The sequence below is a fragment of the Fistularia commersonii genome, chromosome 11, assembly GCF_037954325.1.
Source record: "Fistularia commersonii isolate RoL2024-O1a breed Wild chromosome 11, RoL_Fcom_v1.0, whole genome shotgun sequence".
Lineage (NCBI taxonomy): Eukaryota > Metazoa > Chordata > Actinopteri > Syngnathiformes > Fistulariidae > Fistularia > Fistularia commersonii.
In genome coordinates, this window is record NC_141294.1 from 18,702,588 (window position 1) to 18,767,252 (window position 64,665).

At 43.7% G+C, this 64,665-nt stretch overlaps 4 protein-coding genes across 6 annotated transcripts in view; 3 read left to right on the forward strand and 1 right to left on the reverse strand.

Moving 5' to 3' along the window:
• Window positions 1-9,176: 9,176 nt before the first annotated feature.
• Window positions 9,177-23,498, reverse strand: rasip1 (Ras interacting protein 1). Of its 2 annotated transcripts, none has more exons than XM_086155694.1 (16): window positions 23,393-23,498; window positions 21,575-21,696; window positions 20,776-21,227; window positions 19,332-19,592; window positions 17,819-18,063; window positions 17,575-17,739; window positions 16,637-16,841; window positions 16,256-16,554; window positions 13,974-14,135; window positions 13,557-13,597; window positions 13,133-13,287; window positions 12,070-12,182; window positions 11,682-11,967; window positions 10,636-10,799; window positions 10,419-10,560; window positions 9,177-9,502 (listed from the first exon to the last, which is right to left on the reverse strand). In XM_086155694.1, exons 2-16 carry the CDS (start codon window positions 21,694-21,696, stop codon window positions 9,324-9,326), a joined length of 2,991 nt encoding a protein of 996 aa, XP_086011820.1. In that variant the 5' UTR covers window positions 23,393-23,498; the 3' UTR covers window positions 9,177-9,323. The 2 variants fall into 2 exon arrangements, with proteins under 2 accessions (XP_086011820.1, XP_086011819.1); XM_086155693.1 differs by having other exon boundaries at window positions 23,235-23,464.
• Window positions 23,499-24,460: 962 nt separating this feature from the next.
• cox6b2 (cytochrome c oxidase subunit 6B2) lies at window positions 24,461-28,438 on the forward strand. The gene is made up of 4 exons (XM_086155695.1): window positions 24,461-24,528; window positions 25,322-25,461; window positions 27,203-27,303; window positions 28,180-28,438. The coding sequence occupies exons 1-4, from the start codon at window positions 24,473-24,475 to the stop codon at window positions 28,231-28,233; spliced, it is 351 nt and encodes a 116-aa protein (XP_086011821.1). The 5' UTR covers window positions 24,461-24,472; the 3' UTR covers window positions 28,234-28,438.
• A 12,911-nt stretch (window positions 28,439-41,349) lies between these two features.
• slc2a3b (solute carrier family 2 member 3b) lies at window positions 41,350-55,888 on the forward strand. The gene is made up of 10 exons (XM_086155697.1): window positions 41,350-41,529; window positions 47,729-47,836; window positions 48,572-48,732; window positions 48,929-49,169; window positions 51,904-52,066; window positions 52,708-52,895; window positions 53,008-53,112; window positions 53,203-53,304; window positions 53,511-53,714; window positions 54,149-55,888. The coding sequence occupies exons 1-10, from the start codon at window positions 41,506-41,508 to the stop codon at window positions 54,407-54,409; spliced, it is 1,557 nt and encodes a 518-aa protein (XP_086011823.1). The 5' UTR covers window positions 41,350-41,505; the 3' UTR covers window positions 54,410-55,888.
• A 2,651-nt stretch (window positions 55,889-58,539) lies between these two features.
• Window positions 58,540-64,665, forward strand: part of ephb6 (eph receptor B6) — a 62,839-nt gene continuing 56,713 nt past the window's right edge. For both annotated transcript variants that reach the window (XM_086155698.1, XM_086155699.1), the window contains exon 1: window positions 58,540-58,608. In XM_086155698.1, coding sequence (XP_086011824.1) covers window positions 58,551-58,608 — 58 coding nt within the window. In that variant the 5' untranslated portion in view covers window positions 58,540-58,550. The remainder of the gene's footprint in view (window positions 58,609-64,665) is intronic.

Genomic DNA, 64,665 nt, shown 5'->3' on the forward strand with positions numbered 1-64,665 from the left:
GAAAAACAATATAAATTTTGGGACACCCCATCAGTCGTGTGCCTTTGACTCATAGGGTGTTTAACTTTATACATTCTCCTGAAAGGTGTCCAGCCACAGGTTGATCAGGACTGAGCTTGTGTCCCATACCCAACCATCACAATGTTAGTTACTGAATGGGTCAACTCTGTCAGCCCAGCAGAGGTCCTTCCGTTCTGCCGAAAAGCCTGTCCTTGAATATTAAGGTCTTTGAGCAGCTTGATGATTGACCAAACCACAAATCCTCTACATCCCACCTCAACAGGACAGACCTTTGCGTCCCATCTTCACTGTTGAGTGTCCATTGCCATCTCGGTGTATCACAGTTTCTTCCGCTCATAGGCCTTTGCGAGACCTCCCTATTTCATGGGAGACTGCATAAGTTCTATGATGTACACAGACTTCACTGATGGGGACAAAAGTACCAAATCTGGCCCTAGGGTAGTAAGTGTGATTGTATTTTCCAATCTCGTGGCAATCTCGGGCCACGGCTAGCTGTTCAGGCTTGAGTATGGTAGGAGCATGGTTAGGCTTTTTCTGACCCTCTTGGATGAATGAGGCAGCCATGGTGGAATTGGTCGCTGTCAGGGCCAAGGAGTTAACTACATTCTTCTTGTTCACCAGCACTGCTGCTGAGCAGTTCAAAACCTGGTTGTGCCTCCAGGTGTAATGTCCTTGTGTGAGGCTGGTCTTGATGTTGTTCAGACAGCATGGGCTACCAAGCCAGTTTGAAGGCATGGCTCATTCCATCTTTTCCACAGATGTTAATGGCACCTCATAGATGGTAAGTGGCTACATAACCCGAGGAAGACGTTTATTATGCTTTTATCTCAGTAAAATTATAGTTATTTTTGCATTACATTTTTAGTTTGCATTTGCAAATGTTTGCATTATATAACAATTTTTGCAAAGTTTAGAGATCCATTTTTGTAAGGTTTCGGTTCAAAATATTTGTAAAGTTTTGGTGACATTAATTGCATTTGTAAAGTTGTCCTAACATTCACAACACTTATGATGCATATATCATATAATAGTATTAGTAAAGTTTAGGTAATGTATAATCTTTGTAAACATGTAGTAATAGGTTGTGGTAACATGCAGGTTTTGTTCTTACGTTCACAACATTGAAAACATTTATATTACATAATATTCGCTGTAAAGTTGATGGCACATAAAATGTCTTTATAAACTTGTAATAACATTAAACATTTTTGAAAAGTTGTTATTATATTTTAAAAAGTTTATGTCAAGTAATATCTGTTGAACTTTGTGGTGAGCTTAAGGATTATAAAGTTGTGTTGAGATTGATAGTGGTTGTAAAGTAATCTCTCGCTCACAATATTTGTAATGTTTATACTAATTAACAATCTATGTAAAAAAAGTTTAATTTTTTTTTCAAATTATTTTTTGTAAAGTTATGTGTATATCTTTGTAAAATGATGACTACTTTATTAGTTTTTGTAAAGCTGTTCAATCAACATATTTGTAATATAAGTCACATAAGTGGTTGTCGCACCTATACATTGTGAGCATCACAGTGTAAAGTTATGTTTATATCAATGGTCTTTGTAAAGATGTTCTTAAATTGCCAACATTTGCAACATATGTGATACAGCTGTAAATGTATGCAACGTGTAAAAATTTAGTTTGATTAATGTTCGTAAAGTATATGTTCATAATCATTGTTGCGACATCAAGATATTGTTGTAAAGTTGATATGACCTTAATCTTTGTATAGTTGTGTTGGGGTGAATTATTTTGTAAAGTTGCAAGATCTGCAACTTTTGTAATTATTTTGATGCAGATAGAAAGTTGCTCTCACATTTCGCATTCATTTTTGCTTTGTTTTGTTGCTGTATAGTTTACGTCACATTAAATATAATGCAAAAATAGTATGTTTGTAAATGTCATTTTTATGTTAATTATCATCGTAAAGTTGCTCACACATCCACTTTTGTCTTTGTAAAGTTGATATCAATAAATATACTATGTTCAAACATCAGGACGTCAACAGTTTTGTAAACGTTACGCTCTTTTGACAGTATCCATTAAACGTCCTGTCAAGTAGCCACGCTAGCAATACCCTGGAAACCGTCACCACTGACCCTTTGGCGGCCATCGGCGCTTGTATGAGGCCGACCGACTGGACCATGTCAGCGCCATCTGGTGGTGGGAGGTACAAGCGACACATCGGGAACCCCGAAAAAAATTTCCAGAGGCCGGGAGTCTGTCTGAGCTCCTGACCCTTAGATCATAGGAGTGATAGGGGAAAGTCATACGCCGGGAATGAGCTGCGGGCGGGCACGGGGGGATATTATAGAGTCCGTTTTGATCCGTGGCTCTCCGTCCACAAGGTCTGACGTCGGTATGGACCTTCTCACCCCCCCCCCCCCCCCCCGCCCCCGCTCTGTCTCTGTCTGTCTGAGCCGACAGAGATGCCCCCACCTCCTTGCCCCCACCGCTTCCTGCCTGGCCCCCGGACGCGGGAACGCAGCCCACGGACGCGGGGAGAATGTTCCAGCTCGCTCGCGCTCGTCTGTCGGCCCCCGCCGACTCTTTTACAGAAGCCAGAACCCCGAATATTTTCGGGATGACGCTCGGCAGGACGAGCGAAGAGGATCAGAGGAAGGCTTTGTAAACAGTTTACATCTCCCGGCATGTTCGGAAACCGTGACCTGTTGTCTCTGACAACACAAAGACACAGCTGAAATGAGGGAGATCGTAAAAATAATTCTTATCGCTTCTGCCAAACTCGGATATTTAATTAAATATCCGTCAAAATCCTCAACAGCAAGTGATTCTTTATGAAATTACTTGGAGAGGCAGCATGGTGGCACAGCGGTTAGGGCTTTGGCCTCACAGCACGGAGAACCCTGGTTTGATCCCGACAAGGGGACCGTTCTGTGAGGAGTCTGCATGCTCTCCCTGTGTCTGCGTGGGTTTCCTGCGTGGGTTCTCTGGTTTCCTCCCACAACACAGTCCCACAGTCCAAAAACATGCAGCAGTTTAGTTGGAAAAAATTCACTCACCCCTCAATGAGTGAGTGAGTGAATGTCTGTCTGTATATGTGGCCCTGTGATTGAATGGCGACCAGTCCAGGATGAACCCGCCTCTCGACCTATGACAGCTGGGGTAGGGTCCAGCATCCCCGCAGTGCAAAATAAGCGTCCATCCATTGATGGATGGATGGATAACTTGAAGAGGATTACCGTATTTTCCACACCATAAGGCGCACCAGATTATAAGGCTCGCCTTCAATGAATGGCCAATTAAAAAAAAAATCAAAAATAAGGCGCATAGCACAGAAACTACAGATGCACGCGTTATGCATCTACTAAATGGAGCTGAGCTAAAGGGAATGTCAATAACTCAGTCAAACTCTTTTAATAGAACACAAACAAACGTTCTGACAACTCCGTTCACTCCCAAAACAAGTTGGTGCTTTCACAATACGGTACCGTAGTACCGGTAGCTCTTAGCGGTATTTGCGCCCCCTTCATTGAAAACAATGTATTTCCAACTCAATTTGTCACAGCTCGAAGCGTTTCATAAAATGAAAAACACCAAGAAGGATCGCCTCTAAATTCACTGATGTTCATGTTGCTAGCTAGCGCTGTTGCCTTCATTTAAATAGTGATTATAGAGACGCTACTATGTACTGCTCTCCTTTCAACAACCCACTGTTCAAGTTTGTCCTTTAACTGTGGCCATCTCGCATTGTTCCCCCGGAAACTCTGTTTAGTCTTCTTTACTTGGCGCAGGTCATCTTGACGCTTCCTCCACTTCCGCACCATTTATTCATTAATGTTGAATTCTCTCGCTGCTGCTCTATCCCTGTGTTCAACTGTGTGACTGATTGCCTTGAGTTTAAACTCTGCGTCGTAAGCGTGTCTCTTGAAAGGAGTCATTTTGGGGTCTTTATACACACACAAGTGGTGTGGGACTGGAATTCCCCTTTACCGTTTTTACCACTGCTACTTTGGCGACGCGTGCACACACAAATGGAAATGAAAATGCACGCTTCGTGTAGTCATATATCCCAGCATGCACCGCACACTACTTCTTCTACGGGAGAAAATGGAGTCAGCGGCTTCTTCCCGTAGTTGCGAGACCTCTTGCGGCTCAATATTGATCCATATATAAGGTGCACCGGATTATAAGGCGCACTGTCGGTTTTTGAGAGGATTAAACGCTTTTAGGTGCGCCTTAGAGTGCGGAAAATACGGTAGTTTTACGGTAGTTAGTTTTTTGATGCAACAGATAGCACTTCTGTGTCACAGCAAGAAGGTCTGCGGTTGGATTCCCACAGTGCGGCTTTCTCTGTGTTCTCCCCGCCCACAGTTCCGCCCACAGTCCAAACGCAGGAGGTTCACGAATTAAACATACGTGCAATCAATAACTGATTAGTATAGGAGTGTCCCTGTATGGTCCATGAGTGAGAGAGTTAATGGAGTTACGTGTCTACATGATGTGTGAATGGTTGTACAGTACGGTGCATTAACAAGCGGGTGAACGGTCATTCATCTATATGATGCGTGAATGTGCATGAATGAGAGTGTATATGAAATGGGTATGAAAGAGTGAATGGTTGTATGTCTCTATATGACATATGAACCAGAGTGTATAGAGCTATGAAGGAGTGAATGGTTGTATATCTCCGTGTATGAAAAAGTGACAGGTATTCCTCCATATGACCTGCAAATGAAAAGGTTAATGGTCTATATGATGGATGAATGATAGTCTCTGTATGACATATGTATGAAAGAGTAAACGGTTGCATGTCTCTACATGATGTGTAAATGAAAGGGTGAGTGGTTATATAGTTTGTTTCTATACGATGTAGGAATTACCGGGTAAACGACCATATGTCTATGACATAAATGAGAGGGTGAATAGTTGACTGTGCATAGACAAGCAATATAGCTGATGAATGAAAGGAAGAAGGAAAGGATGAACAAATGAACGACGTGCGGAAGGCCTAGCGTCGGTGTCGGCCGTGCTGCGGACGACAGCCGGTGAGGCGTTTTCTTGAGCCGTTCACGGCCCCATTTGAAAAACCGGATAAAAGAGCGGTTCCACTTTCATCCGCAAAATCACCCTGTGACACATCTGTTTGTTTTCCCCCTTCCGCCCCCCACACTAATGATCTGACGTCTTCCAGCCCAACCGCCGGCCCCGCGGCCTTTCCCCTGACGTGTGACGGCTGACGTCGAGCTCAGGTAAAACGCTACCAGATCGGGGCGCCGGCGGAAAGAAAAGTGACGTTCTTCTGCTCTGTTCGGCGGATGGGGGTGAAGGGCGAAGGGGCGGGGGTGGGGGGCACAAACAGCAGCAGTAGCCGCCACCACCGCCACCGCCACCGCCCACCCCATCCCACGGTTCTCCCCTCTCACTCTCCTCCGTCCTGACTCAGCTGTTTTGTAGGAAACTCCGTTCCCTTTGAAGAAGGGAAGGATCTTTCATTACTCAACAGCGGGGAGGGGGTGTCGGCAAGAATAACTGGGCCCATTGTCTTCACCCCTCCCCCCCCACCCTCCGCTCCCCTGGCAACCACCCGTGATAATCGTGTCGGGGCTAATTACAGAGAAAAAAAGCCTGGAACAGGTGTGGGGTCCCCGCACCTGGCGGAGGTGAGCACGCTGTAAAAGGTGAGAAGAAGTTGTGGACTCGCCTTTTTTTTTTTTTTTTCCCAGAAGCCTCCGGGGTTTATCAGATCAGGCGTCCCTCATAAAACGCACACGCGCGTGCACACATGCAGCCAAAAACCTCAAGCTACTGTGATGAGGAGTTCAGTCCCACTTTTTACAGTAAATTATTCCGGATTATTTGGTCGGGTCATCTCTTGACGTGCCCGTAATTGCTCACAGATGTTGCCGTTCCTCTGACGTGTTTCCCCGGGAGGCTCCCAAAGTGCTTTCTCTAGTTGTTTTTTTTTTTTTATTCCACACAGATTTCAAAGAGAAATCCCCAGAATGAATTCTTGCAAATTAAATTATAATCATTATTTTTTTTTGTATTTAGCATTACAGCACATTCTTTTTCAATTTGTTTTGTTTTTCTTCAAAAACATGCAGGTGGTTCATGCAAGACCCTGAATTGTCCTGTTGAGTAAATGAGAGGGTAAATTGCTGTATGTCTCTCGATAACGTGTGATTGTTAAATTGTTAAATGTCTCTTTGTTTGAATGAAAGGATGGGTAGTTGTATGTCTATAGGATGTGTGAATGAGAGGGTGATGAAATAATGTCTATATAATGTGAATGAGAGGGTGAATGTTTGTATATCTCTATAAGTGGCCCTATGATTGGCTGGCTGACACCCACCTCTCGCCCAATCACAGCTGGGATCGGCTCCAGGTCCTCTGCAACTGAGACTGCAGGATAATGGTATAATGGTTAAGTGGTATAGATTATGAATGAATGAATGAATGAATGAATGAATGAATGAATGAATGGATGGATCTTACTGCGGGATGCGGGGACCTATTCCAGCTGTCAATGGCCCAGGGGCAGTCCTTATAGTCACTCCCTCTTTCACACGCAAATACTGACATACAACCATTCACCCTTTCATTCACACGCCATTTAGAGATATACAATTATGACGTCAGGACAATTTAAGGTCTCCAATGAACCTCCTGCATGGTTTTGGACTGATGAAGAACCCGAGGAAAAATATGGAGACCCCGCAACTGGGATCTCCTTGCTGCGAGGCGCCAAAGCGCCGCCCTCACATTATTATTAGATCATTTAATATTGATGGCGGGAGATTATGACAAACATTATTACATCACCACTGTGTGAAAATATGAAACCATTGACCCCTCCACACACACACACACACACACACACACACACACACACACACACACACACACACACACACACACACACACACACACATACATACATCTACGCGACGGTTCCGGAAAGCGATGAGATCTGGCGCGCGCTCGCCCTCGGTGCCCTCCAATCACAGCGGGGCCCGTTGACTCGCGCGCGTGCCGTGAATCACCCGGGCCATTATCGCGTGATTTCGCGATTTTTGTCGAGAATTCGTTGACGGGATTCGGTGACGATTTAAGCTAGCGGGGGAGGGGGAGGAAACTCGTCTTCTCACGTTTTCCCCCCCGTTTATTATCATTATTATTATAATTTTTTTTTTTACCGTAAACGTCTTCCTCCGCTGCTCTGACCGGAACAGAGGAAGCCCGGTGTCTACATCCGCGCGGCGGACGTCAGAGAGGAGCTTCCCCGTGAAAACAAAGTTAGCGGTGGGATCCGTGCCTCCGGATTAGAGGCTCCGGCAGACGGCGGAAATGACAGAGGCGTGACGGATCCGCGGATCAGCGGTGAGACTGAACTGCGGTTGAACCGCGGAGGGCAGGAGGTGAGACGGGAAACCCCTCCGCGCAACAGCAATAACAACAACAACAACAACAACAAAAAGAACTATTTCGCGAGTTCGAGGAAAAGTAGGTCTTAAAAAAAAGTTCAATGAGAATTTTTTTTTTTGTTAAAATTTGGTTAAAAAAAACCCTGAAAAAATAAGGAATTAAAAAGAAACTTACAGAAAAAGAAATTAATATAGATGTTATTCATGAATTCTTTTTTTTCTTTCTTTCTTACACTTTAAACATGCTTGGAGACCGGTTAGGACCTGTCATTGGGTCCCAGAGATTTAACCCTTTAAGTGCCGGTAAACAAATCACCACTTAATAGGTTAAATCTCTGGTGATACATGAGACAAGTCGGGTTTCTTCTTCTTCTTCTTCTTCTTCTTCTTCTTCTTCTTCTTCTTCTTCTTCTTCTTCTTCTTCTTCTTCATTGACACAGCCAATCATCTTTCTCCATCCTCACATTTCACTTCCTCCATCCATAAACTTCCTCTGGTCTTTCTTGTAGACCTCCGGCTTGGTTTTTCCAGCCTCATCGTCCTTCTACCCCATCCTTCTTGCCCATTGATGACTGGGATAGACCCTATTTGCATCACCCATTTTTTAAACTGCTTTTTTAAAAAATGAGTCATTATTATGGTTATTAATATCATTTTCCAGCTTTTCTGGATTTATCTTCACGTTCGCTCTCTCTCTGGAATTTTCCCACCAGATGACTTTTTTTGAAGAGTCGATGAACTCAGCTGTCCAATCCGGTAGCGCCGAAGGACCTTCGCCTGCCGACCATGACCGTCATCTAACATATTCCCCCCCACCGCCGCCGCCGCCGCCGCCGCCGCCGCCGCCACCGCGTGGCCCCGGGGCCCCTCCGCCGCGAGATGGGAAATCTTGGGATCAAAACCACGGAGTGTGTCACACCGAGTCGGGAGGAAATGAAAACAAGGTCTCTGAAGTCACCGGCTCTGACCTTCTGGCGGCGCCGCCTAGTAAAGAAAGTCAGCGTCGCCGTTGGCGCTCTTGAGTCATGGTCGTGCGTAGAATGCCACCGTCATGGCAGGAAATGAGAGTCGGAGGGGAGTACGGGGCTGGGGATGGGGGGGGGTTGATCACCTACTTAGTCAAGTAATTTTACCTGTACACTCATCGTCTCGACAGCTCGGTCCCCCCCTCCCCGCGGAAGCTAGCCGTCACGGTTTTGCCACCACGTCTGGCTGATCAGCAGCCGCTGGCTTTTATTTTGAAAATATTTCATCCTTAATTGACTCTAATTGGGCGAAATCACCGGAATGATGACCGTGTTAGGGGGAGAAAGGCATTGAGAATGAATGAATGAATGAAAAGAATCAGACACTGGTCGAAGCATGTCTTTAAATTTAAATGTCTTCAAGGCACGAATGCCTTAAAGACATTTAAATTTGGATTTTTCATCCATTTTTTGATTATCTTTGCCACTGATTCTGCACAAAGGTGGGATGACATTTGGCGAGAGGCGGGGTCTAATCTGGACAGGTCACTTGTCAATCTAAGGGGCTCATATAGAAAGGTCCAACCATTCTCCCTCTCATTCTCATTTGTTTCTGGACTGTGGGAGGAAGCTGGACCCAAGCAGGAGAACATGGTGAGAACCTGCAGAGATGACTACCGGATCAAAACCCCCAACCCTCTTGCTGAGTTGAAGTAGACGGTTCTTTGAACCAGGATGAGAATTCAGGATTTGACGAAAAGCCGCGGAGGTCAGAAAGGCGCGGGACGTCTGGCTTCGCCAAAGACAACATTTTTATTTTCCCGCTTTTCAAAGAAAACGTGTTGCAGAGACATAGAGGTTAAAAAAATCTAAAGAGGATAAATGATGCGATGGAGAACGCCAGTGTGGCGTCTCTTATCCGAGTTGTGGGGGTGGGGGAACGGGCTTACAGCCGAGTCCTCTGATTGGCCGGGAGCTCATCCTGGTCGAGCCCCCACAAGAAGGTGCGGAGGCGGGTCACCTCCTTCTGGAGCTCGGGGCTGGGGATGGGCTGTGAGAGGTCGAGTCGCGGTGTCTCATTGGGCAGGATGAGCGGGGGGTGGTCCAGGAAGCTCTCAAATATGTCTGGAAGGCGAAAAGGAGGGGAGGGGAGTCAGGTCATGTGACTTCATGAGATGGTTCCATCTTTGGAGAACTCAACAGATGAGAAGATCACCCTTCATATCCAACTCTGCATTCATGGATTTTTAAGCCTGTTCATATTGGGTGATGATGGTTGCCATGGTAACGCCAAGCAACCAAGGTAATTGCACCACCGCCCTGATCGAGACTGAATTTTTTGGATTTGTACAGATGTCCACATACTGGTCTCATTCAATCCTATGGCTTTTTTCTTATCTGTGCAGTTTTTAGTGACATCTGTTGCCATGGTTACATGACGCATCAATACCGAACTCGATCAGACAGCAGGATTTGTTCTGCAGGTTGCACTCAAGGAGCTTCCCATTCATTCCCATAGATGGGGGGGCAATACATTTTTTGCCGATTTCTGTTACCATGGTTACCAGAAGCTTGACCTCTATGGATCAAGAAGAAGTTCAGTGAGTTGAGTTAAGCTAAGCTTCTAAGAGGTCTTTCTTTGATAATTTTTGGTGATGTTGCCAACGTTACCTGTTATCTGGGTATTTTGAATCATTTTGTGATTTGAAAAATAGCAGAAGCTAGGAATGTTAATCCAGGATATTTGGTTCGGTTTTTGAATTTTTTTGGTTGCCATGGTAACCTGTTCATCCAAGCAGAGAAGCGGTTACTTGCTCGTGATCCATCACCCGTATTCTGAATCATATTTTGATTTGTGAAAAGTTGCAAAAGCTAGGATTTTGAATCCAGGGTTTTTGGTTTGGTTTTTGGATTTTTTTTTTTTGATTGCCAGGGTAACGCAAAGCTTTCTCAAAACCCATTCTGAACCCTTTGTCAAGGGGAGAAGCGTGCCGGGGTGGAGGCAGCCGAACATACTAGTGCCACTTGCTTGTTTTCTCACCTCCGCTTAGCTCGGTCCCGGGGGGCGGAGCCCAGGATGCGGGCGGCGCTCTGGTGGGTCCCAGTTTGTAATGGGTGAGCAGGTGGTGCAGCTGGGAGGGGCTCAGCAAGCCGTGTTCCTCCCGTAGACTCATCCAGGATGACTGGAAAGCGGACACACCAATGTCAGGATTGGTATAATAACCCAAAACCATCACAACAAAACCGCCTCCCCTCACCTGAATGAGCCGCGTCTTGGGGATGCACAGGAAGTTGACGATGACTGACAGCTTCTTCATGAACTCGGAGGCGATGTCCCCGAGCCCAGCCCCTTGCAGCCAGTCCAGGACCAGGTCCAGGTTGGTGCGGATCTGGACGGCTCTGGACCAGGAGAACAGCCCGTCTTGAAGAACAAGAGAGAGGCAGTAAGCTCGGGCGATGAGAAGGGTTGGGAGAGTATGGCGTCCCCCGGAGGTCTAACCATGTTACATCTGATGGAGTTGGATCGTGTTTTGACCTTTGGGTGCGTCTAATCCTCGACTTACACTTTACGAATTTCTGAGACTTAAAACTGGAAGTAGGAAGGAAATCCAAAGAGTCGTAGGGGAGTCTTACTGGAGTTGTAGCGGGTTCCCATCATCTCAGTTGCTAATTGTAACGTGGAAGTCTTAGCAAAGTCGTAGCTCAGTCTTTGCCTAGTCCTGGGACTTGTGGCTATAACAAACATGTTTGCTATAATGGCAACACTATGTTTTACGCTGCTGTAATTATTAATAATGATGTTATATAATAATCATAATAATATGGTAAAAGTAAAATAAAAAAGGTAGGGGGGCCTGGCTGGGAATCGAACATTCCTGGTTCGGTTTCTGGCTCCTCCTAGCTTGTCGAAGTGTTGTTGAGCAAGACACTGAACCCCTAACTGCTCGCCTGGCGCCGCTAGATGGCTGCCATCTGCTCATGGTTCATCCATGATGGGTTCAATACCTTAATAAGAAAAGTACAATAAAACGTGTAATAAAGACTGAATCAACAACCAATAGATGAGCTCTGACAAAACAGGAAAACTGGTACCAGAGTGGTATTGCGGTGAAAAACTGTATTTCTTTGTGAAATAGCAGAGGCTCCGCAAATACCTGGTGAGTGTGCTGGTTATGTTAACATCATTTCCACTGTATTGAATGGCATTCCAAGCGACTTAGCTAATGTTTCCTGGTGACGTTACATTATTGAAAGTCTCTTCAAAATCTTTTCGGAGTCTTAAACATAGGCCGCTGGCGGTCACCTCTCTCAAGCAGGGTGTTGAGCAGGGAGGTGTTGGTGAAGAAGAAGAGGTAGCCGAAGGTCTGGGAGGTGAGTGGCGGCGACAGGCAGGCCTCCCGCGACAGCGTCAGGGAGCAGCGGTATACCTCCACCAAACCTGCCACCTTGGGCGGCAGGGCAGATACGTCGTCCACGCCCCCTTCGCCCTCCCGCTTCTCCTCGCCCTCCGTGCCGTCCTTCTCCTTCTCCTTCTCCTCGCTAGAGAACGGGTTGGTGTCCAGCAGCGCCGGCAGGAGGGAGTACAACGTCTGAGGAAGACGGCGGCGGCAAGAACAGGTCATAACTCCACCGATACTGGCTCGCGTGCACATGTGATCGTGCATGTGTGTGTGTGTGTGTATGTGTGTTACCTTGGTCAGGTGATACACACACTGCTGGAAGGTGTGCATGATGACGTCATCAAGCTGCGCCAGGGCCTCCGAGCAGGTGTCCATGTCGGCCGTCAAAACCGGGTCCCCGGGGGCTTCAGGGGCGCAAATTAGTTCGTTAGTGGGAATTTGGACACACGCATGCACGCGCACACACACGCACACAAATCACAAACAGAGACGAACTCACACACTAATCTCACTTTGTCCAAGTGCCTTCAACTTGTTTGTGGATATGACTGAACTTGTCTTGCATAGTGTGTGTGTGTGTGTGTGTTTGTGTCTATCTGTATGTGTGCATATGAGAGAGAGAGAGAGAGACAGAATCCTTTAAGCCCAAAGAAACAAAACAAAAGAAAGTGTTCTTCTGAAATATAAAAAGGATGACTTGTGGTTTTGTTAACCCCCTCCTACTCTCTCGCTCCCTCTCTCTTTCTCAAACACACACACACACACACACACACACACGCACACAAATGCTTAGCTATTTTTTGTCAAAGTGACTTGAAATTGCTTCTTGATATGACTGACCTTGTCTTACATACTGTGTGTGTGTGTGTGTGTGTGTGTGTGTGTGTGTGTGTGTGTGTGTGTGTGTGTGTGTGTGTGTGTGTGTGAGGCAGACGCCTCTATAAGGGAACAACAAAAACAAATGAAACTGGTCTTCTGAAATATAAAAAGGATGACTTGTGGTTTTGTGAAACCCCCCCCACGCTCTCTCTCTCTCCCTCACACACACACACACACAAATTCTAGCTATAGCAAAGCTGTTTTTTTGCCTTGAAATTGCTTCTTGATATGACTGACCTTGTCTTGCATATTGTGTGTGTGTGTGTGTGTGTGTGTGTGTGTGTGTGTGTGAGAGAGAGAGAGCGCGAGAGAGAGAGAGAGAGAGAGAGAGAGAGAGAGAGAGAGAGAGTGAGGCAGAAGCCTTTATAAGGGAAAAAAAATGAAAGTGTTATTCCGAAATATAAAAAGAATGACTTGTGGTTTCGTGACCCCCGCCCCCCCCATACACACTCACACACACACACTCTGGCCTCACCCTCAAACTCCCACTCCTTCTCCATGGCCTCCACTTTGACCTGGAAGAAGTTGAGAAGCTCGGTGGCGTTGGACATCCAGAACATCAGGGGTCGGAGGTCGGCTGAGAGCCCCTGGACGTTGGGCATGCTCAGTTCGCTCTCCTGCTCCTGCGAGCTGGACACATTGTTGAGATTATAAAAAAAAAGAAAGAAAAAAAAAAACACTCCAAAAACGGCTGCGGTGCTATTCCCAGGGTATAAATAGACCCGGGGTTATGATTACTCAACTGTATTTGAGCCATTTTCAACTTCCCGGGGAATGCTTTCATCGCACCGCAAAAATTCACCCGAGACATAACAGCCAGAGAACAAAAGTATCATGAATCACGCGGCGGGAGATCTCCGCGCAGGGTAAACATGACGTAGCAGAAAAAGTGTTCTTACTTTTGCGTGGGATGCTTATCCCCAAATTCCTTAATGTTATCCTGCAAGGAGAGAGAGAGAGAAAGACACGTGTGGGCCTAGCATTGAGGAGGAGGAGGAGCGGCGGGTGACTAGCCACGCTAGCCAGGACAATTACAGCACATTTTCCAACAGGAAGTGACATCAGCTCATCCTCGGCTCCCGTCCGCGGCCTTGTCTGTCTGTCTGACAGTTTTTTTCTGTCTGGCTGGATTGCGGCGATCTCCAGCCGCCATCCCTCCCTCTGCCCCCCCTCCAGCCAACGCCGAGCTTCTTTAGAATAACACGGCGGCGGTAAAGCTTCAGAGATATTTTATCATCTTCACGCATCATTAGGCGGATCGAATTTTGTGTGCTTTGCTGTTTCTCCCCCCCCCCCCCCCCCCCCCCTGTACTTACCCAGACAATCTCTTTTATATGGTTGGCTGCCTTGAGTAATATCTGCGGCGTGAGGACGGGGTCGAGGTGCTTGGAGGCGTGATCGATCATGATGGACAGGAGGTAAGCGGGGGCCAGGGGCCCGCCGCCAGAGTCCGGGGAGGAGTTCTTGGAGAGGATCTCCTGCGAGGGGAGGACGGACAGATAGCGGGTCAGGGTTGTGGGGTGTGATCGGCCGGCGTTGTAGGGCGTGGTTGACCTTTGGTGCCTGCAACCATGCACGTGGGTGGAACAGCCAATCACAACATGTGAGTTTGCGCTTAAATACGTGTATATTTCCAATAATATATTTATATATATGTGTGTGTGTATATGTACAGATACATACTGCACATACGTGGGTGGATCAGTCAATCAGAACACATGACTTTGCATATAAAAATGTGTTTATATATATATATATATATATATATATATATATATATATATATATATTCAAAATTTATATAAAATACATATAGAGAGAGATAAATATGTTTATATATCAATATACACACGCACACACACACACACACACATACATGCATATATGTTTGTATACATATGTGTAGTGTATTTGTATATGTGTATACATATACTGCATATGTACACTAACATACACGTACACACAAATTTATATACACACAACTACATGTATTTATGTATACACACATCCGCACACACATATATATTTATACATGTGAAACATTTAGATGTTATTTATACACACACCAATCATGTGTCTGTATACATATATGTGTGCGTATATGTATATACATATGTGCACCCATATGTACATATATATGTATATATATATATTTAAAAAGACACATAAGTCACAGTAGCCAAGCACAGAACAGCCAATCAAAACATGAGTTGAGTGTTTAAATGTATTTTATATATATGTATATATATATATATATACAATACACACACATGCATATATATGTGTGCATACATAAGTGTATATATATATGTGTGTGTGTATATATACATACATACTTATGCATATATGTATACATTGTGTATATGTATACATAAATACATGTAAATCTACATACATACATTTGCATGTACACACACACACACACACACACACACACACACACACACACACATACACAAACAAACACACACACATACTGTATACATACACAAACACAGTATACCCTCACTTTTCGTAGAAGTTATGTTACAAGACCCCACGCGAAAAGTGAATTTCCAGGAAGTCAAGACGTGACAATTTTAATGGTATTTACAGATGTATTAACCCTCAATGAAACTGACTCAACCCTTTACGAAGCTCCCACAAACTATTACCAACAAACTGGAGTATTCACGCTTATGCAAACAGCAGCGAAGTGGACCAGGACACTATTTGCTTGACAAAACCTTCAATGAGATCAGCTTATTCTTACATTAACCATCAACATGAGGAACGAAACAGCAAGCAAATGATATTCTGTGTGAGATTTGGCCTGGGTACAATGGTAGGAGCGAGAGTTCGTGATGCTGGATATCTTTGTTTAGCAAAGGAGATCTTGTATTTTATTTATTTTATGAAATTAATTGTAGTTTAATTTTACTATATTTTTACAATTTTTTCTTCCTAGGCTAGAACAGGTCTGGCCAACCTGTGGCTCCCAAGCCACATGCGTTTTTGTCAATTTTTGTATATGTGTGTTTTTTTTTTTTTTTTGCTGTGCGCGGAACGCTGGAGCAGCACGTGATTGCACAAGTAAAAGAACCCACAAACACAAAACTCAACATGAACTTAAGAGCCGCATGCGGCTTGGGAGCCACAGGTTGGCCAGGCCTGGGCAAGAATATGGCTATTTCATCATGAACATTATTCAATAAATCACGAGAACCAGATTACAAAAAAAATCTGCTAAGAAACGAGGGTGCAAAAGCCAGACCGCGACGTAGCGAGGGTCCACTGTATATATATCTGTATATTTATATTTGCATATCCACACACCAATCAGAGTACCTGATCACAGGCAGAGCAGCCAATCAAAGCACATAAGCTGGAAAAATGTACACGTGTTTCTTCATCCAACATCTACGGATGCCAAATGGAAACAGGAAGTGCTGTTTAAATAATGAGATCTCAAGGCTAGTCCGAATTTTATAGTCTGATGGGTCGGACGACCGGCGCCATATTTGCAACGCTAGCTGTTAGAATCACTGGCTGTGTTCATATATCCATGTCTCATGGCAGCCATCTTGAATATGCAAAAGTGTCTCAACCAATGGTGTACCTGTAAAAGGGCGTCGGCGTGGCGATGGTGGAACTTGAGCACCGCGTCTGTGGTTCCCAGGTACTGCTTCAGAGCCTCCTGCCTGTCCGCCAACCCTGACGGGCAGCAGGGGGTGCCGGCATCCTGGTGCCATGGGAGGGTCAGCGCCAGCGGTGGCGCAGGGGTCACGCGGGGGTCACGGTAAAGGAAGAGGAAGTGGCTCCCCAGGCCGATGACGTCACCGGGCTTCAGTGTCGCCTCCCGGTAGAGGGCGGCTCCGTTGTGCGTGACGGCACCGCCTCTGAATGGACGTATCAGAGCTGGAGAGTACAAGTATGGTCCATGTAGATGCTTTAGCATTAGCATTAGCAGCACGCACACACATGGTTAACATGTAGCTACCGTGTCCGGCGTGCGCCTCAGGCACGGCCGAGTCCCTCCTGACCAGCAGGTGCCGGGCCAGGAGGTCAGGTCCGGACAGGAAGGTGTCCACCTTCAGGGGCCGCTTCCCCTTGCGCTCCCTCTCACGGTCCTTTTCCTTCTCTCTCGCCGTGGCCTTCCGTCCAAACACATGTGTGTGCGCCGCCATGATGTACAGAACAAAGTCCTGAAAGAAAAGAACACGCACAGGGGTGTGTATTAGAACACACACACACACGCGCAAACAAAAACACAGGTCTGGGAGGTCTGCTATCTTTTCTAAGTGCTGCGGTCTCTATCGTTCCTCCATCAGGTGGAAGCGGGCCGATAAGAGCCCAAGTGTGTCACAGTTTGTTACAAAGAAAACCTGTGTGAGGTCATTGTGCGCGGCGGCGTGATACACACAGAGGGGGTTTTGTGTTGGTGGCGGCCGGCCCCTCCGGGATTGACTGCTTCGCTATTGTGTCTCTGCGCGACTGTTTTTTTTTTTTGTTGTTGTTGTCGGATGCCGCACAGTTTGGACTTGTGAGGCTGAGGGTGGAAATGCAGATGGTATGTGCTGATTGCAGGGCCATGCAGGTATGATGTCACGGCAACCTCGGCTTGCGCATCTGGAAGCATCTGGAGGTTTTGTTAGCTGCTCCTTGCTGATCTCTGAGGTGTGTATGGCAATCCTGGTTGGATGTGTGTGTATCTTAGTGTTGTTGAGCAAGACACTGAACCCCTAACTGCTCCCCGCCCCTGAATTATATATATATGTATATATGGATGGCTGTATATTTATATATACACACACACACATACATATTTATGTGTGTGTGTTTGAAAAAATATGCGTGTGTGTGTATATATGCATATATACAACCCTGAGTGCAGGATAAGGGGCAGAAGATGGATGGGTGGCTGGTGTGTATGCGTGCCTTGCTGTGGTCGTATCCCTGCAGCAGCAGGAAGTAGGGCCTGTCTGTCGGAGGAAGTATCAGACTTTGTGACATCATTTCCAGGTCACAGGAGGAGTAGTCCCTGTCCTCCTCCGTCTGCTGGTTGGTCCAGCCCACTTTCCCCTCGGCGTTTGACGCTCTCACCTGAAACAAAGGCGATCAGACCCAAAAAATCTGGCACGGCATGGTTAAAGCCTCTCCCTTCTTAAACTGGCGTCCTCACCTCTCCCTGTGGCGGGTTGATCATGCTCACGATGTTCTTCCTGTCCTGCACCGCGCCGTTGTTGCTCTGCCGACCCCCGGGGCCGCGTGGCTCGCCGCCACTGACATGGTTGCCCTGGCGACGCCTCAGGCTGAGGTTCATGTCGCTGATGCTCCTCCTGAGCTCAGAGTTCCTGGCACGGTGGCCGCGCTCGCCCTCCTCTGGCCCTCCGCCCGATGCCATCCTGGTGCGGCGCCAGCGCACACCTGTTGGCCCCATGACAGGGGGTCACCACGCATGGACACACACACACACACAGACACACACACACACGCATGGACACACACACGAACCCCATTATTATCATTCTTCTTCTTCTTATTATTATTATTATATGACTACATGAACATAAGCACATATATACGGTATCCATATATCAATACATATGTGTGTATACATATGTATAAATATACACATATATACTTACCAACAAACACTACAACATTATTATTATTATTATTATTCGTAGTTGTACTAACTAATAGTTGTAGTATTTTGCAGTTTGAAATGGTCTCTTTCAAGTGTTTTACGTATGAATACATACATATATACATATTTACACTCAATATATGTGCATGGATACATATGTGTATACATATACAGAGATATACATGAATATATATAAGTACATGGATGTGTGTGTTTATGTGTATTTATAAATATATATATTCACACAGATTTTTTCCACATACCCATAAATAAATATATATGTATATTTGTGTATATATACATATATAAATATGTGTAAGTGAGTATATTTACATCCACATGTTTTTTGCCATGAAAATGTCCATTCTAAACTGCAAATACTACCACAACTATTGATATTACCGCTGTATCTAGTATTGCTACTACTACTACCACCACTACTAATAATAATAATAAGAATGTTGTAGCGTGTATTGGTGAGTATATATGTGTGTATATATACATATATATTTATACACAGGTACGTGTGTATGCATGTGTACATACATATGTATGTGTATAAATATACTGCTCAAAAAAATAAAGGGAACACTTGAACAACACAATGTAACTCCAAGTCAATCACACTTCTGTGAAATCATAGTGTCCACTCAGGAAGCAACACAGATTCATTTTGAGTTGTTTTAAGGACATTACATCAGAGTTGGATCAGCCTGGAGTGTGTTTTTACACTTTAATTTTGAGTGTGATTCCTAATCCAGACCTCCATGGGTTAATACATTTGATTTCCATTGATCATTTTTGTGTGATTTTGTTGTCAGCACATTCAACTGTGTAAAGAGCAAAGTATTTCATAAGAATATTTCATTCATTTAGATCTAGGATGTGTTTTTTAAGTGTTCCCTTTATTTTTTTGAGAAGTGTATATATGTATGTATGGTGTGTGTGTATATATATATATATATACATATATATGTATATGTACACACACACACTATATATGCCACTATATATGCCTATATATTTGTATAGGCACCAAACCCACCTTGGTAGTTCTCTCCTTCCCTCTCCCGCTCCTTCTCCCGTTCCCTCTCTTCCCTCTCATAGTCATCTTTCCTCTGGATCTCGAAGCGGCGCTCAAAGCCATCCTTGGGCCGCCACATGTCCACCAGCAGCAGGGGGCACTCCCACGGCGCCACGCTCCGACGGCACTCCGTCTCCCACTTGACGGCGCCGTCTGGCCGCTGGGTGGGCTTTCCGATGACATCGCACAGCAAGAAGTCCTCCGGGCTGTGCTTTTGGAGTACTGGAAGGTGATTAGGGGGGTTCATTACTATACCATAACGCTGCTGTTTAAGCCAGGTCATTCATCCATCCATCTTCTACTGCTTATTCGGGATGGGGTCGCGGGGGCAGCAGCCAAAGCAGTGAGGCTCAGACTTCCCTCTCTCAGGCCACTTGATTAAGCTTTTGTGGAGGTCTCCCGAGGCGTTCCCAGGCCAGCCTAGAGACATAGACCCTCCAGCGTGCCCTGGGTCTTCCCCGGGGCCTCTCTCGAACATGCCCAGAGCACCTCACCAGGGAGGCGTCCAGGAGGCATCCTAACCAGATGACCAAGCCACCTCTAACTCCTCTCCACGAGGAGAAGCAGCAACTGTACTGGCCGAGCTCCTTTCCCTATCTTTAGGGGGGAGCCGCACACCCGGCGGAGAAAGCTCATTTAGGACACTTGGCTCTGCAGCCTTGTTCTTTGGGTCACGACCCAAAGCTCTTCACCATAGGTGAGGGTAAGAATCAATTGGTAAAATGAGAGCTTCGCCTTTTGCCTCAGCTCCTTCACTGGGACACACCGGTGCAGAGTTAGCATCACTCCTGACGCCGCACTGATCTGCCAATCTGTGGATCTCCTGTTCCATTCTTCATTCGCTTGTGAACTAGACCCAGCAATACCTGAACTTCTCCACTTGAGGCAGGACCTCTTCCCCAAGTGGGCACTCCACTCCTTTCTGGCTGAGCATCACGGTCTTAAATTAGGAAGTGCTCATCCTCATCCTGACTGCTTCACATTCGGCAGCGAATCACTACATGGAGAGCTGGAGATCACGGGCCGATGAAGCCAACAGAGCCACATCGTCCGCAAAAAAGTAGAGACTCAACCATGAGGTCACAAAACAAGACCCCCACGACACCCTGGCTGCGCTTAGATATTCTGATCGTAAGTTATGAACAGAATTGTAACAAAAGACAGCCCTTGCAGAGTCTAACCCTCACCAAGAACAAGTCCAACTTATAAATGGCAATGCGGACATGCTCTGGCACCGAGCATACAAGTACTGAACTATTACAGGGTTCGGTACCCCATGCTGCAGGAGCACTCTTCACAGAATTCCTCACGGTCCAATGCTTTTTTCTGGTCCAAAAAAAACTTGTAGACTTGTTGAGCAAACCCGGAATTCTAGGTCATTCCTGATTGGCTAAACCCCCCATACCTGCATCATCCGTCTCCTCCCTCTCCCTCTCCGTGTAGCGGGTGATGACCTGGGCGATGAGCTGCCGGGCCGTGGAGTGTACGTTGGCCAGGAGGGAGCGATAGTTGGCCCCGCTGGAGAGGGCATCCCCATAGATCTTGATCAGCCCCGGGGCGGAGGAAGACGCAGGGGGAAGGTAGTGGTGCGAGGACGGGGCGGCCGAGTGGGCCCACACCTCCCGTTCCCTTTCCCCGACAGCCCTGTCCCGGTCGCTGTTGGAGCGCCCCCGCAGGAAGAGGTGGGAGAGGCGCTTGGTGCGCGACTGGGGCCCGGCGGGCCGTGGCCGGAGGAAGGCCGGCGACGGGGATGGGGACGGGGCTGGGGACGCCAGCGAGGGGGTGGAAGTGGAGAGCGAAGAGGACGGTGCGGAGTGGGCCTCGTGAAGGGAGGCGGCGTCGGAGCTGGTGGTGGACCTGCGAGCCGTGGGGGGGGGAGGAAGGGACCGGTCAGCTGTGACTAATGGCTGGACAAACAGGGCCAAACAACAAGGGTAGAAATAGAAGTGGAAGAGGGGGGTTGGAGAGGATGCAGGTGACAATGCGAGCAAGATTAAAGAGTGTCCGACGGACATGAAGGTCAGAGAGAGAGAGAGTGAACATCCCACGTGGAAAAATACAGTTTTTAAGTGGGAGGGGGCGGGGTCTAACCCGGACCTGTCAATCACAGGCCCGCATCTACAGATAATTTAGCATCTCCAATGGAGCATGCCCATGGCGCTTTTGTTTTCAGCGTGGGGTGAGAGGTGGAACTCGGTACTGACTTGACGGAGATGACGCTTGGCCAGCGACCCCCCAGCTTGGCGAAGTGTTTCCTCGGAGAGTTGATCCACAGGCCCACCGGGAAATGGAGTTTTCTGAAGCGAGGACTGCCAGACCCCTCCATCTACACGGAGGCAGAGCGAAAGGAAACGCTCAGCAGAATTTTCTGCAGTCATTTTCCAGACAAGAACTGCAAGATAATTTTATTTCATTTTTTTGGGGGGTTGGGGTGTATTTGAATAATTCTTTTCAAATACTCAGTTTTAATGCTAATTCATTCTTACCTTTTTTTAAAGTCACTTTGGAAAAGTAATAAAAGACATGTTGCAAATTTTAATTTTTTTTTTGTTTTTTTATTGCATCTACTTATTTTTTTTTTCTTAAAAGAGTATTTTTCAGTGTTTTTTTTTTTTTTGACTATCCAGACATTATTTGTCAAATATATGTTTTTTGGAAAATTTATGTCAAAATATTAACTTTGAAAATGATTAATTTTATTAAGTTATCTAAGAAAATCTAGGTGTATATTGAACCCTTTTGGATATTTTTTTAAAAAACTAATTCATATTTATAAAGTGTATTTATATCTTTTTTTTCTGATGATCCGGCCATATTTTAAAATGTCTTTTTTAGATAATTAATTTTTTCATTAATTTTAGAACATATGCATTTATTTTTGCTGAGGTTAATTTGACAAAGTTTACGTTGAATATTTTCCTTTTTTCATTTTAATTTTTTGGGGGCGCACATGGGGGACATTAGGATATTTATTTGAAAAATAAATTCAGTATCATAAAATTAATTTACTTGTAATTGCTTTTTTTCCAGCCACTATTTACCAAATATCTGTTCTTTTTTCAGACAGTTCATGTCAAATTTATTCATTTTTATTTTTTCAAGTTATCTGACGAAAAGAATCATCCAGTAATATGTTGCAATTTTTTCAGCCACATTTCTGTTAAGCGATACATGGAAATGGAATTTTGCAAACATAAGGGACTGAATTTGCTGGAAAAGTTGTGATTGGCTGGTGCACAATGCAGCCAGGGTGGGGAGCTTAGTACGTATAAAATGTAATAATCTCTCAAGTCTCTGGTTGATACCAGAATTCCTGGACTCCATTTTTTTTTTTTTAATATCGGCCGACACGGCGGTGAGGAATGTGTGTCAGCAGTGCCAGAATTTAAACAATATAACAATGGAGTGATGTCACCATCAAGACATATCAACAGGATACCGGCAGTGAGGTGTCAACACGGTGAAAAACAAACAAAAAGAAATTAACTCGATGAACGCCCTCCCACTGCCTCCTCGAACAACTCCCTGAAAAACTCAGGGCCTCCGACAGGAAGCCTCCTCCGCGGGTCCATCTGTCGGCGGGAGGGTCGATGCGTCTTCCGTTTTCGCTGTTTTATTTGTAAAGAACGCAATGGTCACGTATCGAGAATTCGCCGTCGAGGATGGGGAAGGCCCTAAAGGCGATCGGTGATTTCCTTCGGACGGTGTAGCGGGGAAGCGGCAGCGAAGGAAAAATATCCAACTAAATCACAATTATAATCACGTCTTGACCATCTTTTATGATTCTTAAGCAGAAGCGACGGTTTTCCCGATGACTCGATCTTTTGTCCCATTTCAGAAAAAAAAAAAAATGATCGCACTTACCCACAATCCCTTCCAATGCCTCTGTTGATTTGTTTATTTTATATTACTCTTATATGCCTCCCAAACACCAAACGGAACTCAAGCCAATCGAATGATCTGGTGTGTTTCCCCCGCGGGGCGATGCAATCCCATATTTCGACCCGTCGTGCGGCCTTTACCCTTAATCCTCGGCATCCATCGCCCGCTGTTGAAGTGAAATGGCGAGTACGTCAGAGGCGTCCTGTCGTCTTTTTGGGGGGCAGGATCTGCAGCCCGATGGTGGCTAGCAGCCTCTCCGAGTCTATAGATAGAGCGACTGGCCCATTGTTCTAAGTGACAGAATTTCCTTCCTTTTGCAGTGGACAACACCTATATCCTGGCTGAATGAGAGAGAGAGAGAGAGAGAGAGAGAAAGGGGGAGAGAGGGAAAGCCTTGTAAAGGGTCGGAAACGTGTGATTTAGCCGTAACGTGGATCTTTAATACGTTTCTGTGCGTTAAAGCACAATCTGTTTGGATAGCACGCTGACATAAACACTGCTTTCCACATACAACGGGTGCTCTGTTGGGAGTGGTGACATCATTTATGGGGGGAAGGGATGAAAAAAACGCTCACGTGGGCGAAAGGCAGGATGTACGGACCCGGGACACCTGTGATCTTTGACCCCCCCCCTTTTCCCCTCCATCGCGTACGGGAAGACGACCGAAGAGGGAAAGCGCTTCCTCTTTATTTACTTTCCAATTAAATCCTCGGCCGTCACGACGAATCCGAATGGCCTATTTTACGTGGAGGAATGTACTTTTGCGTACAATAGAAAAGGACTTTATTGTGTGGATGTTAAACAATAATGATAAAAAAAAATGATAAAAGATAAAAAATGACAGCACATCATTTTGATATGTGCATTGCAGTAATAAGACATGCAATATGCATGTTTACTTCACATCACATGATCTATTGGATTGAAAACTGGATAAAAAAAATGGAGCCAAGGTCCAATGGAGATTATTTTATTTTATTATCTATTTCTAATGGTCACCAATGGTCTAATGCTCCTGTCGGCTGCAAGTGATAATTGATGTCTGGTTGAAATATCAACACAAAAGCTGGACATGATTTACTGAAATAGATTTTTTGAAGATATTGTCAATATATAAAGTATTTTATAGATAAAACAAAACCAAAGCTATGAAAAGTTGTCAGAGGCTCTGGCATCGAAGCTGCGGTTCGACACTCGGTTTCCCAGCAGGCTTTGCGCGCATGCGCATCACGATATCTTTACCAAGAGGACAGGACACATCCGTCCGCGGTTCAAGGTGAGCTCTCGTTAAATTCAATTCATGTGCTGGTTTTACTGTATAAATAGGCATATTCTGGTTTAACGGGTGCGTTGATATACTTTATTCGTCCCCATGAAGCTGTGACGAACAATTGATCCGCCCTTTTTAGTGAACCGTTAATCCACAAACTAGCACCTAGCTAGTGCAGTCTAACAAGCTATGCTAACTGGCTAGCGTATCACGATCATGTCATGGTATCAGTATTTATATTTTGTTTGTCCGTTCTTGAGTCCGTTATTTTAAATGACTGACACAAAAATCTAGACTCTAAATAAAAAGCTATCTGAAACGATTGTCTTTTTCTTCCCCCATCATGACTTCGTAGTCAAGCTCCTGGCTAGTGGGAGTAATTTCCCCGAGCTACGCTAACTTTAATTCCGCCCCACCACGGTGTTAAAATGAATATTTTCAATATTTTATAATGAAGTTTTCGGACATTAATGAAGCCTTCAGACGCTTGTGTAAAAATAAAACTGAACCGCTACGTTGTGTCATTGAGTGACCAGCCGGGGCGAGCAGCTTATGAAGCAATGCTAATGTACTCGAGTCTATTTACGGTTATGTGTCTCGTTACGTTCTAGCTTATGGCTAATTTTGCAGTGCGTTGTAATTAGCGATGTATGCTAGGAAGGCGACGCATGCTAACAAAGCTAACAGTAACGTCCAATGCTATGCTTAGCTTAGCTAGCTATGCCGGGCGTTTGAGGTCATGCCGCGGACGCATATTCTAATCGCTTCGTGACTCATAACGACGCTGCCTATGTTTCAGCTTTGAACAGGCGCTCGGTCGAAAGCTCGCAAACATGTCTGAGACCATCGACGAGAAGATCAAGAACTACAGGACGGCCCCGTTTGACGCCAGATTCCCAAACACCAACCAGACCCGCAACTGCTTCCAAAACTACCTGGGTGAGACACGGCTCCTGTCACCGGTGTTGCCACATCAGCCTGACAGTTTCCATCCCAGTCACAACTTCAAACCCGTCCAGTTCAATTAAAAAAACAAAACAGCACAAAAATCTTAGCTTGCTGGAAACTGGGTTAAAATCATAGCACACGTAACAGGAAGCACGTCAATAGCTTGCTTTAGTGAATGCATCAATACAAAGAGTGCAGTCAGACAACCAAATCTACTCTGCAGGGCAACCGCAAGAAATTAAACAGGAGACACAGGAAAAAAATAACACACCAATCAAGCCCCTTGCATAAACTATAAGATTATTCATCATCTAAAATGCCACAAAGGATGAAATGATTCCATATATATATATATATATATATATATACATATGTATATCACCACGTCAAAAATGTGAACAATGACTGAGGCAATCAGTTTAAGAAGGTGACTATGTGTAAATAAATTCCAATAAATGCACCATAAATATTGAAAATGACTTTAGATAAAACAATTTGCAAATGAAGCTACATAGTTATTTCTGGTGCAGTTAATAGCATAATTCAATTCTAGCTTGCAGCAAAGGGACTTATTCAACATGGTTGCCCGTCATTTCAAGTCTTCTTTTATCACTGACAACATTGGATAGAACTTATGTCAATAAAATACATTTTTTTATTTTGACTGCAGTGCGGCAGCTTCTAAAGTAAAATTGCTCTTTCAACATTTACGAAAAAAATGACATTTGTATTGAAAAGCAGCCCAACTTTCACCTCGCCCACCCAGTTTAGCAACACTTTCTGTCACCACACGGCCCTGAGCTCGGGGTCAGACTCGTGCTACTAGTCGATAGATGGATCAGTTGGATCCAACGAAAAAGCATGAAATGACTGTTAAAGTCTTGAAGATACGAGGAAATGTTCCCCTCAAGCTCCTTTGGATCCCAAGCCCTGGTTTTACTCTTTCACAGCAATAACACTGAACAGATAGTTCAGTATACTCGTACTTCCCTCGCGTTCTTCATGTTACGGTGGCCGCTAAGCAATGTAGCAGCTAGAGGGCGGTGCAGAGTTCACCTCTGTGGTCCGTTTCAGACAAGAACAAACATGGAAACAGTGGAGTTGATTATGTGCATTCTAAGAAAGACGCACAATGTGGTAGTGGAGAGGACATCACCAGTGGCATGTGGCTGGATAATTCTTTTTCTGTTCCTTTCTTCACTTGAGCATACCGGGCAACACACTGCTCCACATGTCTCTCGGTGGTACTGCTGCAGTTGTCTACGCAAACGTAGGGGACTGTGCAGGAAATGAACACGAAGGCTCCGCATTTAACGTTGAGTTTAAACGAGCCTTAAGACTTGGCATTTTTGGAGAGGTGACTCTCCCTCCCACTATTTTGCTTCTCTTTGTTGCCAAAAAGGGTATCAGCTCAAGTGGCCGTCGGTGGTAAATTCCCCCAAAATGAGCGCACGGCTGCAAACGGAATGAGAGCCGGCATCCAGGATCGGTTGATAATCCGTCGCCGTTTATAATCAGACGGGGTCAGTTTGGGCGAAGCAGACAAGGGTAAACAAATCCAAAGGTCAAAGCGGAGATGATGCATTAAAATTCCAGTTGAACGTCTAAAAAAATATGTCCACCGTGTATTGATGCGCTCATGTTCTATTTAACTGTTAGGCATTGGGAAATGAGAAAAATTGTAGTTCAGGTTTCAACATCATCTTACTCTTGTTTTTCTTTTATCCTCAAGACTTCCACCGGTGCACCAAGGCCCTGACAGCCAGAGACCAGGATGTCACGCCCTGCCAGTGGTACCAGAGGGTCTACAAAAGCCTCTGTCCCATGAGCTGGGTACGTTCTTATCCTGTTGTAGATCCTCCTCCTCGAAACATTTCAGTTTTTCTCCACGGATTGCTCTATGATAGCCTGGTATCACGCTATGAACTAGAACAAACACCCACACACACTCACACACACACACATGTATGCTGTCAGTCCACCAGCAGCACAGCGGTCCAGCCATGACAGGTAGAAGATGGTTCGTGGTCTGAGAAGTACAAGAAGCCACGCCCATGCTGGTCACATGGCGCCTGCTTTCGCTCTCACCTGAAGCCTTCTAGAATAGTCCTCAGAATATCGTCTTCTTTTTTTCTTCCAAAGATGTTCTGGAATTTGGTCGTGCCTGACAGTCAGTGTGCATAAAACCATCTCCGACACAATGGGAGATTTTCTGTGTGTGTGTGTGCGCGCACGCGTGCAGGGACATGACACAGGCACTGCGACGCAAATGCTTTGTTGATGTCCAGCACACCACAAGTTCCCCGAAATGGTTATTTCTCTACTTGGATGTTTGTTGCGTCTACAGGATAAATGACGTTGCCTCAGCAGAGGATGTTGTTCCTACTGTCATGAACATCAACACACACAAACACACACACTTCCTGTGAGTCGATCCCGTGCGAACACCGGGGAGCCGCTCGGCAAAATACAGCTGGCTGTTTTTCCTGCGAAGCGTCTGGGTGATGACGAGACCCGCTTCAGAAGTGGGCGGGGCTTAGGTTCCCCCGGCAGGAAATGATCGGGTCACAGGTTCGCGGCCCGCCCCTGTCACCCTGAGGACGGCTTCGTCAGGCAAAGGCAGTGCGCGCGTGTGTGTGTGCATGATGAAGAAACATAATGAAGAGCCTCCTCAACTACATGTCCCGTGTGCCCCCCTCCCCTCTCCAGGTCGCGAAGTGGGACGAGCAAATAGAGAACGGAAATTTCCCCGGGAAAATCTGAACACGGTGTCTGACCCCTGCTGGATGTTCCAAGCTGGCAGCCTCTTTTGTGTGTCGTCGCGCTGACGGACGTCTTTAACCGATCGATATGGCCGTTTGCGTCTTAAAAAGCAGAAACACGCACAACCTCAGCCCCGGCCCTCACATGTATCCCAATTTGTTTCCAACAATCTTTGCTGTCTGTATTCAATAAACAGAGAAAACGACTGATGGTGTTTTATTTTTTTTCCAAATCCACTGTACCTCACACACTTTAAAAGTAATAAACATGTTTTATCGGTAGATATGGTGACGACATCTTCAGGTTTGACCCCTCCCACCCTCCAAGGAAAAATTTCACACAACAGTGCTGTATTTATAAGTCAGTTATGAATAAACAAACATGGGTCTTGTTTGTTTACAGTGTTATTTTTGGAACGGGTTTCAGACGGCATAATGTTGCTGTCTGAAATAGAATAAATGAAACTTGGATGATATTTGGGAAGAGTTTGACCCAGTTTGTTGTGGCGGTGCATCCGAGGGCCACCGGTGAACCCGGTGACCCCCGTACTAACCTGAGTAGATTTGGCATCAAATTAAGGTGACACTTTTGCAATTTTTTTTTTTGTATTTCAGAAGAAACACATGAATCAATCTACTTACATGCTTCAATTTTTTTTGAACATTCTCTTAATTCAATTTGATCTATTTAGAGAAACTGATAAAGCGTTGGGCCTAAAACGTTTACTGCAAACCACCTATTTTTCAACTAGATTGTAAACTAAAATCACTGTAAAACTTTAGATCCCTCATTTTCCGTTGATTTTATACTCCTAATCACATTTTTGTGAAAACATGATCGATCTGTCGAGCGACCTGCCACCCTGAAATGTCCGGCTTCGACCACACGGCGCCAGCAGAGCGACATCTTGAACCCTTGTTTAGTTTTCAAAATCCGTTTGAATTGACTTAATTTATTAAAATCCTCCAGCGGCTGAAAGTGTAAATACTATTTAAAACTATTATCAAATATATTAAATTTCTCCATTTTAATCCACATGACCATGTAATCTGTATGGTTTCCTTACCTCAGCCTAAAAGTGACCTTCCGTCCAATGTGAACAAAATTAAAATAAATAATTTAATTCAGTCACATATTCTTCCTTTTCTCCCTCTTTCTATTCCTCTCTAAAAACCCTCAATTTTACTCCGTACAGAAGATTGAATGGAAGTAAGCCTGACATGCACTTACCCATGTCAACCACACGGTGGGGGCAGTGCGCCATCCTACCCGTTCTACCCTTTAATTTTGCATTATTTTAATTTACAAAAACATGGCACATTTCCAGAGGCACGTCAATGTATAGAAGCAAAAATGATCATGATTCAAAGTCACATGCATTGGCATTTGATTATAGATGCATATTTCCGCTGCATAAATAAAATGCATAATAGATCATCTAAATTGTGTTTTTATTTTCTTCTTCAGGTGGGACATTAAAAAGTACAAAATACATCAAAATAATTTAACAATCCTAAGTGACCCGGGAGAGTGTTCGATCTTAGAAGCTTAACTTGGCACGAGAATACAACACACAACTTAGCTGTTTACCTGTTAGCCGAAAGCAGGTACTTGTTAGCATGGCATTCCCTAACCCTGGCCTCTTCTCAGTCCTTCCACAACTCGATGCAGCGGCAGTTGGAAGGGCAGCATCTCTTTTAGCACGATCAAATTTGTTGCGTGGCTTCAAACTGAAGGATATAGCAGACCTGTGCGGTTCTGAGAAGAGTTTAGCTCAGGCAACGTTGTTGAAATTTAGTATCAGCTACCTGGTAAACAGCTTAATGTGCATCTACACTGCGATTCACCAGTCTACAATTTGATTGGATTATGCAGTCCATCACATTTTCAATTTTCTATATTACCTCACTTTTTTTTTTCCTCAATTAACTTAGATAAATATATTTCTCTTTCTGTTTAAAAATTAAGATATACACAAATGTCTTTGTTGGTTGCTGAGGCTAACATTTGCTCTATGTGCTGTCGGCTAATGTGGTTCCTCATATTTTATTTTTGCATGGCAAGTTTTACATTTAGGGTGAATCTTGTCTGAGACAACGCCTCCTGGGAAATTTGTAATAATAATGTTCCCAGATATCGGTCATCAAATCTTGCGTAATTTTTATTGCACTTCGGCTGCTGCTGCTTCGTTCCTCTGCCACGTTGCATTTATTAATTTTTAAATTATTTTTATTATTTTTTTACTTTGCTTGTACTAGGGACCGCTTCACCTATAATGCAACCTTATATTCAGGCAGAAACGGGAAACGCAACCATCAAACTTGCTGTTATTTTGAATTTAAAAATCAATAATGAGACTTAATTGCGTTAATTCCAAATTTTCCAATTAAGTACTTGGATGCATTTTTGAATTGGTAATTTTCTGCACCCCTATATTTTAGTGCGCAAATTACCTGCAAAGAAGAATATTGCCCGGTGACGTCTCGCACCAGTGCCACGTGGGACTGATAATCCATTTTGATTTTTGGTCAATTTTTTGCGGGGCAGGACATGACAGTGAAAAAGCAATGTTGTCTTTTTTTTTTGAACTGTGAAAAATAAAAAATGCAGTTTGGATAACTTATTATTCAGTTTGTTTCTTAACTAAAACATGCAGCCGTGTTCTGAAAATGAAAAGACATTTCTGCTAATGCATTTTGTTTTTCTAATTTGACATTCAACAATTTGGTAGAGTATGTTTTGGAAGATTAAATCTTTTGCTTTTTCATTTGGAATAGGTCACGGAAGGCGCAGTCTAGACAAGAAAATGAAAATGCAGTTCGGATCACATATTACTTTGTTTATTTTTGAGTCAAAATATGCAATTCTGAAAATGAAAACGCATCTCCACTAATGCATTTGACTTTGAATTATGATCGTTATATGCTTCCATATCCAAGACACAGAGGATATAATCATCAGTATGGTGTTGTTTGTTTTTAATAAATTTGATGAGAGTGGCAAACATGCCGCCGACCTGAATTTGTTCAGGCATATGAATGAAAGGATGAATGGTTTATGTGTCCATATGATGTGAGAATAGCAAAATGTTTCACCACATATTTCAGTTTGTCTTAATCCCAGATGTGGGTCTTGTTGCGTAACCGGAGGAGCCTCGGCGGCGTTGCATGATACTGTTACAACAGGCCGGCAAAGGCGTGTCCTTATCTGCCACTGTCATTAGGGCCAGATAAGGTCTTCCTGTTCTGGAAGCGGCATCAAAATCAGTCCTGACATGTCTTAACAGAAGGATATGAGCCCAGCAGACAGAACACACACACACACTCACACTTTCTCCTGGGAACAGCTGATGTGGCAGAAAAAAAAAAACCATAAATATATAAATAAGCGAGGTGATTGACAATTGGTTGCAACCCTCGAACACTAGGTGGTGCTGCTACACGAACTCTGTTTTTTAAAGTCATAAAACAAATATCGCTATTTATAAATGGGAGTCTTTCACGTTGTGCTTAGAAAATTAACCGCGTCCTCATATGAGGACAGTGGGTTTATTCTTACCTTACATTAATTACACTCAAGTACAAGAAAGTTAAGTTTTGCCTTGAACACACCGCCCTAATGTTGTATGAGATGCCGCTGGGTTTGCGGGAACGGATCCGGACAGTCTCAAACTAGCACGCTAGTGTTGTAGCATGAGTAGCGTCGGTTGCAAGCTTTGTCGTACAGGGCCGAAAAGTCAAAGGTGTAGTGATTTCATATGAGATCATGATGTTTCATAAGTTGGTGTAAAATTCCAACCGCGTTAGGTAACATCGGGCGGTTCGGAAACTGACGTCAGATTTGATTTTTCAAAGTTGGTTGTCATCGAGAAGATGCTGTGACAGAATTTTCCCCATCGACCAAAGTTTTTCCAGCGTTCTGATGGGGCAAGAAGATCATGAGCCTGTCTTCAGCTCTGGGTTGAAAATTTGGATGTCCTAATCGGATTGGGTTCAGTTCGAGGTCAGGTCCACAGTGACTCACGTCCTGGCCGGGTCGGAATCCGGCACAACAACAAACCTCTCCTTTGTCATTTACAGACTCACCATTCACGGGAAGAAGACGCCTGGTGACTCGGATGAGTGGATTAACACCGGTGGGGTGTTTGGACAACTAGTGGCTCTGGGTACTACACACCTCTGCATTACATTTCTGGGAGTTATTGTTTGATAAATGCCAAATTCATTCCTTCATCCTTTCTCTATGGCACCTAACCTGCTTTCAGATGTGCCACGGCGCTAGAGCCAATCATGACAAACCTTGGGTCAAGAGTCTAACTTTGATGGCGCTGCACAGATGGACGGGCATCACCCTTCAGCAGGATCCATTCAGGTCCTTTAAGCCAGGTACATTTCAAGTTAGAGGTGCCGGGCCAAGTTGGTCATGCAAAGGTCCGTGAAATCAGACAGGTGTAAGAGATAGTTTCAACCTCTAATCTTCAGAGCGTTCTGCATGCCCCAAAGGTGACGTTATGGGTGCACAGCTGGGCTTGGTACAACACGTGAACGGGAAGCATACCGCTTACCCCTGTCAGTGGCACTGGATGCCGTGGCATTGCTGCGCCTCATTAAAGGAGAAAAGTACCCAACACCGTGATTGTTCACTCCAAAACTTCCAGATGCAGCGGGAATGGATAGCTGGATGGTTTTATACTCACCGCAAAGGAGAACAGTGCAGTCAAGGGTCTAATGGACAAAAGCCGGCTTTCTATCCGATGGATCTATCCATGGGAACTCGTGTCCTAAAAGGTCACCAAGAGCTTGGATCCGATCTTCTCAGGAAGGACGACCTCTGCTTCTTATTGGAGGAAAAGTTCATTTTTATGATGCCACTGGCAATCTTTCTCCCAAGAAGATTCTTACTTGTTGTGTACTTAGCACCAGATGCAAGTAGCCGGGAATACCTAGGACCAGTTGTTGCTGAATTGCCAGAAATTGGGTTCAAACTTGACACAAATCAATGCAGAAGTTTTGACGTAGCTTGATGCAGAGTTACAGTAAACGATTCCTGCCAACTCCCCTGGCCCAGATACTCATCCAGGCTCTTGTCATCTCTTGTCTGGACTACTGCAACTCCCTCCTTGCCGGTGCCCCAGCGGTGACCATCAGGCCTCTGGAGCTTATTCAGAAAGCGGCAGCCTACCTGGTGTTCAACCGTCCCAAATTCTCCCACACAACTCCCCTTCTTATGTCCCTTCACTGGCTCCCGATTGCTGCCCGCATCAAGTTCAAGACCCTGCTGCTCGCCTACTGGGCAGTGAATGGGACAGCCCCGTCATATCTTTAGGATATGGTCAAGGCACATGTCCCTACCCGTCCCCTCCGATCTGCCACCTCTCGGCGACTGTCCACCCCATCACTCAGAGCCCCCGGCTGCCGATTGAACCGGTCTTGGCTCTTCTCGGTCTTGGCTCCTCAGTGGTGGAATGAACTCCCCGAAAAGGTCAGAACAGCGGGATCGCTGCCCATCTTCCGCCGTGAGCTGAAAACGTACCTCTTCACCAAGCACTACCCCACTAATCGCACTTAGCCCCCCCCCCCCCCAAACAGATAACTTGTAACAGGAATTAAATAAAGTGAAAGTAAAGGGAAATCAGAGCGATCGTGGTTGGTTGTGGAAAATAGCAAGTTTTGCAAAGAAGTGCAATAGAGGGGTAGGGATAATGTCAATGGAGGACCGGAGCATTGATGAGGCAGGATGCCAATGGGAAGAAATGGGTAGTTTTGGTCCTGATGGGCCGCAACCTCCTGCCAGGGAGGAGTGGTTGGAAAGGTCTATGTCCTGGCTGAGAGGGGTCACCCAGGATCTGAGGGTGCTGGAGGTGTACAGGTCCTGTAGAGAAGGTAGACTGCTGAGCCAATCACCCTCTCTGTAGAGCGGGCAATATGCTGCCGTCTGCCCTTCTCTCTGGCGGTGGTGGCAGCATACCAGATGGTGATGGAGGAGTTGAGGATGGGCAAGTGCACCATCATCGTCTTTGGCAGTTCAAACTTCTTTAACTGCCGCGAGAAGAACATCCTCTGCTGTGCTTTGCTTGTGAGGGAGCTGATGTTCACCTCCCACTTGAGGTCCAGGGAGATGATTGTTCCCAGGGAGCAGCAGGACTCCACAGTGCCAGCTGGGGAGTCTTTCAGGATGATGGGGGAAGGTGGGGTTGGTTCTTCCTGAAGTCCACCACCATCTCCACAGTCTTCAGAGCATTTAGCTCCAAGTTCTTTTGACCGCACCAGGTCACTAGGTGGTCGATCTCCCATCTGTACGCCGTCTCAACCCCACCAGAGATGAGTCCAATGAGGGTTATGCCATCCACGTGTAGTGCGAGCGGAATGGAAGTCGAGCTACTTGTAAAATGAACAAGTAAAAATGATCAACCCACAACAAAAATGCAAAATATTCTTCAAATGTACAATGTATGTTGACGTGCCTTGCATAACCGCATGAGCCGATACTGCACAGCACAAAATATTTATGTACATTTTTTGTCTTTACCCAAGTTCACGCTGATGACTTGCACTGAATTGACAGAGTTGACAGCCTTATTCACGATGACGTGACTCTTCCGGAACGATGCTTCGGTCACGGCTTTCGCTTTTGAAGTATGTTGTGTGAAAAGTGATTGCTGTCCGGACAAATGGGATTTTAGTTCCTTCACCTTTCTCTTTCTGAGCTTGCTTTTCAGCGGGATGTCCATGTCGTATTTTCCCTGAACAGTCCGAAAACGCCGCTCCACATTACCCTTCTTCGTAATCACGATGTTAGACTGGCAGATGAGGCGAACGCACTTTGAAAATGTCATCGTGAAAAAAAAAAGTCCTCCTCCCATTCCGTATGAAAGTGATAAGTTTTTGTCTTCTTACTTGGTCCAGCTCCCCCCCCCTCATTTTATACCTTTTCTTAAGTTTAAGAGAAAAAAAACGAAGGCTAAAAATTGGAGGTAACTTGCTGACTAGCTTGTTAGTATTGCTGCACTTCGCGCCGTTATTTGTGCATGTGCTGTCACCTCATTGTCGGAAAAAAACAAATGTCATTTGACTGGCTGCCCTGTATATCAATCAAGTGACGGGATAGATGATAGGCTGACGTCTATTTTTTTTATGTCATGCGATTAAAAAAGATCAACTGGTAGATCGTGATCGACATATTGAGCACCCCTGGTGTAGAGGAAGAACTGCAGCAAAGGGCGACCGCAGTAAGGCGCCACTCGCATCCGTGTCGCCAACCAAAGCTTCTTCGATAACGCAGGTAGACCGAGGCCAGGCCTCTGCAACTTGGAAGCGACGTTGAACAATATCTGCCTTTCAGGAAATAGCTGCAAGTCAGTGTGCGCAACAAAGATAGTGTGACAGTGTGTGTCAACCACACTGCCCTCCATTTGCATATGTTCACATTACTTTGTTTGCTTGTCACCGTTTGGTTTTACCGCTCAACGGCTGGATCGGCTTGGTGGAAGGGGTAAAATCATCTCAGAGGAACAGAATTCTGAAGTGCAAAGGTGAGATATATCGCCGTCGGGCCTAGTATCAAACAGGATCATTAAAAATGAAGAAAAATACTGCTGAGGAAGTGAGGTATTTCTTAACCGCTGCACACTCTCAGTGATTTCAGACTATTTCCGTTTGATTTACTAGAATTAAAGCAGAACAAAGACAATGAGCCATGTTTCAGAGAATGACTACTTTAAATCTCACTTCTGATATTCAACAAAAGGCAACGCAGTTTGTGAGTTGAAATTATTCAGTCTTAAGTATTTCGTGCCTTTGACCCACAGGTTTTTATTTTTGAAGGTAAAACTAGTAACCCTGCTCTTCCCCAATAGTTTTTATTTATTTGTTTATTCATTTGAAAGAATACTTTGTTAATGACTTTCGGAAAAAGTTTTGTCTGCATGTAATCCATCATGGATGAACCATGAACGGTTGGTTACCAGTAACAACACCACACCAAGTGGAATCCAATGTCTTTCAATAGTGATGGGCAAATGAACCGATGAAAATTTGGACCACTTCATCTACTGTGTCCAAAATGAGTTCGGTCATCCACAGCTTTATTTCGGTGACATCTAGTGGCAAAATAGGAAACCACAAATCAGCATTTTAGTTGCCCTCTCGTGTGGGATGACTCCAGTAGACCCCCCCCTGCATATTGATCCAGAGACCGATTGATTGGCTGGTTGATTCAATAAACGTATTAAGTGTAGTGTTCAAGAAATGTAGCCCCAAAGAGGGGCTACACCTTGAGTTGGTCCCTAGCCTGGATAAATGCAGAGGGTTGTGCCAGAAAGGGCATCTGATGTAAAACCTGTGCCAGAACTGAATAGGTAAATCATACCAAGGACTTCCATTCCGCATTGGTCAAGACCTGGGTGAACAACAACCACCAGCGGAGTTGATATCCTACAGAGCAACAATGGATGTCTGGCTACTGCGGCTGGAAGAAGAAGAGATAGAAGATGCAGAGATAGAAAAGAAAAGGCAAGAGTCTAGAACTGAGAGCAGGGACTTTGAATATTGGGACGACGTGGTATGTTGTGTGTCTAAAGGTAGCAAGGCTAGAGGCTTTAAGTTGATCTATGGGAAGAGAAATACAGCTCTTCATTCTTCTATAAGAGGCAGGAACGTAGGGTAACAGGTAAGGGCACACAGGTAGGCTACACCATGTACAGACTATGAAGTCTTAAGGATATCATTGACTGCAAAGTAATGGTAGGTGATTGTGTAGCCAGACAGCATTGGATGGTGGTTTGCAGGATGACTCTGGTGGAGGACGATGTGATGGAAGCTGAAAAGGAAGGAGTGTTGTATGGTTACCAGGAAGGAGTTGGGAAAGGCTCTAGGTGGTCACAGTTTCTAGATGATTGGAAAACTACAGCTAATGCGATAAGGGATGTTAAGTCGATAAGGAATGAAGAAGTGCAGGGGTTTATATGAAGAAATAGATTTGCGAAGAAGAGCCCGGTTCTGAGGTATGTGTGACAGGAACTATGGTACCGTATGAGGAAGTCTGGAGTGGCAGAGAAGTACTGTGTACTTCAGACTGGTGCAGGGCATGTTGGAGCTATGAAACAGTGGTGGGGCATAATACATGTTCAACACGCTCTCCTTCAACTAAAGCTGCTGACAACGTGCATGGAGCAAGCAGGTGCTCCCAGAGATGTTCAGGCTTGATAGCCTGGTTGGCAAGCTCCTCCTGGTCCTCTAGCCGGCATGCCCTTCACAGGTGTACATAAACAGCTCAACAACATATGGGCCAAGTGTCTATCACATCCTTGCCTGTCGCTAGACAAGTTGATCTCTCAGTATTATTTGGGCGCCCCCCTCCAGGTAAGGGGCCACATCACTTGCTGTCTCTTCTGGGAACCAGCTATTGAACTGTGCTGCTAGTTAGACTTGCTGACTCCTTCCTGTTTAGCAAGGCAGCTTCTTGGTAGCTGTTAGTGGCTTCCCATGGGGTTGATCAGCTCTGTCTTTCTTACTGTAAGTGCTGGCAGTGAGTAGGCCCGCTGCCAGTGGGTGTACTGCCCACTACTCCACTTGTTGATCACGTAGCCCAGACCGGGTTTTGTTTTTTCCGTTGCTCCAGTTTTCCCCACGGAAACAGGGAATATTGAGTGTAGGTTGTGTGTGTAGGGGCAGGGTCTTGGCACACCCTGCTTCTCCACCTGTCTATCGTGTTCCTCTCCGACACATCTCAGAGGACCTCTTTGGGATGCCACTGTCGGGGTTGCGGCATGTAAACTCAGAACTGCCACGGGTCGGTTCTGGTTCCTCAGCAATCAGTGAGGGCTTTACAGCCAGAGGGTTGAGCCTCAGTGGTTGCCGTATTATTCGCCTCGGTTTCCATGTTGGACGCACCACCACAAAAGCGGAAGCGAAGTTTCGCGAAATCTCGCGAAATCTCTCGTGAAGATAATGCGGCAAAGCGGTCACGGGAGGGAAGCCATTGCTCAGTAACGATCACACATTGATAGATGGCGGGTGGGAAACAAAAACATGCAGTTTCCTCGTTGATGCCCGCGCCGCAAAGCTGTCTTCACTTCGATTTTCAGCAGAGAGGTAGACTTTCACGCTGTATGTATGTATGAACATCGTGGAAAGTTAATTCAAGTCTGTCACAAGCTAACCCCAAATCCAATTATTACTATTATTATTGTTTAGTTTTCTTGTCATGAATGGTTTTTAAGCATGGTCTTGAGGCAAGGTATTGGTGGTGACCCCAGGGAACCACAGCAGCGGGTCCTTCCCGTCCTCTCAGTCCAAGGCCAGGGTCCGGATCTCCTAGCCAATGGTGGATGAGCTCTGTTGTATCAGAGGTTAATCATAGCTACGGGGAGCAGAAAGAAACTTATCTTCCAGCAGGGCTTTGCTTTATTGGTTATAGTGAGTCTCCTTCATACAGCTATGTATGAAGGAACAATACAGGTATGGGGAAGTGGGTTGCTGCCCACAAAGTTGGGGGTATAACAGATAAGGATGGAATGTGAACGGCACCGATCTCCAAGGCCGGCGCTGCCCATAAACAAGAGGTGTCACAGAAGGGACAAAGGATGATCAAGGGGAGCGAGGGCATTGTGTCTCAGGGTGAGAAGAGGAAAAGGTCAGGGTATCTCAGAAAATAGAATGGTGACAGAAAATTATCTAACAACGATTCATTTGAATATGGTTTATGTGTGTGTGCCGATTGAAGCAGGACACAAAAACAAGCAATTCTTGTTGAAATCTTCTTCTTGTGGTAACTGCACTTGAATTTCTTCACTAGTAGATGTTTCAGCCTTCACCCCAGTAGCTTCTTCAAAACATCTTGCCAAAGTAGTCGAATGATTACGGTGTATTTATTCCACGCGCCGTTCTACGACCGGATTACCATAATTCTTGGGAGTATGCATTGGCCGCCGCGGGTCAGCATTCCCTGCGCTCTTCGAGCCAAATTAGGCGCCAGCCGCCTGGCGGCTCAACCCGCCCACAGGTATGGGGCTCGTGCTCCCCGCGTGACCGGGCTTTTTGTCTCGCGCGCTGCATGTCCCGTCACCTCGTGTCCCCGGTGGGCGGCCCGCCCCGACAACCAACATTCATTGTACTCCATTTGCCATCCCTCTTGCCTCCCTTCCTTTCTTCTGTCCATTCGTCCTTTCTTCCTTCTTTCCTACCTCCTTCCCATCTGTCTGCCCTTCCTACCTTCCATCCTTCTGTCCTTTCCTTCCTTCCACGGCGTGTGAGAGTGACATCATCTGATCACGTGATGAAATAAAGCACTTAAAAGCGTTTCACGCTGCTCTTCATTGTTTTGTAGTTTGTGCAGCGGTGTATAAATTCATCATTATTTTGACTAATTAAGACGGTTCCCCAATCTCCCACTACAGGACCAATCAATAAAAAAGGCCATTAACCTTTTCTGGTTTCCTTATTGGGTGATGAATAATATACTATCCAATCCCATCTCACATGCTGACCTGCATCAGATACTTCACCCTCTATAGTATCTTTTTCTAGTTTGCTTAGTACTTTGTACATACATTATTATCATTGTTGATATCGTTGTTGTTGTTGTTGTTATTGTTATTATTGGTATTATTATGAATGCCTTCATTAGTATCCTTTGGTATCAGTTTCCACAATAAGCCTTTATTAACTATAACCTCCATAGACATTCACTGGTATCATTTTAGTTACTTCATTGTAATTTTATGTATTATATTGATAAATCCATGTTGTAAATAGTGGAATTACTCTAGTAAATAATGTTAGTCCAATGCCTTGTTTTAATTTCCCCCCTGTGGGATCAATAAAGTTGTAACTTTTCTTTTCATATATTTCTTTTATTTTGGAATTAATCATATGACCTTCATTAGTATCTTTTTCTAGGCTGTATAACACTTTATAAATATATTGCTATTTTTTTTATGATTATGAATTTTGCAAGTATTTGTTTTCAGTGTTCTATACAAACATTATTATATTATTAATTTATTATTATGACTTTCATCTGTATCTTTATCTAATATGCACAGGTCTTTATAAATATTTTATCATTAATTTTGTCATCATTACGCCCTTCATCAATATGTTTCCAGTTTGGAAAGCGCTTTATAGATAACAATTATTATGTTATTTTATTTGTCATAATTTAGAGCCATCAGTATTTTTCTAGTTTTAGTTATCAGTTTTATTATTATTAATTATGATGTAGAATAGAATAGTCATTTGGCAGACGCTTTTATCCAAAGCGACTTACAGTGGAGAGGCCGCGGATTGATCATTATGACCTTCATTGGTATTTTCTAGTTTGTATAGCACTTTAAAAACATATTTCTTATCAATTTTACTATTATCTTTCTTTATATCTTCCTGTATATGGAGCATTAACTTCTTAATAATTTATTATTGTTCATCGGTATCTCATTGCTTGTAAAACAATTTGATAAAAAAGTCCTACAAATACATTATTATTACTGTTATTATATTCTTCTTCTTCTTCTTCTTCTTCTTCTTCTTCTTCTTATTATTATTATTATCATTATTATCATTATTATTATTATTATTATCATTATTATTATCATTATTAATATTATGATGACATATATTATCTATCCTCTATAGGTCTTGCCATTGGGATAATTGACTACCAAGGCAAAAATTAAACTTGAATTTTCCAACAAGGCATTTTTCTTTGGTTTCAATTCCGGATCGCGACTCTAATCTGATCACTTGAAAGTCGAAAGTCCTGACTTTTATTTTTTGGGAACGGAACAACCAACTGACGTGTGTGACTCCGCCCCCTCACACTTCAGGTTCCAGAGCTGTCCTCCAAATGACTGCCAATAAATGTACTTCCCGTGTCCTGATCACCCGTTTGAATAAGAAACTTACGGTTTGAATAGGACTATTCCTCTTGCGTGTGTGTTGGAAATAGTGTATTGTTATTATGTGTTTAGTGAGATGAGGTTTGAGGTGGAGGGGGCGTGGCTCTTGCAACTGGGGGCGTGGTTTCGGCAGCAGGGGGCGTGGCCTACCGTGGTCCTGCCTCTCAGAGACGAGCTGCATCTGGATCACTGTTAGAGCAGCAGGGAAGTTTCAGTAGCTCTTTTTCCTCTTCCTCCTCCAAAGACGTCTGTCAGCCATTTGAGTTTTTCCTCCTCAGAGGGCAAAGGGTTTCTGTTTATTACCTTTTCTTTTTTTTTTCTTTGATATTTGATATTTTTCTTCATTTTGTCCAGATCCGGCAAGGCCAGCGCTAAGGATGGAGCGGATGACAGAAGACAAGGTAAGCTGGAGTTTGTAGCTCCACCTTTCAGCCTTATTTTGTTTTTCCTTTTTTTTTTTTATCAAAAGAAAATCTAATCATGTTAAAAAATGCAAGGTTGTCTTGACATTCTATGTTTTAATTTATTCTATTTACAAAAAAAAGACTCAAGGACTCTGGCAGTTAATTTCGCTGGATTTTTTTTATTCTGCCAATACCAAAACAAATGACAAGGAAAATTAATTTGATCTTAAATTTGAATCTATTTGAATGTATCATTTGAAAATATTTTTAAGAGCCAGTTTACATCATTTTTATTTAATTGAAGCAAACCTAAAATAAATTGTCAAATGTGTCAAAACATTCCTGTTCAAAACTAGAGTCAAAATTCGTTATTGAAAATATTTAAAGAATGAGAAGTTAAAGAACGATCATAATGTTAAACAAGCCAACATGAATGAATGATCAAAATATATATATTTTTCAGGAAGTAATTTTTGGTATTTGTTTATATTATAAAAAAATCAGACATTTTTTTCAAATTAAATTATTTAATTCCAACTTCCAATCATTTTATGATTTTATTTTATTTCAATTTTTTTTCCCTATCCTGGACTAAAGAGGTTCATGAATCTTGACTGGGGGTACTTGAACAGATCCTAGAGTTAAATATAATCCTAGTTTAGTTTAATCGAGTTCGGGCTGTATTTCTGTTGTGACGGCGGCGGCGCTCCGGATCGGTGGTCTGACAAATGAATTCCTGAGGGGTTTGTCTTCCATTGTCTTATCCAGCCTATTTGTACACACGACTTCCTACTGAATCAGATCCCGGGATTTTTCATGAGCCCGCTGCGCTGTACTTTTCCTCTGCGGTGGGAGGAGGTGGGGTTCAGGGGGATGGGAGGGCATGAATCACGATGTAGGCACGGTGAAACAGGGCGAGTTGGAACTTGAGCTGCTTTGGAGGGCCGCCTCTCAGGTGGGGAAGCAGGCATGGGCTGCCACTTTTTGGGAAACGGCTGCAAGGGGTGGGGTTGGAGGCGGGGCTTGTTGTGGGGGGAGACGATCAGAACCAGCAGGTGAAGTCAATTCAAGGTGGAAGCACTACAGATGCCAGAGGCTGATGGGGTTAGTGTTTGCACTTGAAGAGATCTGTCTGGACACGAGTGATAGAGTAAACAAGAGTACAGAGGAGTTCACAGGAATACATGCAGGGGTACACAGGAGTACATACACCAGTACACAGACAAACACAGGTACACACAGGAGTACATACTGGAGTATACAAGTACACGTGGGGGTATGCACAGAGCTATATGCCGGGGTACACACAGGAGTACACAAGTACATGCATGGGTATATACTGTACTATATACAGAAGTAACCAAGAGTACACAGTCATGTGGAGGTGTACACACAAGGGTACATTGCGGAGTATACAAGTGCATGCAGGGGGAAGACACATGGCTACAAGTAGGTGTTCACATAGGACTACACAAGTACATGCAGGGGTATATACTGGACTATGTACAGAAGTAACCAAGAGTACACAGTTATGTGGATGAGTACACACAAGGGTACATTCTGGAGTATACAAGTGTATGCAGGGGTACACACAGAGCTAGAAGTAGAAGTTCACATAGGAGTATGCAAAGGATTGCAGGCAAGGGTATACACAGGTGTACACACAGGAGTACACAACTGGGCATGCTGGAGTATCTATAGAAGTACACACACAGGGTCTATATTGGAGTATACAAGTGCATGCAGGGGTACACATCAGGTTACATGCAGGGTGTATATGGGAGTATATACAGGAATACACACCAGAGTACGCAAGTACACGTAGGGGTAACAACTGGAAGTACACATGAGTAAAAAAGTACATGACAAACTACACACTGGACTACACAAATTAGTACAAGTACACAAAGGGCTATATGCCAGGGTACACACAGGAGTATACAAGTACACACAGGGGTACATACTGGAGTAGGCACTGAAGTACACAGGAGTACACAAGTACATTGAGGAGTTCACTCAAAAGTACAATCTGGAGTGAATAAGTTCATTGAGGGCCACACACAGGAGTACATACAGGAGTACACACTGAGTACTCAAAGTACAAGAATGGCTACACACAGGAGTACAAACAAGATGACATGCTTGAGCATACACTTGAGTACAAAGCTTGAATACTCACAGGTGTGTACAAATGGCCTTCATGCAGGGTTGCAAACAGAAGTACATGAGTACATACAGTGCTACACACACGATGCCAAACTACACTTAAGAGTACAAGGCTATCTACAGATTTACACAGGTACACACTTGAGTAAACACAAGGATCCACACAGGACTAAACCCTGGGGCACACAATCACATTTTGCAATCAGCAGTACACAAGTAGACACAGGAGTACACTGCGAAGTACACACGGGCGCAGACACTTGAGGGATACTGGAGTAAACACAACTACAATGCTATGCAGTACTACTGGGATACAATAGTAGACGGTGTTACACATTCCAATTCACAACTCAACATTCATACTACACAGATACACATTAGTACTACACACTGTAGCACAAAATTACACACACCTATTCACAGTAACACACAACTATAAACTATTTCACTGTACTACACATTCCAACACACTGGTACAAAATACTACACACACGATGATAAAATGTTAGAACACACAGTCTGAAACACACATGCTGCAAACACACTAACACACACACACACACACACACACACACACAAAATACATTTCAACAAACATTCTAACACACACAGCCACACTTTGAGACACACTTTAAAAATGTAACACACACATACACACACACACACAGCCACACACACACACACACACACACACACACACACACACACACACACACACATCAGTGTACAAGAACGCACCGTAATAGTAATTAAAACAGAGAAGTAGAGTTCTCTGTTGAAACTTGCAGGTTTTACCAGGAAATAAGAAGCTTTATGATGGGAGCTTACTGAGGTTTGCGTAAAAGTTACATAACATCACCACATTTGAATACACAGGTCGTGTTATCTCATGCACACACACACACACACAAAAACATACTCATGTTTCATCTTACAGCAATTAAAAAAGAGGCACAGATCACACTAAGAAATCTCCCAGCCCTTAACTCATTAATGTCACGCATACTTTCACCAACTCACTTTGCACACACACACACACACACACACACACACACACACACACACACACATAAAACAAGTTGTAACTCGTGATTTTTTTCCATGTAAGCCGAAAAACAATGCTGGATTCCTATAATATTCAGACTCTGCATTGCGGGTTTGTCCTGCTAATATTACTAATGTCATGATCCCCCCCCCATATCTGCCGGCCAGTGTTTCCTGTATTCGTCTCCTCCGTGTCAGTCACATCCAGTTCTTTTTTTCATGCCAGCCTGTATTTGCAGGTCAGGACGTCTTTGCCTTATCGTTGATTAGTAACACTCACACACACAGATACCCCCACACACACTTTACTTGCATCCCCCACGTTGATCCACTTATCAGATGCAGTGGTGTTTTGTTTTTCATTGGGTCGTTACTACTGTGTGTGTGAAGTGTGCGTCCAGTATGTGTGGGTGTGTATCAAGTGTGAGCGTTTGTCTAATTTGTGTGTGTGTGTGTGAAGTGTTTTTGTTTAGGCGTGTGTACCAAGTTTGTGTGCGAAGTGGGCGTGTTAAGTGTGTGTTGGTAGTTTAATGTATGTGTGTGTGTGTGCTTCTTTTGAATTCTTCTCAACTCATGTGGAATGTAAAACTAAAAAAAGGGATTTTTTTGGATCTCGGCGGAAACGGGGGTTTTTGAGGAAAATGGATGGAAGGCGATGATTAACGGGGGGGGGGGGATTATTGATGGGATTAACAGAGGGATTATCAATAATCGGCTTGTTTGGACGGCGGCGGCAGAGACGGAGGTCACCGTCCGCAAATCTACGTCTTACCGGCAGCAACGCTTTGAATAACAATTAAAAGTCAAACATTGCGCAGAAATTCAGCTCGGTCTCCACTCAGCGGAGCGAACAACAGACTGACAATCGACAAAAACCTGACGATATATGAACATCCACCCGTCACAGAGGCGAGCGACATTTCCCCTCTCATTTGTGTCACTTATAGAGGCCTACAAACATTCACTGTCATTCACACTTTACATAAACACATAAACCATTCACTCTCATGGAAATAAAAACATTCACCCTTTCATGTCATATAGATACACACAGCCATTCATGATCTCAATCACACGTCTTAAAGACATGCAACCATTCACTCATTCACACGTCATATAGAGACATACAGCCATTCATGATCTCATTCACACATCATATCAGTAAACACCCATTCACCCTCTCATTTATATGTCATGCAGGTATGCAACCATTTACTAATTAGCACGCTATATATATCGAAATCCAACCATTCACTCTCTCATTCATACGTTCCATAGAGACGCAAACTATTCACTCTCATATTGATGTCATATAGAGACATACAACATTCACTCGTCTGGGCAATGTCGGGTCTCCAATAAACCTGCATGTTTTTGGACTATGGGATCAAAACTTGTAATCCAAGCTGCAAGGCCGACCCAAAGATGTTATTTTCTGTTAAAATTTACCCTTACCGGAAGTGAATCAGTCGATGTTTGACCGTAAAACGACGAACATCAACGATGAATCAACCGATCGGCGTTGGAGTGCGAAAAGGTCGCAGGGACTTTCTACTTCTGCGCTAATCAGCGGGATACTTTTCATACTTTGGATTTTTTTTCTTTTCCTTTTTCTAGGGAGGGATTAACCGGCTGGTTCCCTGAAGCCAAAGGCACTTAGATTCCGCAACCGGCGGGCGGGAAAGAAATCCCTCCGCTAACGGGATTAGGGGTCTTATTCTCCACAGGGGAGAAATGATCTACCGGAGAACAATTGTCCACGGAGGGCAAACCTTGAAGGTAGCAATGAGGGAATAGAAAACTTTCGTTAAAACCTGTTGAAAGAAACAGACGGATAAAAAACAAAGTGTAAAATCACGAAACCAATTTTCAGATTTTTGATTTAAAAGCAGAAAAAAGATAATATATATATTAATAAAATTTAAAACAATAAAGAGAATCAAAAGATATAAGAAAAATTACCAACCAAGTTACAAGACTTCATTACAGGTGTTTAGATTTGTGTTTAGATTTAAGCAAAAAAAAAACAGAAATGTAAAAAAAAGCAATTAAAAAAAGGATGACCAAGGAAAAAGGACCCAGGATTTTATTCAAAAATAAAAGGAATGATATGATCTACAGGAGAAAAATCGTTTAGGAAGAGCAACCTAGAAGGCAGCGATAAAAGAGACACAAACCAATTTGCAGAATATTAATTTGAAAAAGAAAAAAAAACTAATAATATAAACAAAATCTAAAACAATATAAAGAACTAAGCAGGATTTTTTAAAAAGACATACAAAACAAATGAAATGATTGTTCCTGGACAGGAACCTTGACAGCAGAAATGAGGGAATAAAAAACCTTTCTTAAAAAAAACTAAATAAATTATTTTGCTAAAAATGACCAAGAGGTCAGCAGGATTTTATTTGAGCAAAGTAACAAAAAAAATATTGAAAAGAGTAAGGCATGAGGGAATAGGAAACTTTCTGTCAATATAAAGAAAATGACTGTTGCATGAATTGATTTAAAGCTGTGGTATGGATTTAAGTAAATTCAATGAAAAGTTAAAAAATAAAGATATTGAAAAAATCGGCAAAAAATTACCAAGAAGTTACTAGGATTTTATGAAAAACAAAACAAATGATTGTCCACAGACAGGAACCTTGAAAGCAGAAATTAGGGAATAGAAAACCTTTGTTAAGAACTGCTGAAAACAAAATAAAATATATAATGAATAAATAGATTCATTTGCTAAAAAATGACCAAGAAGTTAACAGGATTTTATTTAAAAAAAAAACAGCAACAACAGTCTGACGCTGCCACTACCACCACCAGCTGTGAAAGCGTCTTTGTGTGAAAGTGTTGTGACCCACAACAGGGGCTTTGTCAGGGCAGCAGCAGTAGCAGCACGCCGCCGCCGCCATGTCCCCGTGTGAGGACGCCATTGTGACGCCACCCCTTGTTACAAGTCTCTCAGTTAATAATATCTTTATTTTTCTTGCAGCCCCAACAGAAGAAAGTGACCCTGTACCTCCTTTATTGCGTTTCCACCGCCGTCATCGGCTCGCTGCAGTTTGGATACAACACGGGCGTCATCAATGCACCGGAGGAGGTGTGTCTGTGTCTGTGTGTGTGTGTGTGTGTGTGTGTGTGTGTGTGTGTGTGTGTGTGGTCACGTGCCTTGACTGGAATAGGGATTAGATAAAGTGAAAAAAGTGGGGGGGAAAAGTGAATAAAAATTCAAGGGATCCAAATATCAAAGACTTCTGAAATGAAGGTCGGAAGGTGCTTTTTTTATAAATGATAATAATAATAATAAAAACACCTGGAGTCAAATTATTTACTCAAAAATAATCCACATCTGATCAATAGTTCAATTATATCAATTATATTTTTGGCCAATATCCAAATATATAATTTGTTATCTATTAACTATTTCTATGAAATATTCTAATTCTACAGACAGTTCAGTATGTGTGTGAGTGTGCGCATGTGTGTGAGCGCGCGCGTGTGTGTGTGTGTGTGTGTGTGTGTGTGTGTGTGTGTGTGTGTGTGTGTTTGTTTCAGCAAAAAAACTGGCAGTTTCTTAATGAGTAAATCTCATTGGAAGCTTGAAGCCCTACTGCCCCTTAGTGGCACTATTATTATATTATATTATATTATATTATATTATATTATATTATATTATATTATATTATATTTAAAACATGTGAAAATTAACAAATGTGTTTATAATAATTAAGACTTGAATAGTTAAAAAAATGCAGGATTTTTACGCAAAAAAACAAATTAGTCGTGACGGGAACCTTCCGGCTCTAAGCTCCTGCCTGATGTTGTTTTCCCGCAGAAGCTGCGCAGTTTCTTCAGGAACGTGTCGATGGAGCGCTACGGCGAGCCCTTCAGTCCTGGCGCCATCACCATGGTGTGGAGCTTTGCAGTGGCCATCTTCAGCGTGGGCGGCATGGTGGGCTCCTTTTCCGTGGGGGCCATGGTCAACAAATTTGGCAGGTGCGCCTCCTGGGATCTGTTCCGGGGCCTCCTCCTTTTTTTTTTTAAGCTTCTGGAGAGATTTAACTAAAAAAGGGTTTTAAAGGCAGATTTAATTATTCTAAATTAATTTATATTTTAGATGCTTTTCATTAATTTCCTTCAATTTTTTTTTTCATTTATTGTTTTTCTTTTAATCTATTTTCTACTCAACCAGGCGTAAGTCGATGCTGCTGGCCAACATCCTGGCTGGGGTGGGCGGCACCCTGATGGGCCTGTCCACCCTCAGCCGCTCCTTCGAGATGGTCATCATCGGCCGTCTGGTCATCGGCGTCTTCTGCGGCCTGTGCACGGGCCTGACGCCCATGTACGTGGGAGAGATTTCCCCCACCGCCCTGCGGGGGGCGTTCGGCACGCTGCACCAGCTTGGCGTCGTCATCGGCATCCTGGTGGCTCAGGTGTGTTTATTTAGGTCTCTTTTCAATCCGGGGGATTATGTTAATTTAATCCAGATATTTGAATATGAATATGTCTAATTAATAATATTACTACTAAATAAATATAATTAATAGTACAAATATAGATATAATTATAGATATAGTAAATTTTTAATTAATACATATCAATATCACTAATAAATATTACTAATAAAAATTATCGTCTGATTAATTTATATTACTAATCAATACATATGAAACAGCATCCCCTCTGTCCCTCAAAAACTGTTTATTTATCCAATGACTGATTTGAGTGAGCGGGAGTATTTGGTGTCTTATCTGTTGTCGAAGGGATCCAATATCAGGTTCCTCTGAGGAAACCACATTGCTTTCTTGACCATCCTCAGTCTGCACTGGGCTGGACTCGCCATCTTGGATTGGAATCTGCAGCTCACCATAAAACTAATCGATACCGAGTGCAGACTGATGAAGGATTTCACTCTAATTATGTTCTTGTACATTTGTTTAACCAATAACTAAGGATACACCCCTTTGAGGTGAAGTACTCATCACATCAACCCATGATATCATGATATAAGCATTTGCATGACTTATACCAAAGTGGATTAAACGTCAACATTAATGCTAAGTGCATTTGTTACTGTAATAACTCATAAAAATTTTCTCAACATTTACTCCGACTGGTTTTATAGGAATCCTTCTTGTCAGGATGCTAAATGTTAATCTTTCTGTGTGTCTTTTAAGGGCTGATTTAGCAGAGAACAAAAACGCGCTCAACTCCATTGGAGTTCTCAATACGATAAAACTTGATGTCACAGTCTTGCTTTCTTACATCAGTCTTCGTGTCCTGATTTAAAGGAACTTAAAAGAGTTCAAAGCGGGGACAGAAGAGGGAAAAAAAATAGAAGAAGAACCCAGTCGATCACTATTGTCCGGGCAGCTTAGTGTGCCATCTACATGTAATCCCAATATCACCACATTTTAGTAGCCCTATATTCACAGGGGTTACATCATGAATGAATATTATTAGTAATAAATATTTATGTGTATAATTAATTAAAGGCTTTGTAAACAGTTGATCAAATTTATTACTTTTTTTTTTTTTTTATCATTGATAGATTAGAGCGTTTATCCATCATGACCTGTTTACTTCCTGGATTTGTTTTGACATCTTTCCTCCTAACAAGGCTGCAATCTGTTAACACTGCTGAGCTGTGCGCTAATACACTGCTAACATTACCGACCTGCAGGCTTAATGAAAGTTAACATGACTGAGCTGCGTGCTAGTACGAAACTAACATTATGGACTTACATGCTTGTAGAAAGTTAATATTACCAACCTGCTTGCTAGTTGAAAGCTAATATTTCCAACGGTGCTTGTACAAGACTAGCATTACTTACCTGCATGCTGGTAGAAAGCTAAAGTTACAGACCTGCTTACTCTTACTAAGTTAACATTACCTACCTGAGCGCTCGTGCGTTACATTAACAACCTTTGTGCTAGCACAATGCTAACATTACCGACGTACTCCAACGTACAAAGCTAACATTACATATGAGTGTGTGCATACAAAGTTAACATTACCGTCATGTGTGCTGTGCAGTGCTAGCATTACTGACGTGCACTCAAGATGAAAGCTTGTAGAAAGCTAACATTGCAAACTGTGTTCTCCTGCACAGCTAACATTTCCAACCTGCATGCTAATATTACCGACCTGAGTGCTTGCACTAGGCTAACATTGCAGACCTGCGCACTTGTAGAATGCTAACTAACTACATCAATTACCGAAGCGCGTTCTCGCACAAATATTACCGTCCTGCAGGTTCGTACAACGCTAATAATTCTAATTTGCATGCTAATAAAAAGCCCAAATTACCGGCCTGCATGTTCGTACAAAGCCAACATTACCGACCTTTGTGCGGGAACTTATTCCAACACAAAGTGCAATTAGCAGCATCTTTGTTTACACTTGCGTCCAGAAGTTTCCTATGTTTAAATTTCCCTTCAACCCTCTCTGTGTGTCTCTGTAATCTTTTCCCCCCTGCAGCTTGTGCACTGAGAAACACTCCGGGATGCAAAATTAAAGTGCGATTAAAATTAATCGAATAAATTAAACATTCATCAATCCACTCCTTCTGTTTATCCTGCAATCAGAGTCGCAGGGGATGCTGGAGCCATCCCAGCTGTTATTGGGGGAGAGGCAGGGTTCACCCTGGACTGGTCGCCAGTCAATCGCAGGGCCACATATATTGACTCATTCATTATCTCAATCATTCATTCGGGGCAATTTTTTCCAATTTTTTTTCCAATCACTCTGCATGTTTTTGGACTGTGAGAGGAAACCGGAGAACCCGGAGGAAACCCATGCAGACAGGGAAAACACAGAAAGGTCCTCTGGTTGGAATCAAACCAGGGTCCTTGTGATGTGAAACCGAAGCGCAAACCACTGCATTGCCCCAAATTAAACACATACTTGTAATTAATTAATCATATAATCATGATCAAATATTATTAGATTTCTAATAATGGGGGGGGGGGAGTGATTTGCTGTTTTGGGCGAGAAAGTTTTTAGGTGATATTTTTGATCATTTCTTGCTATTTTTCTCTTAGCTACCTCCTTGGTTTCAATGCTAATATTCAGGTATTTACGTAGATTATTTGACCTTTTTCTAAAGAAAAAAAAGACCTTTTAAACTTCAGTCTTTTTGACTTTGTCGTGTTTGTGTGTCTCAGATCTTCGGCCTGGAGGTGCTTCTGGGCTCCGACACTCTGTGGCCCCTCCTGCTGGCCCTCACCGCCCTGCCGGCCCTCCTGCAGAGCGCTATGCTGCCCTTCTGCCCTGAGAGCCCCCGCTACCTGCTGATCGTCCTCAACAAGGAGGAGGAGGCCCGCCAAGGTCTGCGCCTGGGCGCTGTCACCATGACGACAGCCCAACTACTTGTTTCTATGTTGTCGATGGAAGATTTCATGTAATGTGTTGACATTTTTAGCACTTTCTTGAAAGTTGTAGTACATTTTCCGTTATTCTAGATTTTTGGCCCGATAAAAAGTGACATTAGCGACCACCTCACTGGACTTTCTTTTTTTTTTGGTCATATTTTATACAGTAGGGGCTTGATGTTACCAGAAACTTATTGTGGACTGCCGAGTACCACTTTTAAAACCTGTGGAAGGTCCAAGCTCTTCTTGCATGCTACGCCACAGAGTGGTTTCCAGGACTTTAAGCAGAACATTTTCGCCGAAATAAGTACAGAGTTAGATAACGGTGGGATCCTTCACATGGCAAAGCATTCGAGGGAGAAGATAAAAATACTTCAACCTGTCTGGTGGTTATTGTTATTCCCACCTCGTAGAACATCAATGTCGAGACACCTTTTTCACTATATATGGTCTCCGTATTGTTTCCTCCGTCTTCGTGCTGGTTTGTTATTGACCAAAAGTGTTGAATGATAAAGTTCCAAACAATTTGGAGGGGGAAGGGTCAAATCTCCCGGTCACATGACTCATCCATCCATTCCTTCGCTCCCACTCCCCCAGCTTTGGTGCGTCTGCGCGGCGTCGAGGACGTGGCCGACGACATCCAGGAGATGAAGGAAGAGGGGATGAAGATGACACAGGAGAAGAAGGTCACCATCCCTGAGCTATTCCGAGTGCCCCACTACCGTCAGCCCATCATTATCGCCATTGTCATGCAGCTGTCGCAGCAGCTGTCAGGCATCAATGCTGTGAGTTATGACTTTCGACCCTATTTTTGGAGAAAAATTGATGATTAAAAATGACAAGGCTACCAGGGTACCTTAACTTGTATGTTCAAAGTTGCACCTTGTCTCTGCCCAGGTTTTCTATTACTCCACCGGTATCTTTGCCACGGCGGGGGTGACGCAGCCCATCTACGCCACCATTGGCGCCGGAGTTGTCAACACAGTTTTCACCATTGTTTCTGTGAGTGTCCCATTCGGCCTATAAGACGCTGGTTTTATTCCCGTCTGATTCCACTACCCCCACCGTGACCTTCTCCTCCGGTTCCTCCAGCTGTTCTTGGTTGAACGGGCGGGGCGACGGACGCTGCACCTGATTGGCCTGGCTGGGATGGCGATCTCTGCCCTGATCATGACCATCTCCCTCACTCTGGTGGTGCGTGTGTCTCACCAATGTTTAGCACGTTAGCATGTTAGCACTTCAGCATTCCCGTGGGATTGAATTATAATACAAAGAGAATATTTTACTGAAACGGCTATATAATTTCAGAAAGTCTAGCAGTCACAAAGGAATGAAGTGAAATGATTGTTTTGAGATGTTTAACCCCTGCGTGTTCCCATGATCCCGATATGTCTGAGCAGAAGACAACGCCGTCCCTCAGCCACCTGGCCATCCTGGGCGTGTTTGGCTTCGTTGCCAGCTTTGAGATGGGCCCGGGACCCATCCCCTGGTTCATTGTGGCCGAGCTCTTCTCACAGGGCCCGCGGCCCGCCGCCATAGCCGTGTCTGGCTTCTCCAACTGGACCGCCAACTTCTTGGTGGGGCTGACCTTTCTAAAACTGGAGGTATTGCAACATTTAAAAAAATATGGATATTTGTTTATTGATGTTCACATCAGATGGTCAAACTATCTCAACTAAATAAACCGTCACACATTGTTTTATTCCTTTTCAATGTCAACATGTAAATATTGTCCCATCCTGTCGACCTTCAGCTGTGGCTCTGACTTTTTTTCCCCTTAGCTCGATCAGTGTGTCAATCTGTCGCCTATCACATAGTTAAGTCAGCCAGCCCTGCTAGCTTAGCTACCAAGCTATTTATCTAATTTCCTAGCTGCTGAAATACTCACCCATGCATATATCCATCTCTGATTCTCAGCTAACTTTAGGTGTTCCACAGGGTTCCTTTCACGGCCCTGTGCCTTATCTCTCCATCTTTGTGTCTTCAGAGACATTTAAGGGGTTTAAATTAAGCAACAACCTCCATCTTTGTCTGACAGGAAGTCTGCGGCCCATATGTCTTCATCATCTTCATGATCCTCCTCATCTTGTTCTTCATCTTCACCTACCTGCGGGTGCCTGAGACCAAGGGGAGGACATTCGATGACATTGCCCAGGGATTTGCCGCCAATGCGGCGAAAAGCGCCCAGGGCTCGCAGCCTGATGCTGCGGCGGCAAGCGAGCTGGAGCCCAAGCCAGGTCCGTCCACGTCCCCCTCGGAGAAGTTCCCCATGGTGGACTTACCCGTGGAGAAGCCCTGAGCGTCCGCTGAGGACGCCGCCTCGCACGGACTCGGACTGACAGTAAAGCGGACGTCGTATTTGTGACGAGGAGCTAACGTTTAAGCTAACGTTTTTAACGGTCTCCGCCGGGAAGTAATAATATCGGTAATACTTGATTCCTTGCTCGATGTCACCATTGCGTCATATCCCGCGTGCATGTGTGGTTTTCGCCCCCCCCCAACCTGCATCTGGACTCTGGACCGTCCACCTGCACTTCCGCTGTTGTCCAGAGGATGGTGCCTGCCTCTGCCGTCAGCCTTATTCTGTGTGAAGCAGCTCAAAGGTACAGAATGCGAGCTCGCCATTCGGAGCAGCTGACTGTCGCAACACCACATCCCCACGTGTCCTGACAAGACCTATTATCTACTATTGATTGTTGATTTTATGTAAATTTTTATTTTTTTTTCCAGACGGTTAAAAAAAAAAAAAAGATTCTCAGTGTTATAATGACGAACGATAAGCATCGATAGCATCGATAAGAGGCCTTGTGTTGTGACATTTTATTCTGAAATGCCTTCACTTTTGTCACTTTCTGCTCTGTTGTCCTGCACGGACAAAGTTCGTGCAATAGTTTTATTCCGCTTTTTTGTTTATCCAAAGAATGACAACTCGTCATCGTGTGCTTTATTTTGAAAAAATCTGACCGCATTCTGAACTGTTTGCAAAAGTTCACAAAACATTCACGACAATAACCGTAGACAAGATCGTCCAGTAGGGGGCGCCGGCTGAACAGAGGATTTTTCTTTTTTTCTTTTTTATGCGCACGCCTAACTTTTTATCGGAGCGCCATCTTAAAAAGTCTCTGGATGTCACAGTTTCACATGTTGCTACATAAGAGGATCAACATGTGCTCAGTATTAAGACCGGGGGCCATCAGCTGGCCCCAGTAACCCTCCCCTTGGCCCCTCTCTTACCGCTGCCTTGCCAATCCCCAAAGGTCACGGGATTTGGGTTCTTATTCTCGTTGAGGTCGAGTTCTGAAAAGCCGGTTTTGGAACGTAGCACTTTGACCCAAAAAGACCGTCACTGCGGCCGTCCGCAAACAAAAATAAACAACCACTGGGCTTTTATTTTGACAATCCAAAGCAAATTTTACAGTCTTTTATTCTGAAGGTGCCTTAAACTACAATCCAGATCAATGTCTTGGTCTTGGAATTGCCTTTGTTGATACATGGGTGTGTTTTGGACGAAAGCGCCGAGCAGCCAATCAGAAGGCCCCGTGCACTCAAAATGTTTCCAATTGGTGTGAGCTAACATTACCGTGGTAATGTGACAGAGTTTTTACCAAAGAGAAAAAATGGGTGAATACCACAAACATGCGCCGATTACGCTATTGAACAAAATGTGAAATTAGCTCGTCGAACCCCAGATGTTTATCCAGCTGATTTTTTAATTTTTGCATGTAAGAAAGTAAAAAATGAACAGCAGGAATAAATGAAACTTACCAAAAAATAAAAACAGCAAAGTCAAAATTTAGCATTGATGTAAGATATGGTAAGATATGTGTATGTCGTACTGTTAGCATTAGCTTTGCACCTTTAGTCACGCAGAATAAGGGTTTTGTGTTTTGCCTGAAATTGACGCAGTGGATCAGGAGTTTCTGTAAAACGGTAAACCCAGACCTTCAGCCAAACACCCGACTCTCAGACAAACACCCTACTCTTCCAGATAAACAACTGACTTTCAAACACCTGACTTGTGGATAAATTCTTGACTTTCTGACATATACCCGACTCTCAGACAGACACTAGACTTTCAGAAAGTCACACGACTTTCAGCTGGAGATCAATATTTAGGCAAACACCCAACTATTAGAAAGACACCTCAATTTTCCAGGAGGCATCCAACTTATAAACACCCGACTCTCAGACAGATCCTTGATTTGTAGATAAATCTCGGATAATCCAAGAGACGCAAAGTACAGACTTTCAAATTTCCTTTTATGTAAATTGTTTTAATGTAAAGAGTGCACTTATTCATTCAGCCTGCCAAAGTCCAGCTGATGGTGGTAATACACGCATACAAGCGTGGTAGGGAGTTGGGTGACACTAACAAAACCAGTGGCGTAAAAATGTAAAAAAAAGAAAAAAAAAAGCTGCTAGCAATTACTGTAGTCCACATTGACGAGCTAGCCTAGCGTCTCGGCAGCATACTGTAACACATTCAGACTGTAGCTCTGTGGCGCCATAGTGTTTTCATGGCAACAGCAGTCCCCCCTCCTGTATTTTCCACATAATACTGCAAACACTTTCTGACTTGAATGTAACTGTTCGCATCTCATGATATTTTAAGTTGATTTTGCTAAAATTAAAATGTCGATCTCGCAGTTTGACGGTTTTATATTGGTAAAAGTAGAACCTCATAGTACTATGAAGGTAATTGATATGGACAGCGACCAGAACGCAGTACTTGAGTGTACCATGCTTGTCCTGTTTTGTTTTGAATGGACAAAAATGCTATGACAGTTGGAATTACTGTTGTTGCTGTTAGCACTCTGCTTCTTGGCCTCCCATGAATGTTTATATTTCTGCTGAAGTTCTTGTGCCAGCGAAGTTGTTAGGTTTCCGCCGAAGTTTCCCCCTGGTTGTTGTGTGAATGTCCTGCTTTGTGAAACCCATGAGGAAATAAAATATTGTGGGTTTATCTGATTTATTTCATCAGTGACATGCATTCATTCATTATCCATAACACTTTTCCTGTCGTCATGGTCACGGGTTCTCTTTCATTCTCACATTTTCATTCACTCTCATTCACCTGTCTGGGCAATTTAGAGTCTCCCAACGAACCTCCTGCATGTGTTTACGCTATGGAAGGGAACCAGAGAACCTGGAGGGAACCCACAAGGACATGGGCAGAACATGGAGAACTGACAGAGGAAGGCTACCTTCGGTGGGAATCCACAGGTCCCTTCTGTGGGACCTTCTCACTGTGAGACAGAAGCGCTAACAGCTGCACCATTTATCACCCCTATCGAGTAAAACAGCCTGAGCTTGATTTTTTTTTTTTTAGGTGAATTGTTCTTGTTTTGTGATGTATTTGATATATATTATTTGATTATATATTATTATTATATGTGATAAATATAATTCTAGGTGATCAATGTTTTTTTCAGATGTATAAGGGCCTCCTGGTATATAAGGACTTCCGGGTTGGGAAATTGAATAAAATAGGTAATGAAAATACAGCGCTGGAGGAACGAGGGCACGCGCTGCGACGAGCCAATCAGCGTGCGCCGCCGCGCTTCCGGTCCGCCGGACGCCCGTCGGCGGCCAACTGGAGCGTGAAAATGCGCCGTCAACAAGCCGCAGTACCGCGGGCGGCCGGCAGGGGGCGCCCGGGAGCCGGGTCCGAACCCGGGGCGTGCGCGCGGATTCAGACGGGAATCATTTATTTTCCCTTAAAAAAAAAAAAAATTATAATGACAACAATAATGGAGGTTTCTTCTCTCTTCATTTTTTTAATTTTTATTTCCTGCTTGAAAAATACAGCGCATGCGCACACGCCAGACATCGAGCGACTCGCGTCAGCGCCGAGCGTCTCCCCGCGCGTGCTTTCCGGTAGTTTGACTTGTTCAGAAACGCCGGTTTAATAAAGGTTGGTTGAAAGGAAAAAAAAAGGGGGGGAAAACGACATTCCAGCCGCGAGTCCGGAAGAAGTCGGCCTGATTCCGTCGCCGACGGTTATTTGTTTTCTTCTCTTTTCAGTGTGAATATCTCATTCCTTTGCTTTTCACCCCCCCTCTCTGCCTGTTTCTCTCTCTCCACCTGTCTCTCTATCCGTCTCCCTCCGTTCTTCACCTCCGTCTGTCTCACTCCATCCACCTATCTCTCTCTGTTATCTTTCCCCACCTCTGTTTCGCTCCCTCCCTCTCTCTCTCTCACCCTCTCCCCCCCTTCTCTATCTTTCTCTTTCACACTCCCTCCATCTGTCGCTCCCTCCCTCTCTCTCCTTCCTTTTCTCCCTCACTTTATCTCTCTCTCCCTTCTTCTCTCTAACTCTCTAACCCCATCTCTCCCTCCCTCCCTCCTCCTCTCATGAACAGGCCCCGCCCCCTTGCCCTCCTCCCTCCCTCCATCCCTCCTTCCCTCTCTCCCTCCGTCAGTGTCGTTCAGGAGTGGAGATGTGGAGAGTCTTTCTTTCTCTCTCTCTGTTTTTCCAGCCCTGTTCAGCTGAAGAAGGTAAGAAAAAAAAATAACAACTCTTCTTTCTTTACTTCCTTCTTTCTTTTTTTTCTTTCTTTCTTTTTTATTAACTTCACTTTAAAAACACTTAGGATTTGTCGCGCGTGCGTGCGCGCGCCAGTCACCCTAGGATTCCGGGTCACGGAAAAAAAAATTTTTTTTTTTATTTTTTATTTTTTTTTGTTTTTGGACCTTCTTCCTTCTCTTCTGAGAGTTTTGTGCATTGTCTCCCCGGCTGAGTGTGCATTTGTGTGTGTGTGTGTGGGGGGGTGCGCGTGCACGCTAGGTGCCCGCCGGGGGGCTGTTTGTGTGTGTGTGTGTGTGTGTGTGTGTGTGTGTGTGTGTGTGTGGTGGGGGGTGCTAGCTCCTGCAACAAAAGGAATATGGAAATAAGCCCAGAGACAAAAAAAAACAAACAAAAAACAGAATAATAAGTTGCATAAGACATTTATGCCCCCGCCACTCCTTCACCTCCCTTGCCCCCCTTTACTGCCCCTTAGCCCCCCATCAGCCCCCCCAGGGTTAATCTCACTCTGCACATCAGTCATGATCTCAGTGATGTGACAGACAAGGCGCCCCCCCCGCCGCTTCGCCGTTTTCCACCCCTCGAATCCGACAAAATCAGTCTTTTTTCAGATTTAATGTAATTTGATTTATACTTATACGTCTCTCGCTGATTTATTTTCATTTTTTTTTCTGTTTTGTTATTCTAATTTTGTCGCTGATTTTTTTCTTTTAGTCTAATTCAAAATATTTCAGGATAAGCGTCTCAATTTCCATTTTGTTCATTGGGGATTTTTCAATGCGCATTTTTTTCCTTTAAATTCTTGACGATTTCTCACTGAAATGTTTTCAGTTTTCTTTGTTTGCCATTTTTTTAATTCTATGGTGAAATTCCTTCCAGTTTTTCCAAAAATGATCTTTCTTTTACCAATCTATGAGGTATTTTTCGCTTGTTTTTTCAAGTGTAATTTCATTTTTTCAAATGTATGAAAATGTTTTTCAGATCACTTCCAAGTTTTAAGTTTATCACTTTTTTGGACAAATTATCACTAAATCTTTCACTTGTGGATATTTACAGTAGATTCAAAAGTCTGATAATTCATCACAAATTATTATTATTATTATTAGTTTAATTATTTTAATTATATTATTTTCATTATTATGTTTTACCCAGACGGGTTCTTTGTTGCTTGACATCGCAAAGTTTTTCCATCTCCTGAAGAAGTTTTAGCTTCAAAAACAATTTTTTTTTTTTTTAACTGCGTGGAAGTAATTATACTGTAATATTCCTGCACTTTGAGGACTTGCCTGGAAAGTCCCAGTGTAAAAGACCTTTGATGAGATGATTGTAGCATCGCAGAGGTGCTTCTCATCCGGTAGGCAGTTGGGTTCTCTACGTTCTCCTACCTGGGTTTTCTCCATGTTCTCCCTGTTTCTCTGTCTGGGTTCCCCTCACATTCTCCATGTTCTTCATGTTCTCCTGGTTGGATTCTCTCCATGTTCTCCTACCTGGGTTCCGTCCATGTTCTCCATGTTCTCCATGTTCTCCTCGCCAGGTTCCCTCCATGTTCTACATGGGTTCTCTCCATGTTCTCCATATTCCCCATGTTCTCCTTCCTGTGTTCCTTCCATGTTCTCCATGTTTTCCATGTTCTCTGTGTCCTTCTGCTTGGGTTCTTTCCACGTTCTCCACGTTCTCCTGCCTGGGTTTTCCTCGTGTTCCCCGTCTTCCCAAATCAGCAAAGTTCCCGAAGCCTCTTTCAGTCGCCCTTCGGATGTGAATGAGTGAATGAGAGGGTGAAGGTGTTGGGTGATTGACAGCTGCCTCATACAGGGGCTGGGTTAAACCCCGCCTCCCGGCCCTGCCGACAGCCGGGATTGGCTCCTCGAGAGCGACGGGGCGACCAGTCGGTGACAACCATCATCTGAGGTCTGAGCGGCGTTACGCCAGCTGGCGGCCCTGATCAGATAAAGCCCAGACGCCCCCAAACACCATCTGATGAGTCACGCCGATTTGTGCACCTGCGCAAGCATGTGTGCGTGCGTGCATGTGTGTGTGTGTGTGTGTGTGTGTGTGTGTGCATGTCACATGTGCATCTTCTGGATGTAACTGCTCTGCAAAGAATTAATATGAAAAAAAAAAAACATCCGTGTGGAGGTTAGCACTCTGCTCCCATTGGCTGTCACTCCGAGTGGCGATCGCTCTCCCCTCTCACCTCATTGGCTGTCGTTTTCGCTGTGAATGGCGTGCATGCGTGTGTGCATGTGTGTGTGTGTGTGTGTGTGTGTGTGTGTGTGTGTGTGTGTGTGCATGCTTGGCAGCGACTTGGCGCCCGTCCATGTTCAGCCTCTGGACCTAAACTGACCCAGTGAGAGCAAGTCGCCGCCCCGCTGACTCTAGGCCAGTGTTATAATACAGTAATAATACAGTATTAACCCAAAAGCAGTTTTTTTGACCCAATGACATTAGCACGCCACTGCTGACATCATCACGCCATCCCGGATGAAGACACTGCCCAGCCTTTGCAGACATGCCGTTGTTCATGTGTTATTACGGCGTACTCACTATGAGAAAGCGGAGCAGGGAGATGTCCCTGTGGTGACTCTGGGACAGGCGTGCAGTGTTTTTTTTGGGAATGTTTTGAGTAACCGTGGCAATGGCGGTTGGCCAAAACATTGGCAACCTGGTTTGGGTCACAAGTTGCGGCAGCGAGGATTTGACTTTTTGATTTTTGATCACTTGATTGTCCAAAGAATGCTTTTTTTTTTTGGCTTTTTTAAGAAAAAAGTATATAATTTATTGATTGTTTTTAAGTACCCGTTCCCACATTGTAAATTTGTAGTTCATTATCAGACTGACTTTTAGTTTTAATTTTTACAATATGTGATTTTTTCAATCTTTTTTTTCCTGCTTTTTTTTCTCAATTTCTTTTGAGTTTTTAGCCGATGCTTCCATATTTATTTTTAATTTTTAGCAGCTATTTATTCTCTCAATTTCCCTCTATGGTTTTCAGTTGATTTCTTCTTCTCTAGATAGATAGATTGATCATTTTTGGCAATATCATTTTTCAATAATTTTTTCTGCCACATTTTTATTTTCTCGTTCATTTTCAAGCAGATTTTGAATATTTTTTAGCATTTATTGTTATCTTTTTTTTTTTTATTTGAGTTTTTTTTTGCCTTTTTTTTCTCAATTTGTCTGGAGCATTTAGTAGATATTTTATATATATTTGATATATAAATGTTTTTATACATTTTTTTATTTTTACCAGTTAATAATTGTCTCAATTTCCCTTGTTCGTCTCAGCTGATTTCTTGAAAGGTTTCAGTGAACTTTCCAGATTACATAGATGGATAGATAGATAGATAGATAGATAGATAGATAGATAGATAGATAGATAGATAGATAGATAGATAGATAGATAGATAGATTGATATTTTTTGGAAAAATGTCATACAAATTATTCATTTTTAATTTTGCATCCATTTTACGATGGATTTTATTTATTTCTCAATATTAATTTTTAGCTTTTTTATTAGAAAAGTTTTCTTGTTGTTTTATTACCAATTTCTCCTTAGAATTTAGCCAATGTATTCTCTATTTATTCCCTCAGTTTCAGTCTTTTTGTCAGTTTTTTCTTTTTTTTGGCAGATTTTCAAAAATTCAAAAGTATTATTTACCATGTTTTTTTTAAACTTTTTTGAGGGGTTTAATGGACTCTCCCAAATATATCAACCCACTCCACATATTTCAGTAAAATTCCCGCTGTTTTTGAGTGAAATCTGGCTTTTCATATTGTTTATTCATCTAATATTTTTTTGTATTTTTGTAATTTTGCTGATGTATTGCGTGTCCAGGAGAATCCGAACTTGGCAGCGTTCTGGTTCCAAGGTCACGTGACCCCCCCGGGTGGACGGTGCGCCTCCATCGGATTTGCTGCCTTTTCGGGACCCGTTCAATTATTGGAAGCGTAAGAAGAAAATAAATGGTGTGCCGTTTTGCAGTGGAGGGAGGGGACGGCAGTGGGTGGTGGCGTTGGCGGTGGCAGCAGGGGGAACTAAAAGCTTCTGGTCTCTCTGGCCAGCAGCAGGGTGGTGCAGGGGTATTGGGGGGGGGGGGATGCCATTGCCGCTGCAGCCGCCATCAACATTCAAGTGCGTCTGTGCTTTTATTTTTAGCTGCACTTTTGCATCTCATTAAAAAAAAAAATGAAAAGAAAAAAAAAAAAGGAAAGAAATGTTGGAGGCGGGAATGGGGGGGTGGAGGGGGAGCAATGGCTTGGCTCAAAACCACTCAGAAATAAACGACAGTCAGCGGGATAATGACTGGAAAATACCAGGGAAATTAATGCGAACGAAGATTTTTCAGACAAATTGTGAATATTTTCCCCCCAAAAAAATCTCCCTCAATATTTAAGTGAAAATAGCGGGACAAAAAAACAAACAAAAAAAAAACAAAACAGCTAGATAACCTCCTGGGGGATTTTTTAGCCTCAAATCCCCCCCAAAAGTTGATAAATTACCAAAATACAAACAAGAAAGTGAAAAAAACATGCAAGTGACAAACAGAGAGAAATTTACCAGATTTGTGCATAAAAATCCTGAACAGATAATCTGTAAAAAATGACCAAAAAATGGAAAGATGGAGGCAACGGGAAAATTTAAAAGATCTGCAGGGAAAAATCATGAGAGGAATCCCCAGATAACCCTGGCAATGGTGAGAACCAATGGAATGGGCAAAACAATGAGCGTTTCCTACTGCAGCATCAGGAGTTTGGATCCTGAATGTTCTTTAGTGAAATTCCGCATTAAAGCAACAGTATGTAGATTTTGCTTCCCGGTTGTTGCCGCTTACGCCGGTTAGTACTAACACAGCTGCTAATATCGCTGCTAACACAGCCATTAAGCACAGCCACTAACGCAGCTGCTAACACCGCTGCTAACACAGCTGCTAACACCGCCGCTAACCCAGCCTCCTAAATGCTGCTGATACCGTAGGGGAGGAGGGACATTCAGATAAATTCTCATCTCAGTAATGGGGTTCCTGGATTTCAGAAAAGAATTGATAACATGATTGATTACTTAATTAATTGATTAATTACAGAATTAATCCTTAGTTTTATCAGATTATTTGGGGATTTTATTCTCGTTTTTTTCCCCTTATTTATTGATCTGCTTGTAAAATCCTAATTTTTTTTTCCACATATATAATGGTTGTTAATGTTATGTTGTTATTATTGTTGTTTCTTCTTCTTCTTATCATTATAATTGTTGTTTTTTTGTGTTGATATTATCATTAATTTAGTATTATTTTCAATTACAGATTATAGTTCAAGATTTTTGTAACTATCAAAAGGAAGTTTTTCTCTGAGCGGCATTTGAATGTGAAAACAATGAGCTGGAGACAGTTAGCTTAGCATAGCTTAGCATAGCACGAGCTACTGAAAAATGATAACATAAAGCTTCTGACCCCACGACCTCCCCCCGCCACCTCTTTCATCCAACCTTCAATCGCTATGGAACGCTTTCATCCATCTCCAGCGATGGAAAATTATTCCAAATCTCCCCCCGTCGGGCGTTTATTTCTGGAGGGGGTTAATCCGACCCCACCGTCTGCACCCCGCCCTCTCCGCCCGACCCCGACCCTCAACCTCCCCCTCACACACACCCACCGTCGCTCTGAACGCTGTCTGCGGTTGGAAACATCTGGAGCCCATAAATCTTTGTTGGCGCAGAAGCTGGGTGGTGATTTTTTTTCTCTGTTTTTTATTTCTCTTCACCTGGGAGCTGAAGTCCATGTGGAGACGAGCTGGAGATCTGCAGGGAATTACGTTAAAACCTGGAATAAATGACCTTAATATCTGAGAATAATTCCATGAAAACCTGCAATTAATTACCTTAAAATCTGCGATGAATCACTTCCAAATTGAAAACAAATTACCTCTAAATCTCCAAAAACTTCCCAGGAAATTCAAAGAAAATCTGTTATTGGTCAACTTTAAATTTGAGATATATTGTCTGTAAATCTGCATTCCATCTAAAATCTCATCA

Coding starts and splice junctions, on each gene's coding strand:
- cox6b2 (XM_086155695.1), top strand. CDS start 24,473: ATGCGCATCACGATATCTTTACCAAGAGGACAGGACACATCCGTCCGC. Junction 24,529..25,321: donor ACATCCGTCCGCGGTTCAAG/GTGAGCTCTCGT, acceptor CCTATGTTTCAG/CTTTGAACAGGCGCTCGGTC. Junction 27,304..28,179: donor GCCTCTGTCCCATGAGCTGG/GTACGTTCTTAT, acceptor TCCCCTCTCCAG/GTCGCGAAGTGGGACGAGCA.
- rasip1 (XM_086155694.1), bottom strand. CDS start 21,696: ATGGAGGGGTCTGGCAGTCCTCGCTTCAGAAAACTCCATTTCCCGGTG. Junction 14,136..16,255: donor ACGCCGACGCCCTTTTACAG/GTACACCATTGG, acceptor CTCCCCTCGCAG/GAGATCCTCTCCAAGAACTC. Junction 11,968..12,069: donor GTGTGTATCACCTGACCAAG/GTAACACACATA, acceptor CGTCTTCCTCAG/ACGTTGTACTCCCTCCTGCC.
- slc2a3b (XM_086155697.1), top strand. CDS start 41,506: ATGGAGCGGATGACAGAAGACAAG. Junction 53,113..53,202: donor CAGTTTTCACCATTGTTTCT/GTGAGTGTCCCA, acceptor CGGTTCCTCCAG/CTGTTCTTGGTTGAACGGGC. Junction 53,715..54,148: donor TGACCTTTCTAAAACTGGAG/GTATTGCAACAT, acceptor TTTGTCTGACAG/GAAGTCTGCGGCCCATATGT.